Genomic DNA, 72,089 nt, shown 5'->3' with positions numbered 1-72,089 from the left:
AGCTTGAGGGGGTGGGGAGTGGGGGTGGGGACAACAGTTGAACTGCAGGCCTGAGCAGCTATAACAGACTGTAAATGCTTCCTAGACTGGATCTAGGGAAAAGCTAAACTGTTGACTTGTGCTCTTACTCAGCTTGAAATATATTTCTTGACCACATTGCCACTCACTAAGTTTCTGCCTCTGAGCCCTAATACTTGGATGACATTAATCACTGTTTTAAGTGATTATTCATCATGTGCTTGCCAAAACACAGAGTTTTTAAAACTTAAGGAGGACTAAAACAAAAACCCTCCATTTGCAATAAAGCTAGTTAACAAACTCAATTAATATGATATTTTTCAGACATACTCAACATATCTCTAAAGTTGATTCCATGTGTATCCTATCACACAAAAGGGCAGGTTGGAGGAAGTTTTAAGTAGCATCGCTACAGTTCTAAAATCTGGATTTCAAGTTTCTGGTGGTTCCTTAAAGTGGTAACCAACCCAGGGCCCCACACTCTTATCTTTTGGGTCCCCGTTACCCTTCTTACACATGCATACATAGTTTATTAAACCGTCCAAAATGATTGCAGTCCTTGCATCCCATCTGTTTTCTGCTGACACACTGTTGATGCAGAGAGGGAATGTGGAGTGATGTTTCCTGGAATGTGGCATCAGTAGATTTAAGGGTCCTTAAAGGAGCTCTGGTGGCATAGTGGTTACATGTTAGGCTGCTAACCACCAGGTCATCAGTTTGGAACCACCAGCTGCTCTGCTGGAGAATGACAACGCTTTCTACTCCCCAAAAGAGGCAAACCTCACTGAGGCGATTGGCACCTGCCCAAAGGGTTGCTAAGAGTCAGCATTCATTTGATTAGAAATAGTAACAATAGTGAATTTTATGGTTTTCATGAGGCAGACACTAATATATCAAAAATTAGCTTTTATCAAAAGGTGGCTAAGAACATGGAATTATTCTTATTTCTAAATGAGGAGGAGGATAACACAAAATAGAGGGCCATTTGGGATCAAAGATGACTTCTACAAGACTTACACAACAAAATTTAAAACTAAGTGAATTCTAGTGGTTAGATATTATCTTAGTGGCAATTGAAATCAATAAAAATTTTCAGAAAAGGGCACAGGAGTAAAAATAGTTATTAGAACTGAGTGGACATCTAGGATTGATAGAAAAGGAAAAGAAAATGTTTCAGCACCTGTTGACTAGAAATACTAAGCAGGCAGTATTAGTAAAATCTCACTGAAGTGACATGGAATCAAATGCTCTCTAGGGTACAGAGTAATATCTGTTTATTCTCCTTCACACGTGTCTTAACAAAAGTTTTTAAGTCTTCTCTCTTTACATTTGCATGAAATACGACAGCACTGAGATACTAATTAATGTTAAATTAAGACACTGACAGGGTAATTACTATAAAGTGAACACTCTCGTTTTCTCACTGATTGCATTAAGCAGGGAATAGGTACAAGCAGTTCTCAGAAAAAGTAGAACTATCAATTTCAGGAATTTATATAGACAGAGGTCTGATTGAGTAAGGGACAGGTATTGCCCACAAATTAAATTATTTATAAAACAAACTTAAAGTAATAATCCAGAAAATAATCTTGCACTAAAAGAGTAAAAGAATTTCGGAGGACCCATTTAATATTGTGCATGTGTATCTATATAAACATAAAAGTTGAGTTGAATATCTTCTTTTAAATAACCGGGAATAAAATGGGCTTTTTTTCCCAGAGGCACTGAGTCCCTTAAAGGAATGCGTTCAGAATACATGAAAGAAGATGCGAAACTGTTTTATGCAAAGAGAGTTCAAGAATCTCTGCATAAAGAACAGCTTCCGACTCTAAGGCTTTAGTCAGTGTGCCAAGGCTTTAAAATAAGCTACTTTCAGAAGGGCTTGTAGATCACTTAAGGCTATACTGGAGACTTGTTTCTCAGGAGGAGCACAGACAACATACCATGTCATTGATGCCAAATTGGGAGGTGGGGGCGATATTCTGTTGCAATTACCTTATTAGGATTTAACTTGAGACCAAATGCTAACTAAACTAAGCAGGTCCCTTGCCTGGCACACCCCCTCGGGAAAGCCGGGTTCCAGATGAAAGGATGCGGTCTAATCCAATGACCAGACGGCCAGGTCAAATATGACTCCCTGACTACCTGTGGGGTTACATTCTGTAGGTTTTGAGAACAAAGAAGGCTTACAGTTTCACAGAAACCCAGGACTGGGCTCCCAGGTGATCCCAGGGTGGGGTGACTGCATGTGCGGTATTCACCAAATGATGCCTGAACCCCCACGGGAAGGAAAAGGCTAGCTTATCCGGAAATGAGTGTAAAAGTTAATGACGAAAGGAATTCTTACTGAGGTTTCAAGGCCACATTGGTCTATGGTTCAAAATATTTTATACGTAATCAACCTTTCCAGTAAAAGAGACTGGAACTTACATTGCTATTCCAGTGTTTAAGATCATGGATCTAAAGGAAAATACAAAATTTAAAGGCATATTCCTTTTGGTATAGTCTCTAAAGTCGCAGGGGACTGCCCTAAACGTCACACCAAACTTCCATCCTTTGTAGTAAAGAGAGTTGTTAGATGCTACTGAGTCAATTTTCTGACTTGTTACCTTGTTTCCCCCAAAATAAGACAGTGTCTTATATTAATTTTGCTCCCAAAGATGCGCTAGGTCTTATTTTCAGGGGATGTCTTATTTTTCCATGAAGAAGAATCTGGTACACATTTATTGTTTATTAAAAGAGACCTCACACTTCCTGTCTGCTCTGACTGCACTGCGACCAACAGTGAGCTATGTGGCGGCTCTATGGTCCAGAGTCCAGAGTTATTTATGGTAGCTTCTGGGGGGCTTATTTTGGGGGAGGTCTTATTTTCGGGGGATGCCTTATATCTCAGCAAGAGGCAAAACTGTAAGTAGGTCTTATTTTCGGGGGATGTCTTACTTTTGGGGAAACAGGGTTGGTAGCAGAACAGAGACAAGGGAGTTGTCCCTCCCCATGCCAAGGAGGTTGAAGGAGAATCAGGAGAGCCACAGCCAGGCATAAAGACTACTGGACATGAGCTACTTCAAGCCTGAGACAGGTGGGCAGTACACCTGGGCAGCCCACTTGGGCAGCCAACAGTAGGCCCAGGTAGGCTTAATTCAGCCAATGGAGTCAACCAGTACCTTCGACCATGCCTCCCAGCCAGATGCCTCAAATACCGAGACCACAAGGCCTCTGGTCTTTTCTTCTTCCTCGCCTACAGCTCAGCAGTGCCACAGTCTCCCTGGCCTCAGGCTTCCACCTGTGGGTGTGCAGTCTCACAAGGTTGCCCATGTTCAGAAACTGTAAAACCTGATACTTCTTTCATCCTTTATGAAAACCCACTTGAATCACAAACCAGGCTTCAGCATGAATTCTTTCTCATGGGAAGCCAAGCACTGAGGTATTTCCCACCCGAGAAATATAACAAATGCATACAAAAACAAGACAACGTCATTAATGTCCCCAACAGCTGGCAGGTTTGAACCACCAATCTTATGGCCAGCCGCCCAACACTCCCATTACAGCAGGTTAGTGGCTTAAAAATAAATGTTTCAAAATATAAAAACGGAAATATATTTTATGATGATTAATATTTCGAGTCCATTGTTTTACTGGTTTATTTATTCAACCCATGTTTTTTGATGATTCTGGAATTGTGCTAGGATTGAAATCAGGAAGCAAACACAATCTCTGCTCTTGCAGAGTTCACAATCTAGAGGAGAAGACGGGGTGAGGGTGGGGTGGGGGGAGAGATATTACATAGAAATCTATTTCTTCCCTGAAGGAAGGTGAAAGCTCTCAAGGTTTAGAGCCAAGTACAGCTGAAATAAGATCTTACCGCCCTTAGCCCCACAAGGGTGACCTACTGACTGGGTTTCAGCCTAATACGCAAACTAAGTGTGAAGCCTCCCATGGTGGATTACCTGGAATACTGTCTGGAACTGGCCTGACATGAATAGATACGCCACTGATTCCCTTTCTCTTTCACTGTTTTCATTCGCTCCCTTCTTTTCCACTCATATAAAAGTAGTTAACAGCAAATTGGCCTTGGTAATTCCTCTTGCTCTCTTAGATTTAGGAAGTTATTCAATAAAACATTCATTTCAAAGCAAAAGCAAAAATACTTTCATAGTTAATAAAGAAGGTATCTATATTGAGAATGCATGTATATTGAATTATGTTATCAAGTTCCTCTTAGTCTGGTCTCAGTGTTCATCCAATTTCCTTGTAGTGGAAAGCTTTAGAAAAGAAAGAAAAATAATTTTTCTCATTGCCTTAGGGATGCCTAGATTTTATATTCAAAACAATAAAGTGCACAGAAAGCAAAGAATAAAGTACATACACTCTGAGCTGTTTCCTCTTCAGTATAAGAAAACCAAGTTTATAGGTAAAATTATTTAGGTCTATACAATCAATGCACATTTGAACAAAGCTAAACAGTGAAGGTAATTATCAGTTTATAAGAATCACAATATAGATATATTTCTGTAATAAGGTTGTTAAATCAAACAAAATATTAATCTTCATTAGAAGCTTCCATGCATATTAAACTATCTCTAGGGTTCTTTTAACAACATTTATGAAACATTAAGTAGGACTCGCAATCTTGCACGTGACATTATGAACAAGGACAACCATATCCTCTCACAGCTCTTCCGGTATTGATGAGCTCTATTTAAGTGCCTGAAGACTGAACTCCAGGCATTTGGATTTCTTAAAGTTCACTTTAATTTGACCATCTTTGGGAGAAGGTTTCACTTTTTCCCTAAAACCCAGAATTCCAAAGAGGAAGAAGAGAATTCTGCTAATTTTCATTTTTGTTATGTTAAGAAAGAAAACAGATGACATAGCTTTGGGACCTTGCTCTGGAAGGGAACCTTTTAAAGTAACTCAGGCCAGTTCCCTTGTTCCACTGCTGAGAGCCTAGTGGGCTGTACAGTGAGCCGTAACCACAAAGTCCGCAGGTAGAACCCACCAGCTGCTTGGTGGGAGAACGAGGAAGCTGTCTACGCCCAGAAGAATGTGAGGTCTCAGACACTGCAGAGCAGTGCTACATTGTCACTATGAGTGAGAATCAGCGACTTGGCAGTACGTTAGGTCTTGAAATTGAGGTGAAAACGTGGAAAGTATAATGACCCTGTTTCAACTCAGAGGCCAGGTGCAAAGCCCAGATCATAAGCCAGATGTGAGGGCACTTCTGTGAGCAAGGTGCTCATGGGTGTGTGGGGTTACGCGTGTGCCTGTGACTCGTTGCTTCTGTGTACTGAGTGAAAGTGAAATCTTTCAGAACACCTGCTTTCCTGAAGGTAAATGTTACTATCGACTTTAACGTGGCATTGAAACCATGCTTTAGAATCGATACGTGCACTTCTGACATTTCATGGAAACACACTTTTATGTCTTTTTAACTATTTTAGAAAAGCATTCTAGAAACAAAGTGACATGATAATCAATTGATAATATGTCAGATTGAGACACATGGGACAGTCCAATACCCAGTGCTGTGCTCAGTTAACTTGCTTTTCTATGCCCCCCAAAACAAACAAACAAACAAACAAACAAACAAACAACTCACTGACAGTGACTCTGTTCTGACTCCTAGCGACCCTGTAGAAGAGCGTAGAACGCTCCCTGTGCATTTCCGAGACTGTAACTCTTCATGAGAGTAGAAAGTCCCATCTTTCCCCTGAGGAGCCATCAGTGGTTTCAAACTGCTGACTTTGTGGTCAGCAAAGTGGTTTATGAGCCCAACTAATAAACGCTATACCACCAGGGCTCCTTTTGACTATTATACAGATTTTGGAATATACCTAGATTCAAAAGGCAAATGACAAGGATTTAGAAGGGAATATGAAAGAATAGGGGCAATTGAGAATGAAAGTGCACTAGCATGATCAAGGGTAATGTAACGAAGAGGTATAGCTGAAACCCAGATGGGGACGGAGCATGATAGTGGGACAGGAGGAAAGTCAAGGGAAATAGAGGAAAGAGCTGGGAGGCAAAGGGCATTTAAAGAGGTCTAGACAAAGACATGTACATATGCAAATATATTTATATATGGGGATAGGGAAATAGATCTATGTGCCTATATTTATAGGTTTAGAATTAAGGTGGCGGAAGGATACTGGGCCTCCACTCAAGTACTCCCTCAATGCAAGAATACTGTCTTCTATTAAATTGACATTCTTTGATGCTCACCCTCCTGACACAACTGTTGAAGACAAAGTGGGTGAATAAGCAAATGGGGTGAAGAAATCTGATGGTACCCGGCTATCAAAAGATATAGTGTCTGGGGTCTTAAAGGCTTGAAGGTAAACAAGCGGTCATCTAGCTCAGAAGCAACAAAGCCCACATGGAAGAAGCACACCAACCTGTGTGATCATGAGTGCCGAAGGGATCAGGTATAAGGCATCATCAGAACAAAAAAATCTGATGAAGGGGGAGACTCAAAGACCATTTTTCGGCCACTGGAGATTCCCTTGCAGAGGGGTCTAGGGGAGGAGATGAGTCAGTCAGGGTGTGATGTATCAACATTGAAAAATACAGCTTTCCTCTAGTTCCTAAATGCTTCGTCACCCTCCCCTCCCCCCATCCCCCCACTCCCCGCTCCACCCACCCAACCACTATCATGATGTGAATTCTACCTTACAAGTCTGGCTAGATCAGAGGATGTATGCTGGTGTATATAGGAGCTGGAGCCACAGGGACTCCAGGGTGGATGATCCCTTCAGGAACAGGGGTGTGAGTGGCGATACACGGAGGGTAGAGGGAGAGTAGATTGGAAACAGGGAACGGATTACAAGGATCTACATGTGACCTCCTCCCTGGGGGATGGACAACAGAAAAGGGGGTGAAGGGAGACATCAGACAGGGCAACATATGACAAAATAATAATTTACAAATTATCAAGGGCTCATGAGGGAGGGAGGAGCGGGGAGGGAGGGGGGAAAAGGGAGACCTGATGCCAAGGGCTTAAGTGGAGAGCAGATGCTTTGGGGGTGATGAGGGCAATGAATGTGAAGATAGGCTTTGCACAATTGATGTATGTAAAGATTGTGATAAGAGTTGTATGAGCCCCTAATAAAACATTAAAAAAAATAAAAAAAGAAAAGGCACTAGGAAGTGTCACCAATAACCAAAAAAATAAAACCAACTCTCCAAATTCAAAGCAAACAAAAACAGAAAACCCACTGCCACTGATTTGGTTCTGACTCCTAGTGACCCACAAGGCCAGACCAGGTAGAACTGCCCCTTAAATGGTTCCAAGACTGTGCATCTTCATGGCCCAGACAGCCTCACCTGCTGCTTGTAGGATGACTTCGCCACCAGGCCTCCTTTGTTGATACCCGGTCCAGGCTTGAGTAGAACCAGCCCATAGTTTTTCTTTCTTTCCTGTTTGCTGCGATTTGAGTGAAAGCGTACAGAACAAATTGACTTTCACCCAACACTCGATGCATACTTTGTGGTCGCGATTGCACTGCCCATGTTGCAGCAAGTCTTCCCCCTTCCCTCCTGGGCTTATGGTTCCCCTGCATCATTCTTTCGGTCTGGGCGTTATCTGTGGGCAAGCGGTGCCTGGATCGCATGTGGTTAATTGTTCTGAGGACAGTGTACCTTCTTAGGGTTATTGTCACCCTACAGGCTTGGCTATTACTGGGCTTGGGGAGAGTCTTGTTCCAGGCCTGGAGAAAGACCAACGACCATGGTCTTGGGCTTCCCACAGTTCCAGTCAGACCAGTAGACCTCGTCTCATTTTTGACCATTGAATTTTGATCCACATTTCTCTCTCCTTCTCCTTCTCTCTCTAGGGCCCTCTGCTATGACCCCTTGTAGAGTGGTCAGAAGTGGTTGCCTGGCACCAGCAGGTTCTTCTGGTTTCAGGGCAGGGGCTGAGGTCCCCATGATTAGCAGTCCTTTGCACCGTGAGTCTTTGATAGTCTTCACTCTGTTGCTTCACAGGGGGAAATACCTATTGCTGTCAAATGTGGATGGCTGTGTGCAAGCTTTCAGCCCCTTGTCACAGCTCACCAAGGCATGATGGCGAGCACACGTTGGAGGCCACCACCCCCCAGGACACCCGAGGCTATAATCTTTCTGAGAGCAGATTGCCAGGACCTTTCTTCCGTGTAGTGGCTGCTGGGTTCACACTGCCTATGCTTTCGTTAGCAGCGGAGTCCTTTCACTACCAGACCACCAGGGCTCCTTACTAGAACCTGTAATCCCGTCCAATCATAATTTTTGCCATGAGAAAAGGCAGGTCCAATGTTCCTTTCCAGAGAAATGAGAATTCCATATTTTAATGCTATCGCTCAGCTTTCTAAATTGGCAACTGACTGCATGGATGAAAACAGAACGAGACCTTTCGCAAACAAAGCATTTCAGTTCGATTCCTTCTGGGAAAAGACATTTCTCCGGTTCTCTCCACATGAAAACTACCTTGGCCTTCCAAGGAGCCTTGTTAGAAAGCAATGACACAATAAAGGAACAGGAACTGGCAATCATTGGCAGTCGCTTTCCTCCTGGATTCGGGATGTTCTGGACGTGACCCAAGCTGACCAAACCGAAAAGCCAAAGCAGGGAGAGCTGTTCAGCTCAGCCTCGGCACACAAGGGGTGTGTGCTCCTTGTGCACCATTAGGACCACCTGCCTGGAGTCTCCTTCTACGTGGAAAATACTCGACAGTGTGTTTGCATATTGTTGCCCTGCCCCTTTAGCCTCCTGTAATCAGGAGTAGTTCTTTACTTTTCATTTCCTTCGCTGAACTGCCCCTTGAAGAAGACTCTAGGCCATTTTCCCCGCTTGGGTTTTCCCTTTTCAGAAAGTCCCTCAATCGGGGTTTGTCTGATTGTTTGCTCATGACTAGACCCAGGTTGGACATTCTTGGCAGGAGGTTGATGTTGTCTCCTTCACTGTGCCATCAGTGACAGATTGGCATCACTTGGTTTACTGGCACCCACCAAACTCCTCCATCGTAAGCTCTCTTTGATATAATCTTTGTCAGTCATTTCGCCGTCCATTTTTCTGTAGTAAATTAGTTGAATTTATGGATGTGGTCATGAATCAGAAAAAAAAAACCCACACAAAAACTAGTTAAGAGTCCAACCAGTCCTGGCTCATGATCACCTGCTCTAATTGCTTGGGCCCCTGAACCATAAACCATAAAAGCCCAGTAAAGCTAGTTTAGCATAGCTTTCAGAGCCAGGATGTCTTGGTTTAGATGTATCTCCATCCTTAGGAGTACCTTGACCATAGACAAGTATTAAAGAAGACTTGGTCATCATTGGTCAAGCCAAGATTAACACCTCATGTGATTAAGTGAAATAAAATGAGGCAAGCATACATGTGGCTCTCTGGGATGTAGTAAGCTTTTTATTAGTATCACTATTATTTTGGGGGACACTATTTCTATTTAAGGCACTACTTTATAATCCTCTATTGCAAAAAGATGAACAAATTCTAAATTAAAAAAACCGCCAAAAATCCCATCTTGAAACAATCACATGCATTTTCAGCTTTTAAACACAAATGTAGCGAATGGTTTAAAAATACTTTAATCATTTAAATGTAAGTCAAGAAATATTTTTATAGGACAACACTCACCTAATACATAATGGCAATACATCTTTTGTTTGGTGTCATGGAATTGGTCCTGATGAAAACAGCCCAATGCACTGATATGCTGCCCGAACCTGTGCCATGTTCATGAAGGTTATGTTGGAGCCCACGCTGGCAGCCTGTTCATCTGCCCACGGCATGGAGGGCTTCCCTCTTTTTCTCTGACCCTCCATTTTATCCAGCATGACAATCTTCTCCAGGGACTGGTTATCCCCAATGGCATGTCCAAAGTACCTGAGATGAAGCTTTGGTATCTTTGTGTCTAAGGAGCATTCTGGCTCTATGTCCTCTAAAAAAGTGTGTTGTTTGTCCTTCTGGCTGTCCATGGCACTTTCTGTATTCGATGCCAACATCAACATTCAAATGTGTCCATTTTTCTGAGATCTTCATTACTCAGCTTTCCCGTGCATAAGAGATCATGGAAAATACCAGGACTTGAGACAGGTGCACTTTAGTCCTCAAAGTGACGCGTTTGCTCTTTAACTCTTTAAAGAGGTCTTGGGCGGCAGGTTTATGTAATACAATATTTAATTCTTGACTGCTGCTTCCATGAGTATTGATTATGGACACAAGGTGAAACCCTTGACAACTTCAATCCTTTCTCCGTTTATAATGATGTCACCTACTGGGAAAGTTGTGAGGGTTGTGGTTTTCTTTACATTGAGGTGCATTTCAGTCTGAAGGCTCAGTCTTTACACTTCATCAGTAAATGCTTCAGGTCCTCCTCACTTTCATCAAGGAAGGTTGTGCCATTATTATATCACAGGTGGTTAATTCTATGAGCAAATTGTGAAATCCATGAAGCATGTAAATACTAATGCTTGACTGCACAAAAGTAAATAAGTGAATGAATGAATAATAAATAAATTGACCATTTGACTAAAATTAAGCATTTGACCATTTCAAGAGACACTATCTGATGGTTTTGAAAGAAGTCCAAGTTGTACTGAAGGCATTAGCAAAACACGAGGCTTCAGGAATCGATGGGCTATTCGTGGAAATTCTTCAAGAAGCTGATGCATCTCTGGAAGCATTCTCTAAATCTATGCCAAGACATTCAGAGGACAGCCGCCTAGATAATTGACTAGACGAGATGCTTATTTGTGCCCATTCCAAAAAGAAGTGCTCCAATAGAATGTGTCAATTATCAAGTAACATCATTATCACAAGCAAGTAAAATATTGCTAAAGATAATGTAGCATGGCAACTCCGGACTGAATTTTCCCTTCAGTTTTTACAGCTGGAGACGGTCTGAGTGGGATCTTCCTTCCGGATTTCTGCTTCCAGGTCCTTGCGCGTTTCCTCGCAATCTTTGCTGTCTCTTTCTGGGTAGCCTGATGGCCTTTTCGGCTCAGCCCTTTTATCTGTTCCCTTCTTCCATTCACTCCAGGCGCTCCATGTTCCAGAGCACGTTTCAGTCTCTTCTGACATCCCCTTTGGTCCTTGTCACATGCGTCTGAGGCAAAGGAAAACAACGCGGCTTGACACAGGCACAGTTTAGTACTCACAGTGACATTCTTGCTTGTCAACATGTTATCAAGGTTTCCTGCAGCAGACAAATAATCCATGGGAAGAGAAACTAAATAATGTGATTTTCTCTGATAGGAAAGATTAAATATTGTTTCCAGCCATTATTATTATATAAGAATTAGTATCATCTGTTTGAATTCTTCACTGTTATTGATCTTATAGAATCTATAAGAAGGATAATTTTGGACGAACTTTTTTGGAGACGGTTACATGTAATTTAAACACTTTCCTCAACATCATGATTAAATAATTTGGTGGGCAATGTCCTCCTCCCCACCCAAACAACAGATAACCCAACATCAACACTTGTTAGTATCAAAGGATTCAGAGCCCATCAGGGTTCATGTCTTAAGCAGGTAGGCCAAATCCACTGTGCTGGATGGAAGCAGAAAAGGTATTCCCTCTCTGCCCCATTAATTGCTTGCTGCCTGCTTGGCGAAATCAATCCTCTTTCTAGGTCAACTTCCCCTAATGACCTTCCTACATTTCACCTCATTGAATCATAAACTGTGACCTTAAAAAAAAACATTTTATTAGGGACTCATGCAACTCTTATCACAATCCATACATATATCAATTGTGTAAAGCACCTCTGTACATCCTTTGCCCTCATCAATTGCAAAGCATTTGCTCTCCACGTTAGCCCTTTGCACCAGGTCCAACATTTCTCAAGAGTGTTGTTTCACTGCCAACCAGCCAGAGGGTGCTACAAGAGCATGCCACAAACACTCGTTGGCTCTGTGACTGCTGTTGTTGTCAATGGCCTGCTGCGCTTTGATCTTTTCCTGAGTATCCCTGGGTGGGGGGCTCTGTCCAAAATACTGCCAGGGACCATGCAGGCAAGAAGTTTACAGTCAGCAGAGAAAATGAACGAACTGTTCTATAGATAACATCCCCTTAAAGAAATCCCCTTAATAATTAGAATGTGGAAGGTACAGAGCATGAATCCAGGACAAAAGAAGTCGTCTACGTGAAAAGGAGAGCACAAAGAGCGACATCCTGGCTACTGGTGAGCTACAATGGACTGAGATGGGCAATTTTGAGTTGGTGGACAGTCACTTGCTCTTCTATGCCAAGGATGACAATGGAAGAGAAATGGCGTCGGGCTGGGCATCATTTCCTTCTACTGTATGTAGTGACCCTAACAGTCCCAATGGAGAGTTCAACAGCATTTAATAATCCAGTTTCCGTCATCTTCAGCTTGTGCTTAAGGTAGATATACTAGTTTAAAGTGACACCCTGGGAAATGGATTTAGAAAGTAGGGCTCTCTGTAGTGTCATCACTGCTGTTATTTAATATTCCAACAGTTCAAACATTCTTAGCTGTGCTCCTCGAATGAACTTCTTATAATAATAAGAATCACGAGAATTATATCCTAACAAACTTTGGCAAAGCTCAGAGGTAGAAGAAGCAAGGCTCTGAGTGACACACACACATACTGAAGTTCCAGGAGCTGCCGCTCAGATGGACAGTGGAAGCTGGGGCTTAGCTATATTTGTAAGCAGGGACAGTGGCTGTATTGTCCCAGTGTCCTCCAAGGGAGCTGTCGAAGCACAGTGGGCCACTTTCTCCCTCACTGTGTTTGCTTACAAGGGGTCTCTCAGACCAGGCCCCAGTTCAGGAATTGCTCTGGCACTCTCAGACTTCTTTATCCAACCCAATGTTTAGTAAGTAAACTGACCTCTTTCTAAGAAGTCAGACCACAAGTGAGCTTCTACTACAAAGCCTTCATAATATTGTCAAATGGCGGCACCATTGAAATGGAGTCCATATTCATGTAAAACACCTATGCGAACTCTCCCTCAGTGCTTTCCCCCCTCCATGCATCAGAATATCAAAACTCATTTTCCAAAAGATCAAGATATCGCCAACTTCCCAATGGAGAGAAAAGCAGTCTCGGATGGCTAACCTTTAATCTCTCACAAAGGATACACCTTGCACAAGACCGCTAGATTTCTTGTCCACAAAAGAGAATCAATCTCTTAAAAACATCAAAGATAGCATGACCTTTAATTCCCAGCAGTGCGAGGTGACAGAGGAAAGTCTAAGCTTCCAGGCTCGCCCCACAGGTTCCAGCCTGCCCTGGACACCGCTCTCAACCTCACCGTCCCCTTGGCAAGCACAACCTTCAGCCTGACCTGACCCAACAGCAGCCTCTTCATTAGGTGGGAAACTGCTGCGAGCTAAACACACCTCTTAGAAAGCTTTCATCGCAGCTTGCTTATCTGAAGGGCCAACGCCCACATTGGAGGTGCCTGACTGTACGACCCTAATCTTCAGTCCAGTGGACCGAGTCTCAGAACGGCTCTGAATCAACCAGAAAACACAGAAGGTTGTGGGGAGGGCCCCCCAATGTCCAACTGATTACTTACATGCCAGGAGTCTCAGGAAGCGGCCGCAAAGTTTTCCCTGTCTTTCTCAAAGAACTCAGCTGAAGCTGGGCCTCAATTGACTGCCACGCCACAGCTGAGAGAGGCGGGATTGGAAGCTGTTTGCAAATACCATCCAGCAGGAGGAAGAGGCTCTTTTAGAAACTGGATTGCAGGATAGCCACCTAACACCAAGCCTCCTTTTCTTTGTTTCAAAATTGAGATCAATAACAGTGTCTACTGAAAGGTTAAATGATCCCACAGGTAACCCATGAAATGATCCCATAGGTCATCCATGAAAATGCTCTGCATGGTATCTTGCCAATAAACCACGCAGTACACATTCACTATCATTGTTACCACCACCGAATTAGATGGGATGGGAGGCTTTACTAAACAAACAAACAAACACCGTGATTACCACTTCTATGTTGATCCGTCTCAGCTAAAGCTCCCCTCTCTGCATTGTCTAAGAAGCACGGGTAGCATGATGGTAGATTGATGGGCTGCTAGCAGAGGCTGGAGATCAAACCCAGTGGAAGAGCTGCTCGCCTAGAGACGGCAGTCTAGAAACCTCCTTTGGGGAACTCCTTATCTGTCACACGGGATTACTGTGAGTCAGTAGATGCAATGACACCTCACCACTTCAATATGTAGCATCATGTCCACAGCTCTTGCTGTGGAAGCAGGCACAGCTGTGTCTGAAATATGCCACTTGTCAGCGACGTGACTTTGGTTTCCTCATTCTATCCCTTTCAGCCCCTTTTTCCCCACCTGAAAAGGATAGTTACTCAACCTTTTCCCATAGATTAGTATGAGAATCAGATGACAACATCAGTTGTCAACATTAGATTAGTATGACAACAAGAGGGCTTGTTGTCTGAGGCAGAGTAAGAATTTAGCAGAGGAACCTCTTATTAATAGTACTGCTGTTCATGTACCTGGGCCCACCACCTTAATCACATCCTTTCAATTCTAGTTTAGAAATCACCTCCTCAAACATATTCGTCAGCGCCCATTCTCTCATTCATGTCTTCTGTGTCCTTTGGCAATGGGGGTGGGGGTGCTAAAAATACATCGGACCTCGCTCTGGTCATTAAGAGAAACTCCTCTCCTGTCCTGGAGTGGGGAGGTAGGGTGGAGAGGGCAGCGGGGCAGATGTGTACTGTTCTCAATCAATGTGGAATGCTATCAAGGGAGCATTTTGTTTTTAAAGATGGAATTAACTTCCGCTGGAAAGGAGGTGACTCTGCATATGCACCATCATGGCTAGGAGCAAGGGTTTTTATGTATCAGAGATGTGGGGTTAAATCTCAACATTGGCACTTGTTACCTCTAGTAGCTGGATCAATTTTAATATGCTCTGGGTCTCAGTCTCTTCATCTATAACATAGGGATTACTGTAGAAGTTATGTGACAGAGACTGAAATAAAGATTATGTATCAAAATCAACTAAAATGCTACACAATTTCAATAATTGTTACTAGTAATAATGATAACATAGATAATAACATAATCGAGGCTTAGTGCCAATGATTATAAGAAAAGTTTTTTAAATTTTTAAAAAATTGTTTTATTGGGGGCTCATACAACTCTTATCACAATCCATACATACATCCATTGTGTTAACCACATTTGCACATTTGTTGCCATCATTATTCTAAAAACATGTGCTTTCTACATGAGCCCTTGATATCAGCTCATTTTCCCCCTCCCTCCCTGCCCCCACTCCCTTATGAACCTTTAATCATTTATAAATTATTATTATGTTGTCAAGTCTTACACTGTCCAACGTCTCCCTTTACTTTTCTGTTGTCCGTTTTTCTGTTGTTCACTTTTCTGTTGTCTGTCCCCCAGGGAAGGGATTATATGTAGATTCTTGTAATCAGTTCCCCCTTTCTACCCCACTTTCCCTTCATCCTCCCAGTACCACCACTCTCACCACTGGTCCTGAGGGGTTCATCTGTTCTGGATTCCCTATGTTTCCATTTCCTATCTGTAGAATTGGGATCATGATAGGAGTGCAGGGGAGGAAGCTTTTAAGGACTAGAGGAAAGTTGCATGTTTCATCATTGCTATACTGCACCCTGACTGGCTCAACTCCTCGCCGCGTCCCTTCTGTAAGGGGATGTCTAGTTGCCTGCAGATGGGCTTTGAGTCCCCATTTCACATTCCCCCTCATTCACAATAATATGATTTTTTTGTTTTTTGATGCCTGATAACTGATTCCTGTGGCACCTCATGATCACACAGGCTGGTGTGCTTCTTCCATGTAGATTTTGTTCCTTCTGAGCTAGATGGCCACTGTTTACCTTCAAGCCTTTAAGACCCCAGACACTATCGCTTTTGATAGCCGGGCACCATCAGCTTTCTTTACCACATTTGTTATGCACCTGCTTTTCCTTCAGTGATCCCATTGGGAAGGTGAGCATCATAGAATGCCAGTTTAATAGAACAAAGTGTTCTTGCATTGAGGGAGTACTTGAGTAGAGGCCCATCAGCTACCTTAATACTAAACCTATAAATATATGCACATAGATATATTTCCCCATCATATATAAATATATTTACATATGTACATGCCTATATTTAAACCTCTATAAATGCCCTTTGCCTCCTAGTTCTTTCATCTATTTCCTTTTACTATCCTTTTGCCCCCCCTATCATGCTCAACAATCATTTGGGTTTCAGTAATTCCTCTTGGTTACATTGCCTTTAATCAAGCCCTACCAAGCCTCTTATACCCTGCTCGCCACCGTTTTGGATCACTTGTTGTTCCCTTGTCGCTGGGTTTGTTAATACTCACTTCCTTTCCCCATCTTCCTTTCCCTCTCCCATGTCCCCCCAGAAACGTTGATCCTGTTCTTTCCTCCTCTATATTGTTTATCCCGCCTATCTCATCTCGATAGACCTACAGAGATAATAATATGTGCAAAAACAAGACAGAGCAAAACAAAGCAAGAAAAGAAAAGAAAACGACAAAAAATGACCAAGAAAAGAAGAAAAAGAAAAACCTGTTAATAGTTCAAGGTCTGTTTGTTGACCTTTAGGAGTGTTTTCCAGTCAAGTCTGATGGGGTGCCACGCTCTGACCCCAAAGTCTATTTTTGGTATTCCCTTGGGACTTCCTTGCTCTGCTCCCCTTATTGTTCTGTTGCACATCCTTAGTGTTTTGTCTCAGTGTGGTGGGATTAGATGGGGTGGAATTCCCACACTATGTCTCTAGTGTTGTCCCCTGTGGGGCTATGGATCAATGAGGGATGTTGTGTCTCATAGTGGGGACAGCCATATGGTCTTCTCTGTGTGTTGGCTGCTCTGAGCAGGGATATTGTCCTCAGGGCTTGGTGGGCCACCGTGTGCTCCACTGATTTTAATACAAAGCTGGAGAAAGATGAAGCAAGAGGTTTCAAACAGGTGCTTCAAATGGTTGGACACCCTTATTGGGTGTCCTTTGCCTCCCCACCGTAGACTGAGTCAGAAATCTATATTTTATTTTTTAACTATAAAATCCTTTTAATAAAGATGATTTCTCTGTCACAGTGAAAAACCACATATTTATAAGGTGGATCAGGAGGCGGAGGCTAGTGCCGCATTACACCGCTGAGGTGCTGATGCCTGCAGAAAGGGCGCTTTATCCTTGGAGAGCTGGGAACCCTCAGGAAGGCCCAGAATGTCCTACTGACAGAGCACCAGGCTGGCAGAGCTCTCCCGAGCTGAATGAGTAAAGACCGTGGCATCTTCATGCTCCTGTCTTACAGGTGCTCTTGGAACCCGCAGCCGCCGCCTTAGCTCTGCAAGAACTCCGGCTGGATGCGCGCCACTTTCCGGGCTTCTTTAGTGTGGGTTTTAGAGCACTGCATCTCCCACCAGCTGATGGGAACCAGCTGGACACGGAGTCACTGTGGGCCACCACCCGCCCAGCTCATTCTCAGCCGTGGTCAGCAGGTAGTGGAACGGTGCAGATCACTTTGGCCAAGACAAGGTCACCTGGGCGGAAGCGCTGATAAATTTCAACCTTGTCTTTGTCAGTAGCTCGGATCTCTTCCTTGCGGCTAGTTCCTCGGACAGAGTTCTTACGGGTGTGGACCCCAGTAGAGGATGCGCACTTTGGAGGAGTGGGAATTGATGCGGGAAACTACTACAGGTTACAATAGCTCCCGCCGTCGGCATGGACTGGGATTCTGAGTCTCTCATCACCGACACCACAGGCAGCGGGGACGTGGTATCTCATGGGGGACACATGATTGAGACTGTCCCAGGGCCGGGGGAAACGAGGCCGATTTTTATTGGTCAGAAAGCTATATTTTAAGCTGCAGAATCTGCAGGTCTCGTTAAACGTGTAGATTTCTGACTCGGTATGCCCGGGCTGAGATGACAGATTCTCAGCCAGTGGGGCAGGTGGGCGAGCCAAACTTCAATGAACCTTCTCAAAGTCCTGAGACGACCGAGGTGACAGTCTCTGGAAGCCAAAGCAGAAATTTCCGCAGGAACAAACGAGGAAGCGGTTCCGTTTGGCCTCGTCAAATGCTGAAATGTCTGGTTGCGGGGCTCCCTGTCCTGATTTATGCGGCTGGAAGGATTTCCAGGGGAAGTGGGACTTTTAAACACGCAAACAGGGAAGTCCCCGAAAGGCCTGAAGGAATGCGTCTTATAAAAGGGGATAGCTGAGTAAGAAGGATCCCCATCACTGTGTTAAGAAGCTAGGCTGTATTTATAAGCCACAGGGAGCTACGAAAAGTTCTTGAGTGGGGACGTAGCTGTTTAGTAGTGCGCTTTGGACAGTCTTCAAATTGGAGCCTTCTTCCCTGAGCTTTGCTAACTCGTGGTCTGAGTTTGCTACACCCACTGTCCTTGTAGCTACACTCAAGCATTATCACGTGACAGCTGCTAAAGGTTTGTGTGGGCAGACTCACCGTTTTATAGGATTGTCTCTTTGAGGTCGGCTTTGAGTGTCTTATTAGTTTAGCTCCATGTTAGCTTGTACATAGTAGACACAATATTTATTAATAAATTGAGGAACTGCTACACTTCTCTCATTGGCCTCAACGATTCCTCTCCGCTCAGCGTTGAACATTGTCTGTGTGCCAAGTAATTACTTCTCTGATGACACATACAGTTAATCTCTTAAAATATTGATTGGCAAATCCACGCACCAAATGTTCTTCTGTAAAATGTTAGACAGTACTTTCCTCTGCACTAAACATTTCGCTACAGAAACTTGACTTACTCTTCCATTTTCATTCTTCAAGCTGTGTCACCCATTTATCCAGCCAGCAAGCACAGGCGCACCTAAGAATTGCAGGTGAATGGATTCATTGAATGATGTAAGATATGGTTAATAAAAATAATAATATATAATATAACAATAAGGGTTCCTGTAGGGTAGGGGGTGTCGGATAAAGGGGAGCTGATATCAAAGAGTTCAGGAAGAAAGAAAATGTATTGAAACTGATGGTAGTAGCATTTGTATAATTATGCTTGATCTCATGGAAAAATGGATTGTTACAATATCTGTAAGAGCTCCCAATAACAAAAAAATTTTTTTTTTAAATCCCTTCTTTCTGCTTCTGAGACAGCTCCATTCAAGCCTAGTGGGATGACAAACTGAGCAATCCTAACCTGAGTTCCATCTTATTTTCATGATATTACCCATCGGGTCCCTTTGAGGTGGCATCAACTTGAAGGCAGTGAGTTTGCTTTTCTTTGGTTTATCCCACAAGGCTGCCGTGTGCCATATTTACATCACTGGGAAGCTGTCTAACCCCCTTGTTGGGCCGCAAGCATCATGTTAGCATTGTTTTAGCCAATCTTTGGTGGGAATTCCAAAGACTATCCCTAAAAATAAGGAACCCTTGTGGCAGAGGGGTTACACATTGGGCTACTAACTTCAAAGTCAGTAGTTTCAAGCTACAGCCTCTCTGTAGGAAAAAGTTGAGGCTTTCTGCTTTTGTAAAGATGAACAGTCTCAGAAACCCACGGAAGCACTGCTGTCTTAGAGAGTTGCCGTGAATCAGAATCAAACCAGTGGCAGTGAGTTTTTGACTTTTCATGTCTAGAAAAGTCATAATTCACTGCACTAAAATTGCCTTCAGCCAATTCTTATTTTTTCATTTATCTCATAATTATTTAGGTAAGGATTTAAAATCACATGAGGGACCGAGGGTACTTTGCTGGTGTTGTGCAATTCACCATTCTTATTCTATAGCAAATGCCTGGTGTGTATGTGTAACTTTTCTTAAGAGAAGGTCTTGTCATATCAAATCACTCAGTGATGAATGAAGAAAAAGACACTGTGTTAACATTTGAAGTCGTACAGACAGACTCAAACTGCCGAGCTTGCCCCTGACAGAGTTTCCATTGTGGCATTGACTCGGGCTAGTTTTGTGTCAACACCAAGTACAGGTTTGGGTTTTGGCATCTGGTGGGCAGGCTTCCCTTAACTGTGAACAGTCATCTCTCCCTTTTATTAGAAGGAAATTTGAGCACTTTATAATTTTTCTCTGTTCATTTGGGGAATAAAAATACAAACAAAAGCAATAAGAAAGGGACAGAACTACAATAGTGATAATCTGAAGTCACGATAATCTAACCTACTGCCATCGAGCCGATTCTCTTTGGCTTTCTAAGGCTCCAAGTTGTTAGCGGTGCCGGTAGCCTCAACTTTCTGCCACAGATTGGATCTTGGGATTTAGCAATTTAACGCTCACCCTGACAGTGACTGCATACGTCCAATCAGTGTATCAGGTCCACCATTCCTGCTTCGTCTTCATGATCTTACACCCATAGAGCCTGAGTTCTCTTAGGTAGGAACTCAATTTCTCTAACTGCTTTTTAATTCATTGAACATAGTACCGGCACTAATGGACAGAGCAGCAAATGTTCCTTGTGACTATCTTTGTATAAGGAATAGTTACTTTTAATAATATTATGTAGTTCATGAATCTAATTGTAAGACATAATCAAAATAAATCTTCCTGGCTGCACACTCCTCTTCCCCCACAACAAACAAAAACTAAAAATAAGATTCATCAACTGCTGCAGCCTCATGAGCCTGGAGAAGCTTCCAGCCTGACCCCTACCCCGTGAATTTGAGACTTGCTAGCTTCCACAACTATAGGAGCCATTTTCTTTCTTTTTTTTTTTTAGGAGCCATTTTCTTGGACAACATTTCTGTATACTTTAAGGGGACTTCAAAACGTTCACAGAGAAATTAAATGAAAATATCATGGATATTTTTTCCCCACAAACTTTTTGATCCCATTGGCTTTGCTCCTCTGGAGAACTCAGTGCAAGATGTCAGACATCCAGTGGAGTTAAATAATGTGCATTGAAAGAGTTCTTCTGAGCCAGGGACCAGCTGTTCGGCTTATCCTATGGAGGCTTATTAGAATTCTGCATCAGAAGGCTATTTCTTAGAAATCTGCACTAGAAACTCTAACTACATGACCGTATCCCCCCCGCCCCCGCACCCCTCCACTCTGCTTTTGATCTGTCACAGTTATCTAATAAGGAAGAAGAAAAAGAAAGCCTTTTTGATAAACACATATTCATGCCATTCCTTCTAAAGAGCCAAAGCAGCCTCGGAGGCTGGCTTTAAAGAGATTGAGTACTAGGGCTTTCACATCCCTGTAGCTTTAAATCACATTGTCAGAAACCACGCTGCCTTAGAAAGAGGCCTCTAATCAAATGGCATCCCCAGAGGTGTGGGTTTACCACTGAGAGCACGTGGCTGTGGGGCTGTGTATTTTGCCTCTGCTGTCTAGTGGGCATGCTGAGGTGGAAAACGCAGGAGTCCATCTGGATACGTCAGGCAAGCACCTCCGGGTGTTTGAATCAGGAGAAAGAGCCACAGAATCAGAATATCGGGTAAATAGGTAATTTCTTTCACACATGCTCATTCTGCAAAGCAAACGTTATTTTGGTGTCCCAGAGGATGATTGCAAGCGAGCAAAGACTTCATCACAACTCTTGGCTCACGCACGTGCGTTACCGCTTTCCAAGTGTTTTTCCTCTACTCAAGTGCAGCGAAGAGTGTACTGTTTTCTACTCCCATTTTACAGATTGTCCTTCATGACTAGGCCAGTCAGAGCCTGACGTGGGCCAGAAGTCCCTGATCTCTGAGACCGAATCCTTTCTACTTATTAGTGCATCATCACAACACACCAAAAGTAGAAATTCATGTGGCAACAGTTAAAAAATCCTGGAGTCATTTCAACGATAACCACTGAACTTAAGAATTACAGTTGATGGAAGATGCCGAGGAAGAATGAAGACTAGTATCAGGACGCTCAGGGCATGGGGTGTGTGTGTGGGGGGGGGGGTGGATGGCGCGGAGGCAGGGAGAGAAGCACCGATTGTACCAGATCACACATTGTCCTCATTCCTGAAGACGACAATGGGGCATTCTGCGCAGAGGGCCTTGAGGCCATGCTTTCAAATACCCTCACCTCCTTTGTCCACACTGGCAGTCAGCCTTCAACCCATTCCCAATTTCTCATAATTCAGAACTGTGCGATGATCATGCCAGACCTCACAGCCGAGTCACCGTCAGGTGTGAAGAGACCACCATAGATGATCTCAGGCGGCCCTCAGCCATCTGGCCAGGCTGTCACTTGCTCCAGGCTCTACATTAAAGGTGCAAGGGGGAAGGGGAAGGGCGAGCCTCTTGCAGATGAGCCACATGCTCTGCATTAGCAGCGCTTCTCAACCTTTGACCCTTTCAGACAGGTCCTCCTGGTGTGGTGACCCACCCCAACCAGAAATTTGCTTTTGTTGCTACTTCATCGCTGTCATTTTGCTACTGTTAAGAATCGTCACGTAAATATCTGATAGGCAGCATGTATTTTCATTGTTACAAATTGAACATAATTGAAGCACAGGGATGAATCACAAAAATAATATGTACTTATATATTGTAAAATATTTATTTCTAATGACAAATAAATGAAATTTTGTCTTGAAGCATGGGCAACAGTCTGCATGCCAGGTACTCGTAGGTGGGCGTATCTACATGTGGACAGATCCACCTGGAGACGGTGTCTGGGTTCCTAAGACCATCAGAAATCTGTGTTTTCTGATGGTCTTGGGCAACCCCTGTGAAAGGGTCATTTGACCCCCCCAAAGGGGTCGCGACTCACAGGTTGAGAACTGCTGCTCTCCAAGAGGAGCGCTACAAGATGGTGGTGCCGTGGGTTAAGTGTTCGGTGGTCCATGTTTCAAACTCAGAAACCACTCTTCTGGAGAAAGAGGAGACGCTGCTCCTGTAAAGACTTATGATCTCGGACACCCCAAGGAATGGTTATATTCTGTCCAACAGGGTCATTAGGAGTTGCCATCCACTTGCTATCAGTGGGCTTGGTCTCTACAGTGGCTGAGAGAGAGCTAACCTTCCCCTTCCTGTTCTCCTTCCAGACAATAAAATGGAAATTTCAGCCTACTTAAATGGTAAAACCTGTCTCCTTCAACATGTCTCATGGAGAGAGGGAAGAATTGCCTGGCTGATCTCCATGACAAAAACTTCTGCTAGCTCTGCTCTGTTTCCTTACTAGGAAGCATTGACAAGTTAGACACAACTGTTCTGGTCTGCTACTGTTGTGTCTCAAAGTAAACTCAAGTTCACCCCCATAACATTCATTCTGACTCACAGAGACCCTGTAGGACAGAGTAGAACTGCCCCTGTGGGTTTCTGAGATGGTCAATTTTTACAGGAGTACAAAGTCTCATTTTTTTTCCCTTGGAGTGATTGGTAATTTTGAATTGCTGAACTTGAGGTTGGCAGTCCAATTTGTAACCCACTACTTGTAACCCAGGGCTCTCTCTGGTTGTGTAGGGCAGGCATAATTCTCACCAAACCTTCAGAATTCCCCCTTTGCCCTTTGTCTGTATTAAGTTCTCCCATCAGTCTCGACAGATATTTCCTGTGCCCCACTTCTGATTAGTTTAAGATACACAGAGACTTAAGGTTATGAATTAATTGGCTTTTATAGAAATCCCAACATTTCTCAAGGCTTTACTCTCTTCACAAAATTTAAAGTTTGACTTTATTTCTAACATACCATAATAAAGATGCCTTAGCCAGCCTCCACTTAACAATTTGATCATCCACCCCTCTAATCCTGGGCTTCTCACCCTTAGCACTTTTGATATTTGGACCAGATAATTCTTTGTTGCCTTGAACTTGTCTGGTGGGGCTCTCTTGAGCATGATAAGACTTTTGGCAACATTTTTGATTTTTATCTACTAGATACCAGTAATCCTCCCCAAGTTGTGACAACCAAACGTGTCTCTGGATATTGCTGTGTGTGTGTGTGTGTGTGTGTGTGTGTGTGTGTGTGTCTGGAAACAGCCTGAGTAAGGTGACAGGGAAGTCTTAAAAGAAAAGGGCGTGTCTAGAAATCCTGCTGCTCTTGTGCTCCCTCTTGCAGAGCAGAGGCACCAGCCCTCCCAGGGATGGGTGCGAATACAATTGTGTCCAGGCTCCAGGTGGAGAGATGTGTTTGCCATACAAGGCTGTACAAAATCAGGTCTGTTCATACAGCGTATCTAATATGAATGGATAGAGCCAGGTTTGTGGAGAAGGTAAGGGCTATTAGGAAGCAAAAATTCATCATAGGTTCACATTTGATGTGTGGCCCTAGCACATAAAATCGAACACATAGATTTTAATGAAGGTAGAGAAACAGTCACCATGAGGAAACCCTACGACACTCATTTTTGTATTTGTATGTTTAACTTTACAACTGACATCATTCTCTCCCTCTCATAATTCCCATCAGCTCTCTTTTTTTTTTTTAGCAGTACAGCAGTTTCTTTAATAACCAAATATATACTTTCATACAACACAGAAATTGCATGCATTTCTAGGCATTTATTCAACACCAAAGAAGAGTTATAGATAAATTAAAATGGATACACAAATGTAAACAGATGTTAAAATAGCATTATTCATAATGGTAAAAAGAAATCAGAAATAAGCCCAATGTTCTCCAGAGAGAATGGTTAAATAAACTGTAATATAGTTATGTCAAGGTATACTGCTCAGCAGTAAAAATGAGTAAACTATTGACATATACAACCATTTAAATGTATCTCAAGAGCATTATGTTGAGTGGGAAAAAACCCCACATGCGTTCAAAAGACAACAGAGGAATGGTTGCACTTTGTAACATTGTTGACATGAGAAAGTCGTAAATATGGAGAATAGATTAGTGGTTGCCAGAGGTTAGGCCCATCAGCTCTCAAAACAGTGCTTGGCAATCCGTGAGGAGGTCTCCACGGAATAGTCTGTGACGACAAATTCTGACGGCCTCATACACAGGAGTGCTAATTACACAGCACAACCTGCGACTTATAAGCCAAGTAACTGAGAAGCCAGTGCCGATGAGCCCAAATAAACTCAACCAAAACATTTGTTTTAAAGCTGTACCTTTATTTTCACCACCTGCCACATGCCCTTTCACTGCAGTAAGAAGAGGAAGGAGCCAGGTGACCCTGTGTGACTGAATCTGGACTCATCCGTCATCAGTGTGGAAACACTCGTGGAAAAGCAGAAACATCAACTTGCATTCAGGAAACAAGGATTTCAATAACGCTTTCATCAACTCCAAGTACTTTTGCTCCGCAACATTTGCCTTCAGGACAAAAACAGAAATAGTGGGATCTTACTGTCACTGCCAGTTTGGGTATTTGAATGTCCCCCTTTCTTCTACCTGACATAGCTGTTTATATTTTCCCTTTGCTCCATTTCCGCTTGTTTCTTATTCCATGCCTTTGTTTGTTTGCCTGGGTTTGGTTTTGCTTTTTAAATTTGGAACTAGTTAAACCTGCAGGAGCACAATGGGTTTCAGTAAAGGCTTCACTTTTTCAACCAAAAGTTTAATGCTTGGTTACTTTTCCTTGTGACTTTATGACTTTATTCCACGGTGGGTGTGCCTGTGTGCCCGGACACTTTCATTGTTACTAGTTGTAGCAAATCATTTAAAAGTGATCCGCGGACACCAGCGCCCTTTACTCAGCAGATTTGCATTTGTGTTCACTTGGGATAAAAACACTTACTTATACAAAGCCTAGAGGGTAAGAAGTGAGAAAGGGCTGATAGTTACCAAGTGGGAGGCCCCAACTTTAAATGAATTATTTGCATAGCACTTCAGTTTCCCTTGTGAAGGTAGGAACCTAGTAAATCCAAGAATTCTCCGCTGGGTTTAGGCAAGCTCCTTTGATCTTGTGTAGCTGTTAGGCAGCTTAGCCTAGGGAATTGGGAAGTCCATTTACGCATGCCCAGGAGAGCCAGCATAGGACAAGAATGGATTTTCCCGCCTGTGGGCTCGGATGGGCGTTACACCTGGAGCAGCCCACCTGGGCCAGGTGATTGCAATTCAGCCAATGGGAGCGACGTGGGGTCGTTCACCACGCCTCCCCTGGAACCCTTGAAAAGGCAGGGACGGGGGAAGGGGGAGGGGCTGGTCTGGTCATCTTCGTTGGAGGAGAGAGATCCTTGAGTGACGTGGGGCAGTCTCTGCCAGGCCGCATGGTCAAAGGAATCCTATGGGTGCTGCGTAAAACCTGAAGCTTCTTTTAACTCTCATTAAATTCACTTGGATCACGAGCCTAGCTCCGGCGTGAAATCTTTCTCGCGCGAAGCCAAGGACCGAGGTTGGAATTTAGGCTGGAGAGAGAGACCTAACATAGCCCGAGTAACCAATAATGTGTTTGAATTATGTTTGCCCTGTAAACCATGCCCCTCCCTCCGAGGAATTGAGCTAACTCAAGTGGAAAAATCAGCTATCTATTGATCCCACAAATTCCCAACATATTTGAAGCTTCCTTAAGCCCTTCAGAGACTCTAGTATGTATGTATTCTTAAAAATTAGCTCCCCTTCACCAGCAGGGTTAACAAGCTGTTGAGTCAGCATTTGACTTCTTATTCGCAGTTAAAAACTCATGGTCATCAAGTCAATTCTGACTCATGTTAACTCTATGGGACAGGGTAGAACCGGCCACGACTGTAAATCTTTAGGGAAGTACAAAGCCCCCTCTTTCACTCACAGGGTTGGCTGGGGTTAAACTGCTGACACTGAGCATCACAGCCCCGGGCGCCTCGGTGCCCAGGTTCCTGACCCACAGTCTTTTCTAGGGATCATGTCTAATTTCCTCGAGCTATTCTGCAAGCCACCAACTTGAGGCGTAGACTAGGAAGCAAAGCCTCAAATTCTTGTACAAGTTCTAGAGGGTTGACATTTCCTCATTCTTCCAGCTCCCAGTATTCCAGTGTCACAAATGCTCCTTCCTTGCCCTTCATTCCGTGTTCAATAAAGCTTGGCTCCCTCCCTCCCTCAATTAGGACCCCTGAGCTCTGACACGCTTTTCATCAGGGGTTCATAGTCAGCCGTCTCCTGACTGCTCTATTTTGATAGACTGTTCCTAGAAAAGGGCTCATAATAACACTCATGTAAAGCTTGTCTGTGGTCTAATTTTGGCCTAATTATGTCATGTCATGCTTTTCTCTATTGGGATGAAACTTTGATTAAGCAAGTTGGTAAAAATATTTGTGGTGCTGCCTTTCGAAGAATAATGTTCTACATTTGAATTTCAAAGCCTTCTGGAAAACACAATTTAAATATAAATTTAAATTTAGGTACAGTTTAAATAGAAACCAACCATCTTATTTGGCCTACCCATGAGATGCCAGGTGCAATGCCAACTCTCCACTCCCGATTATTAGGACAGCAAAACAATGCCTCTAGAACATCAGCTGCTCTTGAATCAACTTGATTCTGACTCATGGGAGGGACCGCCACGTATCAGAGAAATGTGAATCCACGGCATGCTCAGTGGCTGTGCTTGCAGAAGCAAACCGCCAGATGTTTCTTCCGAGGTGCCTTTGGCTTCGCTCAAGTGCTGGCACTCAAGTGCATTACCCTTTGTCCCACCCACAGAGGCAACCCATTGAGTTCCTTTTGACTCGTAGCATCCCTAAAGGGCAGAGTAGACTTTCCAAGAATGCAGTCTTCATGGAAGCAGACTGCCACATCTTTCTCCTTTGAAGTGGCTAGTGGGGTTGAACGGCCAGCTTTTCAATTTGCACTAGAGTTCATTTTGCACTGTACAGGAATTCAAAACTATCTTGACTCAGTGCTGGGAATCCTTTAGGGGAGCAAAATCCTCTCGGTGGAGAACCCCCTGCAATAGATGCTTGGTTCTTGTTCATAACTGGAGTAAACCGACCATAGCACCTGCTGGCTTCTTTTAAAGCTATTTGTGGATATGCCACAGGCTGCTTACTTACCCTAATTGCAAGGTTACCTTAAATAGAGACTGGGCTTTGTTTATCCCTGTGACATAAGGATGTCTACCACACTCCTAATAGATGTGCCTGTCTTCTGAGAAGGATTTCCTCCTGGTTTTCCTCCTTAGACCAGTGGAATTCAGCTTATCACTCTACTTGCAGTTGGGAGTGGCGACTGACTTGCTTCACCCCACAATACGTGAAAGAAATGGATATATATCTCTCCTGGTGGAAACCTGAAGAACCCAGGCATCTCTTGCTGCCTGCTTGCTCTCCTTCTGGCATGGTGTCCGAGAGCATTGTGACAATGGTTGCTTTCTCAGCCTAGGTCTCCCAGAGAGTAAGCCGAGCAGAGCTCCTGCTGGATATGAGTGAGAAATAGTATTTTGGTGATACGAGCTTCTGGGGGTGTGGGGTTATTGTTATCACAGCATTACTTAGCTTGTCTCAGCTGGAGTGTGGGAGAAAGATGGGTCTTCTATTCCACAAAGAGTTACAGTCTCAGAAACCCCAGGGGAAGTTCTACCTTGTCCTATAGGGTCACTATGAGTCCGCATCAACTCGATGGAACTGTTTTAACTGCCATATACATACTGGCTTTAGGGTTCCATATACCTAGATAAAAAAATACCTAGATAAAAATAAAGTACTATAGACTTCCAAAAGATATTGTATTGGAAGAAGTACAGCCAGAATGCTCCTTAGAAGCAAGGAGAGCGAAACCTCATCTCATGTACTTCGGAGATGCTATGAGGTGAGACCGGTCCCTGGGAAAGGACATCAAGTTTGGTAAAGCAGAAGGGTAGTGAAAAAAAGAAAGGTCTTTGACAAGCTGGGTTGACCCAATGGCTGCGGCAATGGGCTCAAACATCAGAACAATCGTGAGGCTGACACAGGACTGTATGGTGTTTGTTTTACTGTACATAGTTTCTATTAATGGGAACCGACTCCATGGCACCTCCCAACAATTCCTGGATCCAGAGCACCTGCGAGGGTGGATTTTGCTCTCCTCTCACCCTCAGCAAACCTAGAGGTCCCCGGCAATGAGCCTAAGCCGCGTTGTTGAGCAATGCTGGGGAGATGGCTGCATCTCAGGTTTCTGTACGAGCTGAACGGTGACTAATCTGTAAAGTGCTGTGAGGAGTTAATGTGCCAGCAGGAGCGAAAATCGAATGCTAGTAATGATCAGGAAAGGCATCCTGATGTGGTGCATACAGGTTAGCGTTGGGCTGATTGCTAGTGAAAGGTTGGCGGTTCCAATCCACTCAGAGACATCTCGGAAGACAGGCCTGAAGCAGGTCTACTCTACCCACATGGAGTGGCTGTGAGTCAGAATGGATTTGATGACAACTACTAATGACAATAACAATTCTCTGGAAAATCAAGCTGAATTATCTCTTTACTCTCAGGCAACTACTACTAGGTATTATTCACTGAGTACTTACTCAGTGGTTTCAGCTCATATATGCAGTGGTTTATTCCAAAGAAAACATGTTGAAGCACATTTTTGTGATCTGGATCACTTTAGACAAGTTCTTTCAGTAATATAATTGTCTCAGTGTTACTAAGTGCCTTCAAAAATGATGCTTTTGGTGTCATAGTGGGAAATTTTGTGGTTAGGATTAATAAAATTTTAACAAAACTCAATTAGTTACTTTTCCAAGTCATTGAAGATGTTTTGGAAATGTTTATGGGAATGCTGCCCCACAGGAAGAACCGTTTTCAGGTGATCAGGATTTTGAGGGAAGGCCAGGAAGTTTTTGATGAATTTAAGGCAGGGAGGTCAACTCAGACACTTGTGGAATCTCTTTTGGGATCCCAAAAGGATAATTTTGATAGATTTTCTTGAAGAACTCGGGACAATTGCAAGAGCTCATTATGAAGCGTTAAGAACATTGAACATTGCATCGGTGAGAGAAATTTGCAATGAGGAGCTGATTTCCATCACACAGCAGTTGCTGCTTCTTCAAGGGTAGCAAGGGCTGCCGTACAAGGACTCTGTTGAGGAAACCTCTTATTAGCAGTCCTGATCTTACCCCTATAGACGGTTTTTGTTCTCAGAACTCCAAGAACACTTAAAAAGAACATGATTTGAGTCCCTCCAAGATGCCCAAACTACCAGTGAGATGTAAAGAGTGCCGAGCTCCTTGCAGAAGGGGTAGAAATGGAAACACTGTCTTCAGAAGCATGGGAACCTAGATGGAGGATGTGTCCAGAACCAGTAACTTCACATTTTAATATCTCTGTTTATTAAAGTTCTGTATGATTTTGTATTCAGCGGATATGATTAGAGAATAAGGACTAAAGGAAAGAGGAAACAGGTTAAGACATAACGCAGAATGAAACTGGTGGATCAAAAGATGATACTGTGTTATATATGATGTGATAAGTATGATGAACTCAACTGTAAGATTTCAAAATGTAGTTTTAAAGTAGTATAGTTGATGCTCATTACTTGCATATTATGTATTTGCAAATGTACTTTAACTTCAAAAAGGTTTCTCACTCCACAATCAATACAGTATGTTTTCATTTTACACATGTAAACAGAGAAATGAAAACTTGAGTCATCTGCTGTACATATTCCTAATTGAAATGAAGGTGCTGCTTCTGCACTTTTTTGTTTTAGAATTCATGCTGAAAACAAGTGTCCATTTCTTCATCAATTTAGTTCCACATTTTTCATGTTTTTGCCCTTTTTGTTGGCAATTTTACTACTTAAAAAGGCTCTCAAGTATTGGGTTGAAGTGCTGCCTAGCATTCCTAAGAACTAAGCAGAAAACACGTGGCCTCAGTGCTGTTGGCTATGAGTCCAATGATAATGAATTAAGACATATCCAATAAAATATCTTTAAACTGAAACACACATACAAACAAACCTACGTATTGGTGAGTGGGCAAAAAGGTACCCAGAGGCTTGCAGGAACCAAGCCCTACTGTATTTCAGTTTCAGTTGATTCAGTTTATTTTCTTGTGATAGTTGCCAATTCATGCATGCATGCATCCATCCATCGATACAGTAACAAGAATCATACGCTAATACTATATATAATGCCCTGTACAGAATGCAGGCGGGAGGGACACATTTTTAAACAATTAAGAATACCCACCATTAGCTTAACATTCTCTTCCCCTCAAATATCTATGTTAAATTCCAAATACTCAAAAGATAAAACAATACAGCTAATGCTGTAATACTGTGTGTGACATAGTGGCTACATGTTGGGCTGTGATCCACAAGGTAAGCAGCTCAAAAGCATCAGATGATTCATGGAAGAAAGATGGGGCTTTCTACTCAGGGATCCACCTAATGCAATCATGTAGTTATTTCCATGTTGAGCCTTCACATCACCTCAGAAGAAAGGAAAATGCACCCAAGTCCATTAATGCTGAATCAGTAAACCAAATGTTAGAGCTGTCGTGTACAATATATAAGCCTTTAGAAGTTAAAAAAGGACAACTAGTGCCAACAATGACAATAAATCCACATTTGAATGCTTGAGCAACACCGTCTCCAGCAAGGAACGATGTCACAGTGAGGCAATCAAGAAGGGAGCCTGCTGCCTGAGAAGCATAAATATATAAGGGTGTCATTTGCTAAAAGTTAAGAGTTTCAGGTGTGCTTTCTCTACTCTCATTTTAGATAGCTCTGGTCAATTTCACAGCCTCCACCAGGGCTGGAGAGGTAAATTGGATAACTGCAGAATCTCTTTGTCGAAGTGAAGTTCTATTTTCTTTTACACCTTCTTCATCAGAGTCGTCATCGTTCTTCTGTTGTGTGGTGTTATCATCGACAGTAGCCTGGGCACAGCTGATAATCGCTAAAAGTCCTTCTCTTAAAGTGGAAGCAGGCAAAAAGCAAGGCAATGCAGGTCAGTTTTCTCATTTTCCAAACTTCTGCTTTTATCTTTGCTAGACTTTAAATGTAAATGCTTAAAAAAAACCCTCTAACAACCATTATTATGCAATCTCTTTGTAATTGGTTACTAAGAAATAAATGTTAATAACGCTAATTACCTACTTTAAATTAATTTAACTCCTTCAAATATTCTGGTTTTTCAGTTTTTATCCTTCCTGGATTTTGCATTAAACTATAAATATTCGAAAAAATGTTTTGGATAACAGTATAGCATCTAATCCATTAAGATGAAAATAAATTTATTTTTGCTGCTGCCTTTCCAGATTGGCAGCAGGTGCTTAGCAGTGTCTGGTTAAATGTCAAATTATAGCTATTTGGAAACAAAGCTTTAGCTGTGGCTATTTACCATCAACTCTGTAACAGAGCATCCTTTGTATTCTAAGGATCACTGAGAACAAATATTTGTGTGACAATTTGCTAAATTTTACATTCTCCCCATTTTAAAAAAATGCATTTATAATTATGATGAAATTTTTCCCCATGTAATGCCATCTTCCTAGTAGAATGGAGTCTAGGTACATAGATGACACCTCTGTAGTTATAATTATTTTATTCCCTCTGTTTTTACTGGAGTTTGTTCTTCGTGTTTCTCCCATTAAGACATCACTGTGAGTCAGAGAAACAGAAAACTTTCCTCTAATTAACTAAACATTATCTCAAAGCCTATTTATTGAGAATTAAATGGAAAATATTGTTTCCAGGCTCAAATTTTATAAATAACCATAAATAGTTCAATAGCTTTGAGACAAAAACAAAAAATAGTTCTTATTTTAACAGGTTTGATGAGATCTCCCAATACAAAATTCCCAATTAAATTTGCATTTCATGTCAACAGTAGTTTAAATATGTCCCAAATCGTGCATGGCCTGTATTTTTATTTGCTAATTTTGGAAACCGTATGGATTGATGCCACTTTTATTTTCTTAATGTGAATGAGAACGCCACCATTTACATGAATAACATAAAAAATGGAAATTGGACGTCACTAACAAAAGTTAAACCCATTTCAGCAGCGCAGGGCTGTGTAATGGTCTTCAAAGAGAGGAGCTGTAAGTGCCTATTGAGGTCTGTAAACCCCGACCTGAGGAATATACCACTCTTGTGAAGTTATTCTCCTGTTAGAGGAGGCATCTACACGCTCAAGAGTTGAAGGCTCTTATCTAAGGCCTTAGATGCAATAAATAATGGCCACTGGCTCCAGCTCAGGGCATTCAACAATATTTCTTCAAAGGAATCCCAGACCACTTTGTATCTAAAGCCTGCATTTCTCGGGAGCAAAGGGGAAGGCATCTAGACTCCCTTTGTAACCCTCATGTGCTCTTACACGCGAACAGGTGTTCTCTCTGTGCGGAAGAAAAGCAAGGCACACGTGGGACTCAGCAGCCGGTGCAGTCGATTAAAGACTTCTCGGGACACACACACCCCGCGCCTTATTATTAGATCAAAAACATCTGCGGAAACTGAAGTTCTTGGGCATTTCACTGGGTTTCGCAGGTGACTCATCTGAGCTGGCTTCCTGAGCCGGTGTCGGATATCTTTTGCATATTTGAATAACAGACCTTTTCTCCATTTCCCCTTTTTTTTTTTTCTGGTTTCATGGCCAGAGCCCACTCTCATATCAAAAGCTAGTCACTGACAGGAGGTTTAGCGAACAAAATACAAGGTTAAAAAAGAAAAAAGGTGAGCCGAGGTGCAGGACCGGAGCTTAAGATGGGGAAATTTGCCCTTCAAGCTTTCCCTCCTCCAGCCCTGGAGAATGACAGCTCCCTCGTCCGAGGACTCCCTTCCCCGGCAGGCACCGGGAGACTCCGGGGCACCGGCTGCCCCGCCGCCCGCTTGCCAGCCAGCCAATAGGCACTCTCAGCTGGGGCCCCCCGCCAACGCCGGACCACGCGGAAGCGGAGGCAGTAAAACTACATTTCCCATCGCGCATTGCCGCACGCCCCGGCCAATGGGCGCGCTGAAATCCGAGCCCGGGGCGGGGCCGGACGTACGGCCCGTGTCATTGGCTACGGAGAGAGCTTCGGCGAGCAGGGATCCGGGAGCGAGGGAAGCGAAATGACATTTCCTCTTTAAATAGCTGGAAGCCGGCCCCCGCGGAGAAATGGCTGCGTCGGCAGGTAGGTCGGCTGGAAGCCCCGCAAGTGTTCGAGGGTGCCTGGAGGGATGTGGGTGGAGAGCCCGACCCTGCGCTGCCCGAGGTGGTGGCGACGAGGAGCCGGTCCGCCTGAGGGGAGGCGGCGGCGGCGGGCTGGGGGGCGCGGGAGGAGGGCGGCCGGCGGTCGGGCGGTCGGGCGGTCCGGCGGGGCAGGGACGGGGGTCTGTACCCGTGGCTGTTGCCATCCGTTCGCGAGGCGCTTGAGGGGGCACCGCAGTCGCCGTCTCGGCCCCGCTGCGGGCTCGGCTTGGCCGGGGTCGGCGCGGACCCCTCGCCCGTCCTGCCCGCACGGTCCTTCCGCGGGGCAGCGCGCCCGCCGGGCTCCGAGGGGGCAGGCTGGCCTTCCGCCCTCCCCGTGTCCGTCCGATCCCGCCGCGTCCTCCAACGAGGTGGCGGCCGTAGACCGAAACGTTTTCTGTGGGGAGGGGGGGAGGGGGAGCAGCCGAGCCGACCAACAAACCACCACCACCCCGCGTCGCCGTTAAACGGGCTCGGAACTCGGGGCTGGTTGTGCGGGTTCTCTCTCCCCAGATTTAAGCAAGTCCTCCCCCACGCCGAATGGGATTCCATCCGCAGACGCCGCCAGCGAGGCCATGGACCCCTTCCACGCTTGCAGTATTCTGAAGCAACTCAAAGCAATGTACGACGAGGCGCAGTTGACAGACATTGTGGTGGAAGTGGATCACGGGAAAACATTTTCTTGCCATCGAAACGTGCTTGCTGCCATCAGCCCCTACTTCAGGTAGGATGATGGGGATAGAAACTTGTACCGAAAATCGCACCGAGCCCTCTCCCCCCGCCCCCCACCCAGTGTTCCCCAGTTGAGGGTGACGCGGAAGCGGTAACGAAACGATAGCTGTTTTGTTTCCTGATTCCCACCTTTTCAACCCAGCCCTTGTTTGGGGACTTAAAAGAATTTCGCCGTCACTGAAGCGCATGGTCTTTTAGTGAGTCCACGCTTGTGGATCGGTTTGTTTTAAGTAAATGACCCGATGAATCAGGCATTGTGCCGCCCGGTGTGGCAGTCACTAGCCACATGTGACTATTTAAATTTAAATGACCTAAAATTAAAAATGCAGTTCTTCAGGCCCACTAGCCACACAAGCGCTCAGCAACTGCATGTAGCTGGTGGCTGCCATATTGGACAGGGCAGACGGTTCCACCACTGAAAGCTTTATTTGGAGAATTTTGATGGGGAATTGTAAAAGGTTCAGGATATGTACTCCTAGTGCATGCAACCCTTTAACCATCCTCAGCATGTAAGTCTGTCCCTTTAAAACGGAATTGCCAAGCAAGAGATTGTTTTGAATGTAATTGTGGTAAAAGCAATGAAATAAGGACGAGTGAAATAGCATTTTTATGTACCTAAGTCCCTGATTAGTGATTATTTCCAAGATGATCAGAAGTATTTTTAGCTGAGTTATATTCATTTATGCTGATATTTGCAAGTCATAAAACTTTAGAAAGTGAACATTTAAAAGTTGGGTTTGAAAAATATGTCACACTCTCTAAAGGCAGTCTTCTTCTGTTACAAGGGCTCATGTTTTTAAGTCTTTTCATACTGAAAAGGAAAGGGCACACGAAGGAGAGGAAAGCTGTTTTCCTAAACACGCTAAATGTGCTTCTTCCCTTCCCTTTGAAGGTGCTTACCTTTGTAGGGCACACAGAAGTGCAGTGTTCCAGACACTGGTTTCTTGTTCGTCTTTTTCAGAATACTGGTTCAAATGTAGTCACTTCAAGCTGATGCTTGTGATGTAACCATGCAGCTTTGCCTAGGGTGGGTCATTGGCTTATTAAGTATTAACCATCACTCGACAGGAGCTGGAAAGGAAAAACATGAAATGCACATACATTGAAGGCATATTTGGACAGATAATGGAAACCACTGATGATATTTCACTTCTTCCTTTTATCCATTAGGTATGACTAGATCATTTATTGTTTAAATATGTGTCACACTTGCTTTTCATGTATTGTCCAATAAAATCTTTTTATAAGCCTACCTCTGCCCAGTTGGGACCCTCCTTTTACACAGGGAACGTCTCAAAGTAGGAAGTGACAAAGGCAGGATTTGGTTCCAGGGCCAAGGTACTTGGTCAGCGTAAGATGAAGGAACAAGATGGGGCAGAGCGTATCCTTTTTCTAAAGTTGCCTTTCCTTGTTTTTTAAAATATATGCTAAATTTGAACAGTGGGGGACAGGGAGAAGAAATGAGAATTTAACTTGAAAATGGGATTTTATACTATGAATTATTTAAATGTCCAAGTTAGTTTCAGTGACTTTGAAAATTGCTTTAAAAGAAGCATGCCACCATATAATATTTTTTTTTAAGTTCCAAGAAGATTAAGAACTGTCTGAGAAACGTTTCTGAGAATAAGGTATGTGAATTCCAATGATGACATTTGACAAGAAATTTAGGATTAGGTTGTTAGTGTCTGCCGGAGGTCTTTCTGTAAAATAAATGTGTTGACACTGGGCTGTTTCTTTGGGGGACTTAGAAATCCTTACTTAATCATTTCAAAGTCTTGCATCACTGGTGTTTAAATTAGAATAGCTAGAAGTCTCACTGGCTCTTTTGGGAGCCCAGCGCCTTGTTAGAATTAACGTTTGTATGATTATTGTCACCTGGCTGCTGCCCAGAATTTTCTCTGAGGAAGTGTTTCCCCTTCTATAGAGTTTGCATACATAATCTATTAGAAGAAAAAGAAATCACCTATCTGAGAATGCATGAGTGTTAGACTGCTCTTGCATCTGACTCCTCTCATGTCAATGGCAGTTCTCATGATAAAGGGATATTCTCCCTTGGGAGTTAATCACTGCCTAATGAAGGACTTTATTTTTCTTTTTAATTGGTAGCTGTGTAACTGAGCCTTTCAGGACCTGAACTAAACGCCAGCTTATACCTAGGAACATGCAGATTTTAGTAAGCAAAAATGTGAGTGATATTAAACTTGAGATTTACATCCTAGAGGTAAAACTAGGACTCGACGATGGTTAATTCAGGCAGCAAGCCGAATCCTTGCACCCTATGAACCGTCAGTATTTCTCATACTGTATTTTAAAATTAATTCCGTGTGCTTGATGGAAACTTAAAAAGTGACTGGAAATCTTCCTATCTAGGGATATTGGTCTTTACATAAAAAACAGAACATTACTATCTACTTAATCTTATAATGCCTGTATTTTTAAGTTCAGGAAAAATTTTTTTGTTTGTTTTTATTCTTTACTTTCATAGTTATCAATATATATAACAACCAAAATATATAAAATTTGCACTATTTTAAAAAATGTAATAACATTGTCACATTTATAATTTATAATTTCAGTACCAGAAACGTTTTAATTAAATGTTAGGAAAATGTCATGCTCGGCGTTATAGGGTTAATTCTGATTGATAACATAACTGAACAAATAAAATGAGAGGGACCTAGATCTGAATAACCAACTTTATCACTAATATGAGGTTAGTATACTCCACAAACATTTGCGGAATGTCCTGGACCTTAAAAACAAAGATAATTACACAGCCCTTTCCACAAAAGGCTTAAAATTGCTTTTGATTTGATTTTTAGATTTAATTTAAAAAGAAACATTATATGAAACAATATAATATTTATTGGAATAAATACAGTATTATAATAAATGTCATTTATAAGTATTAATATTTTATAAAGAATGAGGCTTTTGACTGCTTTAATGTTTTAGCAAGAGAATTTCATAACTGTATTGAAACTTTAATTTAGAGAAAATTGGTCCCAAAGGTGGAATTTTTAGCTTTTAAAAACTATTAATTCCAAAGACTCAGATAGCTTACACTTATTCCAAAGGCATCATATTAACTCAACCATAATCTTTCTCTTTCTTTCAGATATATATATAAAATTTGATAACTTTGGGGAATGTTTCTCATTTTAACAAAGGTTTTTGCAATGCGCAAGGCTGATAGTTACTTACATGTTTCTAATGATTAAGAAATCATTCAAAAGAATTGCTTTAAAAGAGAGTAAGTAGAAATGCAGTTTTGAGACAATCTTGGTTTTCTAAGGTAAAACTGTTTAAAACTATATTTGGGGAACAGAAAGACTGATAAATCGTCATGCGGCATAAAATGTGTTAGTAGACAGCCTCTCTGTGTCACATTGCTGTCCAATGAAAAGGAAACAAACTACGCTCACTGCCATCAAGTCGATGTTGACTGACAGCAACCCTGGCGGACAGGGAAGGAGCCGTCCCTGTGGGTTTCTGGAGCTCCCTCTTTTCTGGCAGTAGATCTAACTGCTATGCCACCAGGGCATCTTTTGCCATCCAGTAAGTATTCTTCAGTCTTGTGACTGCCATGACAATGTGCGATTTTGCATCCCTAAGACAATTTGAGGAACCCTAGTGGTGTAGCCGCTACATGTTAGACTGTGATCCACCCGGTCCCCAGTGCCAAACCACAGCCATGCTGTGCGAGAAAGCGGAGGCTCCTCAGCTCCTGTAAAGAGGTACAGTTTCGGAAAGCCACACGGGCAGTTCTCTTCTGTCCTGCACAACCAGTGTGAGTTGTAATTGATGCCACAGCAGGGAGAAGACATTTGAGAGAAGATTGGATAGGATGCCTAGGGAAAAGAAGTCTGGGAATATGTGCACAAAGGGAACTGGCGCTGCTTGTAAGATTTTTGAGATAAGCCAGGCTAAATCTTTCCATGAGCAATTTTTATACTTCTTCAGAAGATCATGTCACATGTTTAGGAAATTTTATTCAGTTTCAAAAGGTTTTCTGTGTGGTAACTTCATACTTTTAAATAAATTTTACCACAGTCAGTTGTATTTTTCGCACACAGAGACCACTAACTACTCTCTCCTCCTCAGATCCATGTTCACTAGCGGCCTTACAGAAAGTACCCAGAAAGAAGTTCGGATAGTTGGTGTTGAACCTGAATCGATGGGTTCAGTTTTGAACTATGCTTACACCTCCAGAGTTGTTCTGACCGAGGCCAATGTTCAAGCCTTGTTCACTGCAGCTAGTATCTTCCAGATTGCTTCCATCCAAGACCAGTGTGCTAAGTACATGATCAGTCATTTGGAGCCACAAAACTGTATTGGAGTCTTTATCTTCGCTGATCATTATGGTCATCAAGAACTTGGAGATCGATCAAAGGAATACATTCGGAAGAAGTTCTTGTGTGTCACCGAGGAACAAGAGTTTCTTTATTTGACAAAAGACCAACTCATAAGCATCCTAGATAGCGATGACTTAAATGTAGACCGAGAGGAGCATGTGTATGAAAGTATTATAAGGTGGTTTGAATATGAACAGAATGAAAGAGAAGTGCACCTTCCTGAAATTTTTGCCAAATGCATACGGTTTCCTCTGATGGAAAACACCTTTAAAGAGAGCATTCCGCCTCAGTTTGCACAGGCAATCGCCAAAAGCTGTGTTGGAAAGGAACCGTTCAAAACCAATGGCTGTACCCAGAGGCTTGGGATGACTGCTTCTGAAATGATCATATGTTTTGACGCTGCCCACAAACACTCAGGAAAGAAGCAAACAGTGCCTTGTCTCGATATCGCCACAGGAAGAGTATTTAAACTATGCAAGCCACCAAATGACCTGAGAGAAGTGGGTATTCTTGTGTCCCCAGATAATGACATTTACATTGCAGGAGGGTACAGGCCCAGCAGCAGCGAGGTCTCCATTGACCACAAGGCAGAAAATGACTTCTGGATGTATGATCATGCTGCCAATCGATGGCTGCCCAAGCCGCCCTTGCTGCGGGCCAGAATCGGCTGCAAGCTGGTGTACTGCAGTGGTAAAATGTACGCAATTGGAGGCCGTGTGTATGAAGGCGATGGGCGAAACTCCCTGAAATCGGTGGAGTGCTACGACAGCAGAGAGAACTGTTGGAGGACCGTTTGCGCAATGCCTGTCGCAATGGAGTTTCACAATGCCGTGGAGTACAAAGAGAAGATCTATGTGTTACAGGGTAGGTGCCTGAGGGATTTCCTTCTCCAGGGAAGGGTGCCCTGACCCACCCCTGTGGCTTACTTTGTTATCCTAACGCAGGTATTTCCTCCTGCTGAAGGAGGACTATGCCTTATTTCTTTAAAAACTTTGCTGAAACAGTTTCTGTTCTTTAAAGGACCTATGAAGAATTGATAAGATTTGAGTTAAATGAGGCAGGTATTTTATTTTATTTGTATTTTTAAAAATCATTTTATTGGGGGCTCATACAGCTTATCACAATCCATCCATCCATTGTGTCAAGCACATTTGTACATAATGTTGCCATCATCGTTTTCAAAACATTTGTGTCAGCTAATTTTACCCTCCTTCCCCCCTCCCTCATGAACCCTTGATAATTTATAAATTAATATTTTTTCGTGTTTTACACTGACTGATGTCTCCCTCTACCCACTTTTCTGTAGTCCATTCCCTGGGAGAAGGTTGTACGTCGATCATTATGATTGGTTCCCCCCCACCTTCCCCTTCCCCTCCCTGTATTGATACTCTCAGTATTGGTCCTGAGGGGTTTATCTGTCTGTCCTGGATTCCCTGTGTTGTGAACTCTTATATGTACCAGTGTACACGCTCTGGTCTAGGAGGATTTGTAAGGTAGAATTGGGGTCTTGTTAGTGGGGGTGGGGGGTGGGGTGGGGAGAGGAAACATTAAGGAACTAGAGGAAAGTCTTACGTTTTGTCAGTGTTGTACTGCACCCTGACTGGCTGTCTCTTCCTTGTGACCCTCTGTAAGGGGATGTCCAATTGTCTCCAGTTGGGCTTTGGGAAGGCAGGTATTTTAAAGTAACTAAAAAATCATGTAAGTTATTTCTGAATTGACCATATTTTGATAACATGTGGAATAAGTATTTTTGAAAACACTCCATTCTTTAATAATTGGTTCAGCATTTATTAAATTCTGGAGAACTTATTAAAGACATTAAATGTGCAGGCACGGGCGATGCATGACCATTTTTGCTCTTCAATGACATCTAATCAAGAGATGTTTTAGCAACTGCTTTCCTTATGAAACTTGCTGAATTAGTTTAAAAGAGGAAAAAGAACCGAGCATTAAATCTATGCCATTTACTTGCCAAGGCATTTTGTATAAGCCTTATGATCACAAAGGTTATGAAACTTCACTACAAAGAGTTTCAAATTAGAATCTTAAGATTTTATTCTGTTTTCCCATTGCTTTCCATAAAACATGATTTGGAATTTTCTCAATGAAAACTTTGAGGTGGTACTTTTTTCTCTCTATAAGGTAAGAAGGACTACTGAATGGACTCAGCCTTTTTTTTTTTTTTAAAGTAAAACCCTAAACGACTATTAAAGACCTGTTCTCTGGCTAAGATTATAAATGGAGAATCAGAATGACTAGGTGGGAAGTACCGTATATACCTGAGTATAAGCTGACCCGAATGTCAGTCGAGGCACAGTTTTACCACAAAAACTTCATTAAAAATGTGCTGAACACGAGGTGCCAAAGGGATCAGTTTTCAGGCATCAAAGAACAAGAAATCATATCATGTGTGCTCACCTTCATGATACGATCCCTGAAGACAAATGGGTGCATAAGCAAATGTGGTGAAGAAAGCTGATGATGCCCGGCTATTAAAAGATATAGTGTCTGAGGTCTTAAAGGCATGAAGGTAAACAAGTGGCCATCTAGCTCAGAAGCAACAAAGCCCACACTGGAAGAAGCACACCAGCCTCTGTGATCATGAGATGTCGTTGGGATCAGGTATCAGGCATCATCAGAACAAAAAAATCTTACCATAGTGAATGAAGGGGGTAGTGCAGAGTGGAGACCCAAAGAAGCCCATTTGTAGGCCACTGAGCATCCCCTTTCAAAAGGGTGTCTCAGGGAGGAGATGAGCCATTCAGGGTGTGATGTAGCAATGATGAAAAATACAACTTTCCTCTAGTTCCTAAATGCTTTATTCCCCGTCCGCCCCATCCCCCATTATCATGATCCCAATACTACCTTGGAAGTTGGCTAGACCAGAGGATGTACACTAATACAGATAGGAACTGGAAACACAGAGAATCCAGGACAGATGATCCCTTCAGGACCAGTGGTGAGAGGGGTGATATTGGGAGGGTAGAAGGAGGGTAAGTTGGAAAGGGGGAACCAATTACAAGGATCTACATGTGACTTCCTTCCTGGGGGATGGACAACAGAAAGTGGGTGAAGGGAGACCTTAGACAGGGCAAGATATGACAAAATAATAATTTATAAATTATCAAGTGTTCATGAGGGAGGGGAAAAATGCCCTGATGCAAGGGTCTTGAGAGCAAATGTTTTGAGAATGATGAGGGCGATGAACGTACAAATGTGCTTTATACAATTGATAATATGTATGGATTGTGATAAGAGTTATATGAGCGCCTAATAAAACGATAAAAAAAGGTGCTGAAAAACTTGGCTTATACACAAGTATATACGGTATTTTGTGAAAGCTAATATTTTCACCGTGCTTGATTATATTATGCATGTTTAGTTCCTTGAATGGTGACTGCAGTACAGTGAAGCAAAGATTTATTCCTTTTCTGTTTTTAAATTGGTTATATATGAATGTTATGCCATCACTCCAAAGTAACTCCTTACCTCTTCCCAGTATAAATATCAGTTCAAATGGACGATGAAATATGTTACACATATTTCATGCCATGGATTGAAAATGGTTTAAGGTATTTTGTGATCTCATTTTAGTGTATTACTAGTGATTATGAAAGAAATAATTGAAAAATGAAATACTTAGATACGGTTTTTAGTTTTTCAGTGATTGGAATGACAATTTGCAACTCAACAACAAACATGAAAAATGTATGTATTCGTGTTTTCTTTTTCTTCCTTTAGGAGAATTTTTCCTCTTCTATGAACCACAGAAAGACTACTGGGGTTTTTTAACTCCCATGACTGTGCCTAGAATCCAGGGCTTAGCAGCTATATATAAGAACTCTATCTACTACATAGCTGGGACCTGTGGAAATCACCAGCGTGTGTTTACTGTAGAGGTCTATGATATTGAACTAAACAAATGGACTCGCAAGAAGGATATTCCATGCAACCAGTCTATAAATCCATACTTTAAACTGGTACTCTTCCAAAAGAAACTCCACCTGTTTGTTAGAGCTACGCAAGTGACTGTGGAAGAACATGTCTTCAGAACCAGCAGAAAAAATACCCTTTACCTGTATGATGATGTCACGGACGAGTGGGTGGAAGTGTATGAGACCCCAGATCGGCTGTGGGACCTTGGCCGGCATTTTGAATGTGCTGTTGCTAAACTCTATCCTCAATGTCTTCAAAAGGTACTTTAATTGTAGCAGGCCTTGGCGAACTTGCTGGCACCTTATACACGATGAAACTTGTCTTAAGAGCGATACAAGATGCAGTCAGTATTTAAGAGAGCTGAGAGAAGAGTTTTGTATGTGGCAATGGGTGCTCTTCAAGCTTACAGTGTAGGGTGGGGTTTGTTGTTATCCTTGTTGTGATGTTTTCATTTCAGTAAGGCAAAGGTAACAAAGTGCAATTATCAGCTTTTTTTTTCTGGTTTAAAAGTAATCCTATCATCTTAGAATTTTGTGATACACTGAGTCTCCCGTCCTGAAAGAGCAGCTAGGGTATTATCAGGTAGAGACACCACGACTGGTTTTACCTGACTTCTAATTCTAAATACGGGTAAGTAATACAAGGCAATATCACTGGGACTTGGCTTTAGCTGTGACCTCTCCAACAAAGGAGCACGAACTATAATCCTCATTCTCTGTGTACCTTTTTTTAAGTGTCCTAAGATTGAAGTGTGTAGTGGTATTCGAGCAAATTGAAGGAAAAAACAAAGCAATTTCAGAAAGTTAGGAATCCGATTGACACATATCTCATGTAATTTTTAAGTTATGCTGATGTAGGTAGTTAACAGTTTTCTGTCAATGACTTTTTCAAGTGCTAACTAACACTGTCCCTCTTTTAATTTTTTTCTTTAAACCCCCTCCAAGGGCTCAAATTCACAGATGGCTGGTGCTAGTGTAAGTTACTTCATAGGTATAGCTAGATTGATTTTCAATTGTCTGAGCCGGCAATTTTCTTTGAAGTTGGGTGGTAGTTTCATGGTCATGGGGCTTGCTGAACAGAACTCTTATTATTTCACAAGACTTTCTAGTTTTGTGGTCAAGTAGTCAAGTCATTGGTCTGCCTGTACTCAGTCTTAGAGTCGTGAGAAATGATGCTCAGTTTGCACTAACATGGGCCATTTGGTTGCCTGGTCTACGTTTCCATCCTCTACCTGTAAAAGATACCTTATTCTTCCCCCATACAGAACATAATGTGAAGTTTCACCCTCGGTTTTAAAATTCTATTTTTTGGAAATGGATTCCTGCAGTGGTCTAATTTAATTACTAATATATTATACATGACAGTTAAAACCATTTTTGTTTTTATTTTGCATTTAACAGTGATGGGTATTTTGCCATTGTTCTATCTGAAGATGATTGAAAAGGAAAAATGTATGTGAATAGAACCATAACATTATAGGCTCCAAATAATTTTGCATATTTAACTGAAAAATTTCTAGTTACCAGCTAGGAATATTAACGTGAAGGACAAATTCAACTCATTTGTAAAACCTAAAGCAGATATTGGTGCGGAGCCTTGGTGTGTGGTGTATTGGTTACTTGGACTGCAATCCGAAAGGTTTGTGGTTCGAAACCACCAGCCACACCAAAGGAGAAAGATGGGCCATAAAGGTTAGTCTCAGAAACTGACAAGGGCAGTTCTAAATGGATGGCAGTGAGTTTGTTTTGTTCGCGCAGATAATTTGGATCGGTAGCAACCCCCCCCCCCAAAGTTTAAGAGGAATTGATAAGGTATATAAGGGGGCTTTAAAGATTCATGGGAAAATGGGATTGAAAGATAATGAAAATTTTTATTCTCTTGGAAGAAAACCAGTATGGTTTGAATTTACAAATCTTGCATGGATTGTAATGTGACACTGTGAAACACGATTTAAAACATTGCCTCTTTGCATCACATACCTCATTTTTCAGAAAATTTCCCAACTGCTTGTCATAGACACACCTCTCTACAAGTAGGGGATGTTTTCTGCAGTTGAATCTAAAGTGGATATCATCTCTTGAATTAAAATTTAAAATCTAGTCATAGATCTGTGAGTTTTGTCTTACTGGCTTGAGACTGTCTATGATGGCTTTATAAACTTTTATCAATTAGTAATTTTTACCCCCCTCCCCATTTTGTCTTTATCTTAGCCTTCTGATTTTATATCCACGCTGTTTTAGAGCTATTTTTCTTGAGTTTCTTTTTAAGCATTCTTTACAGTGTTGCTGAGGGAAGGAGGGAAAAAAAACAAAAATACCCTACTCGTTCAAGAGGTGTTCATGTGATTGATGTTGAAAATCAATCATGTGATTGATTTTGAAAGCCTCGTTGAATATGGGATTTCCTGCCGCTTTTTGACAATCTTCTGTATTTATTTTGGAAATGTATTACGGTACTTGAAAACAACACTGAGTTAGCATTTATAGAGGGGTACAACAGACGGATGGATTGATTCTGCAGGAGATTTCTTGTGGTGATCTGCACAACAGTTGAGCCTTTTATTGTAGCAGTTTCTACTGAGGGAAGGATCGAAGTGTAGTGTGTCGAAGCCCAGGTGTAGGATTTGCTATATGGGACTAGAATATATACTGAATTTTGTATGAAGACTAATTTGTTTAAATAGTTGGGACATTTTGCCCCTCTCTAAATCATTTCAGAAGAGGAAAATGAATAGTGCGTGGGTTTGTGTTTAGATATTTAAGGTACATTTGCATAATCTGATGAGAACATTGATAGAAGGCACAATGGGTACTGCAGGATTAAGCCTCACACATGCCAGCCAGTCTCTAGCTTTCTTTTGTCTTTTGAAGAATGGATATAGCACTTTCCTATATATATTTTTACATGTTGAAACCTGGACTTGGTATTAACTACATTACAGGAAAGTAGAAATTGTATTCTTTATTTTCCATCTTTGTTGCGTGTTAATCTTACAAAATTGATGCTCCAGCATCAAGCGTATTTCATTGGTGCATGAGACTCTTTGGATGCGATCAGTGGGGGATCAGCTACCCAGTGTAAAGCAGTTTTAAATGGCATTCAATGTTCAGTGCTCAGGTATGTAGTTAAGTACTGTAGTCCTATGGGGGCAAATATGTAGATATTTTATACATTTTTGCCATAATTGCACAATTTTTTGGTTGACATTTTTACCTTATGTCATTGTTTCTTATAATAAAACCTTTTCTGATTGAAAACTTGCATTGTTGTAAATAGTTTCTGACTGATGAGGTTTGCCAAATTAAAATGTGATAGATCCCGAAATCCCTCAAGGTGGAATGAATTGAGATGTTCTTCTGTTTGTTCTCTGACACAGAATTATAAACTAGTTAATGTGGCTTTATACTAATACTCTCCAACCTTTCTAATTTGTAAAGCAAACTTTTTTTGTATTGGTAACTCTTTTGTTACATGTATTGGAATACGTTTTGTGTTGTACAACATGTCCAAACACTGTTGCCTCCACCTTCAAAGTATCTCAGATATTGGCCACCTACCACTTCAACCACTGCTAGTCTAGTCTGAGCCATCCTTTCTTGTCTAGACTGTCCAATTGCCATAAATCTTGTCTTCGTTCTACCGGCCTTGACATGCCCCCAACCCATAATCTATTCTATTTCTTTACAATGGTCAGAATGATTCTGATAGCAGCAAAAATCAGATCCTGTCAATAATTTCTCATTTCTCTTTGCACAAGAACCAAAAACCTTTGCTTGTATTATCTGCCCCATGAACCCCACCTCTTGGACCATATTGCCATCCCCCAGTCACTCTAGTTACACACCCCTAACTCTTCCCAGCAGCCCCAGGAAACACCCCCCCCACCCCCCCCCAATCAGGACCTTATTGCTATGCCTGCTGTCAGTCAGCCTCTTAGCAATTCCCTTTATTCAAATCAATATCAAGATGTTCTCTTATCAGAGTCTTATGTAAAATAGAGCATCCTCCCCCACCAACTTTACTCTCCATGTATCTTTTTTCATATTTTTATGTGGCTCCTCTTTTGGAATGAGCTTCATGAAGGCGAGAAATGCAGTTACTATTGCACCTCACAACAATGCCTGACACAGTAGACTGTTAGTGCACGCTAGGAGCAAGGGTGGCTTTTGGGTTAATCCTTAGAGCATGCTGAGCAGTGCTAGCTAGCAGCAGTACTGCAATCTCTTATAAGAAGCGAAGCACAAAGAGCAGTCAAGTTGCAAAAAGGTCATTAACTAGGGAAGAGGCTTACCTGGGATATGAACCAAGATTCCATTAAATGTGTGCCAAACTAGGTTCAAGCAACCTAATCGAGATGGCAGATGCTCTTTATACTGTATTTAATTGTGGCCTTTTTTCAGGATTCCACCTACCTTCTAACACTTAAGTATTCAGGTAAATTAAAAAAAATACTGCTATGAGGATTGCCGTCCATGCATGCACTGGTTTATTCTAAACACACCTGGTTGTACATGTCTGTTAGAGGGTGGCTGTAGACACGTTCTAGTGATACATGGTGGCTTCATGAAATTGGTGGAAAATAGGAATTGATACAAAATGGAAAGATTTCACGATTTTTTTCATACTTCCTTGTATATCTTAGTATCATTATGGTGTCGTCAGAGAAAATGATACTTTCTAGTGCCATGGTAAAAATTTTAAGGTTACTACTAATAGATTTTGTGGACATCTTTCCAAATCATTGAAGCATTGCAGGAATGCTGCCCCCACAAAATAATAAAAACAGTGTTTAGATGGATCCAGCCATGAGCCAGCCAAGGAAAGCTAATCACCCTCAGTGAATGGAGAAACTTTCTGGAATTTGTCTACAAATTTATACATTTATGAGGTTAGTAAATATTGCTACAAAATCAATCAGTTTTGCTCAATAGTAACATCAGAATGTGAAGTTACTGTTCCTCGAGCTAACCTCCTATTTCCGTGTACACAGGAAGGTGGTGAGACCCTCTAACCATGCCCTGTATTCTGTGTTCTTTGACCCCCAACTCAAAGGGCAGCTTCCCAATCCCTGAGTCTTGTTCACTTTCAATGGCCTTCAAGGAACAAAAAAAATCTAAAGGCAAGACAGGACTGAAGGGGGTTTGGGGTGAGGTTTCCCAGGGACCGTTTGGGAGGATGACCCTTGCTGCCCTTGAATGAGCAGAGGCAGTGCCACGGTGGAGAGAGGAGCCTCACCGCAACGCAGCGGACCTCTGCCTCACCAAGGCAGTGTGCAGTCTTTTGAAAACTTCTTCCTAGTTCGTCCTCATGCTCATCCTGTGTCTGTTCAGAAAATGTATCAAGGTGACCTCTTGGGGACCCCAGAAAGCAATCATCAAAACTCGAGTTGACCTCTACCTTGAATTTAACCGGCTGAGTAAGGTCCCTTGGAAGTCACTGCTTCCATTAGACTTGTACCCTGCCGGCACCCTAATGAGGTGGGGAAAAGTGTATTACTGAGCACATTTTGTCTGCCGCCATCACTGATCTCAGAAAACTGTTTAAACATATTGTATGGCATAAACCCATGAGTCTGAGCTGGCACTCTAGTTAATCCTTTCTGGTCTATCCTGGTCTACCTGTGCATCTTACTGGAAAGTTAAATATAAATGAACTAGGATCTCACCCTTTTCTGAATTGAATTATGCACCCCTAAAATATGTATCCGAATCTTAATCTCTGTGCCTGTGGTTATAATCTCACCTGGAAATAGGTTGCCTGTGTCCTGCTAGTGAGACAATGGCAGGGTAAGCAGGTTCTTAATGTCTCTTAAGATATGAGAGATTAAGTTAGCAAGTGAGGGAAGAGAGATGCCAAGTCACATGACGATCACCAAAGGGCAGGCAGGAGAGACAAGGAGCTACCTCGGGACAGGCAGGCAGCCTTCCACTCAGCTGCTAACCTGGTGGGCTTGCGACCCTCTCACCTGTCAGAAAGTAAAGCCATCATTGGCGGCAGCTCTGTTATAGCAGTACTTTTGCTGTAGATAACAAAGACAAAGTCTTCATGCTACAAATAGAGCCTGCTAGTTGGAGAAGTGAAACTTGGAATTTTGCTCTGCCTCATTTCAATGCTTCTAGGATAAATGAAAGCCTTTGACTTGGAACTTGGCTAGAAATTGGAAGGGATTTCCCCTATTAAACACGAAGAAGTAGCATTTCTACAGGTGCTAGTAATACTGAATTGTACCTCTTGTTATTTTTTACTGTCCACGTTGTCTACAAAGTGGTGGAAAAGAAAAATCCCAGAACCTAACAAGTTGAGCATTTGGTTTACGACTTGCAATGGTTTCCGCTGTTTGTAACCTTTTATAGCCCATGTTTGGACGGTGAGGCTTTTTAGTCACAAGTAAACAATTGCTATATTATAAGCCACAAAGTCAATCTATGAAGGGATAACATACTGTATATACTCTAATATAAGCTGACCCGAGTATAAGCCGAGGTACCTAATTATTACCTGGGAAACCAGAAAAACTGATTGACTTGAGTAGAAGCCTAGGGTGGGAAATGCAGAAGCTATTGGTGAGTTTTAATCATCAAAACAAATGAAAATAAAATTACTAAAAATTGAGACATCAGGGGGGTAATGTATTTAAATATTTATTTTAAATAAAAAACAATAAAAGGACAAGTCATGTAACATTAGTAAATCAGCACAGTAAGTGGAAAATAGGTTCAACAAAACCAAGGTATCAACAATGATACCTTAAGAGTACTATTCCCTGAGCTCCATCAGCCACCAAGCTAAAATGTAAAGAGTTAAAATCCTTCCAAACTGGATTCCTCATCATCATCATCCGTATCCCAATGCAGAGCTTCAGCTGGTGTGAGGTCATCACTGTCCTCACTGGGGTACCACTGTCCCATATATAAGCCAAACCCCAGCTTTTCAGCACATTGGGCTTATACATGAGTATATATGGTATTTCATGACTGCCAAGGAAGACCATCAGGGAAGACTCAGGTAACCATCAGCCCAACAAGTACTTTTTCTTTTGAAAGACACACACACACACACACACACACACACCTACCCACCCACCCACCCACCCACCCACCCACCCACCAATAAAACAGCCTCCAACTGGCTGCCATCTCTTTTTAAACACTTGCTTAAGAACCCCAATGTTTCTTTCATCTCACTGCTCACTGAGACATCAACCCATTGACCCCACTACTTTTTCTATCTTCAGCCCTTACCTGGGCATTTTTTGGATCCTCAGGAGTGGGCATGGGGTGGGGAGAAAGGTGGAGGAGAGTGCTGCTGAGCCGATTCTGGCCCAGGACCTCATGTGGTCCAGAGTAGAACTGCCCCCATAGGTTTTCCGTGCCTGATCTTCCGGGATGTAGATCGCCAGCCTTTTCTAAGGCACTGCTGGGTGGACACACCTCAGATAAGCAGGTGAGAGCAGCGCTATTTGTACTCTCTCTAGGGACTTGGTTGTTTTTCCCTTGTCCCCACTCGATTACTTTTCAATCCAGGTAATTTTGAAGAGGTAACGTGATCTTAATAGGAAAAAAGTTTTTTTAAAAAAACAAACCCTTAATTACTCTCAGAGATATAAAGGACAAATATGTATTTTAGATATTCTCTATCATATATTCTATGATATAAAGATTCCTTTCTGACCCTACCCAACTTAAATTCTATTGCCTTTCGAAATTACGTCTTTACATTTCCTCAAATTTCCTGCCTGGTTTGTCGAACAGAACTCCGCCCGAAATGGTCTCCGCTGTGAGGCGTTTCTGCACCTGCGCCTGAGCAGGGAAGCGTTGCTGTTGGACCCACAGGGCCGGACCTGCTCTTTAACGTGAAGCGCTTCTCATGGATTCTCCACGAGTTGTAGGAAGTGTCCTCTTCAGCCTGCCATACCTTTTATTCCTCTGGGCCCTTTGACCGTTCCTCACGATCTCTTGAGCAGGTAGAGACCATCGTGCAGGCCCCCCTGTGAACTCTAGTAATGCTCTGCCCCCACATTCCCTGCTCTTTCTCCTAAGTGGAAGGGGGGGGGCAGGGGCCGCTTCTACCACAACCATTCTCTGCACATGGCTCCCATTCATGCTTTCCTCAAGGCCTTTGTAGCTTTAAGTGATTTTTATTTTGAATTAGGTGAAGATTACAGGGCAGATCATCAGTTTTACATCCAACGGTCCATTTCCATTCACATTTTTATCCCACTTCCTCCCTATGTGTCCTGTGTCCATCTGTCTTCATTTCTTCTCTCTGCTTTGCCATGCCCTTTTAATCTTAAATGCTTGATGATTCTAATATGGGGCTGAGTTCAGTTCCAAACCTGAAGGATGACTAAGGCCATCCTTGGTCCCACCAGTCTCTAGCCGATAAGACCAATAAGCTTGGTCTCTTATTATTTGGGATTTTCTGCCATATTTGTCTCCTATTTTCTCTAGAACCTTCTAGTGAGATCTTTTCAGAGTAGTGAGCATTGGTAGCCAGGTACCAACTAGTTCTTCTGGTCCTACCATCCTGGAGGATGATGTTTGTGTGGTCCATCAGTGCACTGGACTCATTGTTTCTGTATGTCTCCTATTTTCATCATCTTTCTTCCATACAGAGAGACCAGAGGTGGTTCATGAGCTGTTAAGACCCCACTCACTACTGACCAAAGCAGGATGTAGAACATTATCTTTGTGAACACATACTCCCTCAAAACTGTCTTGGGACTTTGTATTTTGATAATTTTCTTATTGTAGCAACCCTATAATACAGGGTAGAACTGTCCATGTGCGTTTCCAAGACTAAACCTGTTTACAGGAGTAGGAAGCTTAGTCTTTTTGCCACAGAATGGCTAGTGTTTTTGAACTGCTGACCTTGGGTTAACAACTCAAGATGTAACCCACTACATTACCAGGGTTATTTAGATATGTGTTCTCTTTTTCTCTGTCTCTCTCTCTCTCTGTCTATCTATCTATCTATCTATCTATCTATCTATCTTATCTATCTATCTATCTATCTATCACCAACTTCAACAGAGTTTATTTGCTTATCCCCAAAGCCAAATCCACCGCCACTAGAGTTGATTCGTGTTATTGCAACCCTATATAAGGTTTCTAAGGCTGTAAATCTTTATAAAAGCAGATAGCCTCACCCTGCCCCCCACCACTATGGAGTGGCTGGTAGGTTTGAACTACACACTTCGTTGTTAGTAACCTTACTCTTACTTTCGCACATGTGTAGACGGTCGGCGGGGGGGGGGGTGGTGGTGGCAGGGGAATGTCAAAAAATCCTTAGAAATTACTTTGTCATTTAACTTCATATTTCCACAAACCTTTTGAAGGCCCCTTACATGTACACATGAGCATATATTTTTATTAATTTTATATAATCATACATATATGTGTACATATTGCTATATGTAACCACCTTTATCATATTAAGCTAAACTTGAGATTATATGTGGATTGTTGTAGCCTCCTTTCCTCATCTATAATTTTTCAATCCAACAGTAGAAATTTGGCTCCAAACACCTGTCCATTTACTTAGTCAATTTCAGTATATACCTAGTCGTAGTTATACTATAATGATCAGAGTTATTAGCTCGTACCCCCCTGGGAAACAATATTATTAGAGTGCTTCTGTACAGTTCCTTGTACGTTTTGTCTTACAGACTCCGGTCAACACCCTTTCCCCATTCCGCTCAATAGATTGTTTCCTTTAGAATACAAATAGTTTTGTCATGTCTTGTATTGTTTTGTTACAGGACACGTTTATCAGAGCTTTCATTCTATTATCTGGATTTATCTGTCCTCTTATTTCAGGGTTACTGTTTGTCCTTCAGGGAAAATTCTCTGATGTTTCAAGAAGCATCACTGATTTTTCAGTTTTCTTGTTGTAGTTGGAAGCGATGACTTTTAAACTCTTCACATGGCAATGTCCCTGTAATCCAACATCATTGAGTTGATTCCGACTCATAATGACCATGTATGGACCGAATAGAACTGTTTCAAAGGGTTTCTGAAACTGTGAATCTCATCTTTTCACCCATGGTGGGTTAGAACTGCTGACCTTATGGTTTGAAGTCCACCTCAAACCCAATTTACATATAGTCTATTAATGTAATCCTAAAAGAAGCATTGTAAGACACTGAAAGCATTAGCCACAAACAAGGCTCCAGGAATTAATGGAGTGCTCATGGAAGCAGGAGTTAGAACATCAAAAGACAGGTTGCACTGGGTGAATCTGCTGCACAAGAACTCTCTCGAGTGTTGAAAGCGAGGATGTTCCTTTGAGGACTAAGGTGCATCTGGTCCCAGCCATGGTATTTTCCATCACCTCATATGTATGTGAAAGTTGGACATTCAGTAAGGAAGACTGAAGAAGCGTCAATTCATTTGAATGATGGGGCTAGTGAGGAACATCAAAAGCTCCATGGACTGCCAAAAGAACAGCCAAATCTATTTTGGAAGAAGTACAGCCAGAATGCTTCTTAGAGACAAGGATGGTGAGACTTCATCTCATGTACTGTGGGCATTTTGTCAGGATGGACAGTCTCTGGAGAAGGACCTCATGCTTGGTAACACAGCAGGGCCACAGGGACAAAGGAAGGCCTTCGACAAGAGGCTGCAATAATGGGCTAAAACCTAAGATAGTTGTGAGGATGGGATAGGATGAGGCAGTGTTTTGCTCTGTTGTTCATGGGGTCATGATGTGTTGGAACTGACGTGATGGTACTTTACAACAAGCACAACCACAACGTGTAATTATTAACAAACAAAATATGTAGTAGAGTTTCCAAGGACTTCACTTTGGTCTTATAAACAATATTGTGTCTTACAAACTCCTTACTTCTCCGAGCTTTCAATTTTCTCATTTATACAATGGGGTTAATGACATAACTCATCTAACTTAGTTTTTTGTGTGTATGAGATTTAAATAAGCATATAATACATTTAGGACCGTGTCTGGTAATAATGAGTACCCATTTTTGTGTTGCTGTCTTTTAGATGTATTTCAAATATAACCATAGTAGGACACTATTTTCCGAATAGCTAGTCTAAGGGACATGCTAAAGGGAAAAGCAATCCTGCTAACTCTTAGGAGATTGCGCTGAAGCGTGCGTGGAAATAATCTTCAGTTTCACAGTCACAGAGCTCTCCCTTCCACCTCTGGACTGTGGATTTCTTAGTGATTGCATTAAAACAAATGGTGTTTAAAGCAATTTATTTAAAAAAAAAAGCTGTAGCCTCTGTATGCAAAATAAGTTGATGGAAAGTTTTTCATTAGTTTGTTTTTAACTGAAAAGGGACTGTTTTTAGGCCTGTTCTTGCTAATGCAGGCCACAAGTCGAGTTCTTAAAACATGAATCCAAACAGTCTGCGTGGTGGTTCGTATCTAATAAAGGAGACATTTTATCCCTTATTGGGAGGATTGACTTGGATCAAAAGTGCAAATCCTATAGATTACAGACATTATTCTTGAGAGAACTAATTCAAAATATAGATCATTTTCAGCATATTTTAATCTTACACAGCAGTAAACCAATCTAGAATCATCAACTGAATACAGATTTAAGAGTGAACTAGAATTGATTTTTAAATGGTAAAACCTACCTTCATCAACATTTATTTCCTCTTAACTTAAAAAAAATGGCCTTAAAATGGGTCAAAAGGGAGATCAATGATAGGATATTACATTTCTACCTACTACATCTTCTGTAATCAACTTTACAATGTTCTCTGTCTGATAACAGGGCTGCTCACGTGTCCTTCAAACTATCATTGGAGGGGATTCCCTGGAGGCTGACTCTGTATGTGGACCCTGCAAATGGATTCTGTATGTGGACCCTGTAAATGGATTCTGGGCTTCCATTGATAGCCATAGCTTTCTGCACAACAGGTGTTCACAATTAAGTTCTGATATCATTATCTCCTTCAGATTTGCATTATATTACTTAAAATCCTTGGATCAGACAGGCTGGTGTGCTTCTTTCCTGTGAACTTGGTTGATGATTCACTTAGGTGGCTGCTTGTTTGAAAACAGACTCCTGGTGGTTTAGCGGTTCCATGTGGGGCTGTGATACTCAAGGTCCGAAGTTTGAAACCAGCAGCTACTCTGCAGGAGAAAGCCAGACCTTTCTACTTCGGTAAACAGTTGCAGTCTTGGAAACTCAAGGTGGTATTTCTACCGTTCCCTATACGGTCTCTACGAATCAGGATCTAGTCAATAGCAGTGAAAGAGAGATCCACTGTTTGAAAACAAGCCTTTAAGACTGCAGATGCGATTCTTACTGATAGCCAGGTACCATCTAGTTTTCGCACGCACTTTGCTATATGTAGCACCCATATCTTAAGTAATCTCTTCATGAGGTCTAGCATCAACCATGCAAGGTACCGTATTTTAAATGACACAACTGGGCTTTTCCTAGCCACAGGTGCAGTTGAAATGACCATGTGACCAAGATGAACTATTGAAATGTGAGCACAAGTCATCCATATCACATTCAAGACGGACTCAGAGAAACCTCCAACTCTCCCATGCCCTTTCCCTTAACAGCTTAGAGAAGATGATGAGCCAGGTGACCCAGAGTGCTATGTTTTGAAGATGGAGATGGAGATAAAGTAACAAGAAGAACCCTGGGTTCCTGCGTCATTGCTTGGAAGAGAGTCACTTATCAAACAGGGACATCTGTTTGGGACTTTCTAGGAGTTTAACCATTGGGAATTTACTATGTATCTCTTGAAACAACTCACAAGACTGTTAACCAATACACTCTGTGTAACAAAATTCCGATCTTCTTTTTCCTCTTCTTAAAAAAAATCCTGCTCTTATGTTATTCTGTGTTGTTGTTATTTTTTACGTGCTGGTAAGGGTCCATTACATTGTTGTTAATCTCTACCAATGAGAACACTGACTCCTGGCAGTCTTAGGACAAGGTGGAAGTGCTCGCTGTGGTTTCCGAGGCTGGAACTCTTTACAGGCGTTGAAAGCTCCACAGTGGTCAGTTTGGTAAAGCCGACCTTGTGGGACACCGCCCTACGTACCCACTACAGCACCAGAGCTCCTTTAAATTGTTAGTACAGCTCACTATTAATTCACATCCTACGTTTGAATAAACAATGCCTTAGAAGAAGCACACACGAAGGTCATGGAGTATTTCTTGCTTTGATCACCCGAAGGTTTTGATCTTCCAACCAAGTGACGTTTTCCCATTGTGAAGGAAGACATCCTAAATACAATGACACCCCGGTTGTTGAATGGTTCCAAGCTCAAACTTCCCATGACTCAAACAGAAAACATTGAAAACAAAATATGCTTGGTGTTCCTAACTTTGCTCAGTAGTCAGACAAAAGAATCCAACTAGAAAAACCTGTACTGGGTGAGCGGAGCCGTGCGCCTCCTCTGCCCGCGGCCACAGAGGGCGGTCCCTGCAGTCCAGGCTCTGCCTTTGCTCAGACAGAGAGGGCCTGTGCTAGTGGCTTACAACACTGGTCATTGTGCTTCTTTTCTTTTTCCATTTATTTGTGTAAAATAATGCAACCATGACTCCAAAGAAAGTTAGCTATGCGAGCAGTAAAGCTAAGAGGAAAACTGAGAGCCACAATAGACTTAAATGAAGAGTTCATTGTAAAATTTCAATCAGGTCTCTGCTTGCCTGATTTGATAGCTGAATACAACATGACTAAGGCAACATTATCAACATTTTTGAAAAAAATGTGATTAACACAGCTAATGTACCAAAAGATGTGAAATGGTTAACCAAGAAACAAAGGATCCAGATCACTGAAGAGGTCGAAAAGTTACTGTTAATTTAGATAAATCAGAAAAAACTCAGTGGTGATAACTTAATCTGAGAAAAGGACGTGAAAAGATTAAAAGCCTTGATATGAATTTATAAGTAATTTTGGAGGTTCAGAACCAATTATCTGGTTTTCCATTATTTCATATGGGAAAAATATTTTCTGTTCTCAAACGTTTTGGTGTTTGACACGAATTTGGAATTAACTGAATTCAACAACTAGGTATCGCTGTAATTATATTAGCAATTCATAAAACTACTTGAGGAAAACAATCTAGGAATATGCAGGGAAGAATTGCATACAACCTTCTTATATATTAACTAATAAGCAAATACAGTCACTCTTACCTAATTGATAATAAATACTAATAAGGGAATTAAAAGAGATTAAAATAATTCTAACAAAAGAAAAATAGGAAGCCTAAATTAGAAAGATTAACTGTACATCAGAGGAAATGAATTGGAAATAAAATTGGTTTAAAAGTTTTCATCATGGAACATATTTCCCCATCAAGATTCATAAGTATTATTACATATTCTTGCAGTTATTAACACAAAGTCATAGCATCGTTTAGGGATAAGAATATAAGATCATAGCACCTTATATCAACACTAAGATTAGAATGTCTGAGATCTTGCCATAGCACAGATGGAGGCAAACTCTGAATACAAGAAGGAGCATTTTCTTTTAGCAGTGAGCATGTGGAGTGGCAGGAAGCCCACGTTTGGATCACACTGTCCACTCAAGAATCAGGTTAAGGTTTCAGGTGAATTTGATGGAGTGAGTGGATGCGTTAGCTCAAAGGTATAGTGTAAAATGTGAGTGAAGAGGAAGGAGCTGAGGACAAAATGTTGAGGCATCCAATTGAAGGGGTAGGAGAGGTTATCCGACAAGGAGAGCCAGGAGAATCTGCAAACCCCAACCAAGGTAGCGACCAAAGAGAACAAAGTGGAACTGCCTCACACGTTTCTGGGGCTGCGGTCATTCCAGAGGCAGACTGCCATGCCTTTCTCCTTTGGGCTGGCTGGTGGGTTCAAACCATTGACTTTTTAGTTAGCAACGGAGGGTCTAACCACTGTGCTGCCAGGGATCTTTGGGTTATAGTTCAAGTGAGAAAATCTCAAAAATGAAACCCATGGGGAATAAGTGAGATGCAAATTTAAACAGGAGCCAAGAACGGCGATTCAGGGCATAACTGGCCATGAGAGCAGCGTTTCAACACAGTACTACAGATGGAAATCATATGTCGTGAATCAAGATGGAGGCCGAGGGTGTGAACGGGTGTGAGTGGCAGGAAGAAGATGGGTAGAGGTTTTCAACACAAGAAGCCTGAAGGCAGGGAGAATCCTAGACCCAGAGGTGCAGGAGAAATGGAGTTCAATAAATTAAAAAGGACCAGAGGAGCACTCATGCTGTTTCAATAAAAATAGGAAATGAATGATCTGTGTGCAAACGTCACAATGCAAGTATTCCATTTCTAGACTATTCTCAGTTGAGAGTTGAGCAGCACCTTCCTTCCTCTCCAAATAATGGAAACTACACAAAGAAATATACAGGCAAAGAGGCAGGAAGTACTGCAGCAGACAGAATAGACATGGGAGCAGAGTAAGAAAGGACCGAGGGGAAATCCAAACACATTGGTGGCCTCTCACATTTCTGCAAGAAAATACAGAAGTGAGCAGGGTCTGCAACTTCTTGTTACTTTGCCCCACACGTGAAATTCAGTGGTCGGCCACATCTGGTTCCCACCTTGGCCCGAGACATCTGGTTTGTGATAAGTACTCCAATAGCCTGTGCTGCGTGTGGTGGTGGCAGGAGCCACAGACAGAAGAATGGATGAGCTCATCAGCACATGCAAAGGTGAAGCGGGCTCCTGTCCTCTCACAGTGCTTGAGTAGCTGAAGAGACCAGGAGACCACACAGAACACATGTTACCCCACCCACCCCCTGGCCCCACCCCACCCTCCATTCATGGGAAGTTATGGATTCCCTACCCTGATTATAATGTATGTGTTAGGGCATTGTGTACTGGGACAATTTTCATTCCCAGCTTAGAAAGTTCCAGTAGAACTATAGCTGAAGTTAGGAGAACAGGGGAGGCAATTTTAGACTGTTTTACATGCATAAATCTTTCGGAAGCTTTTATTCTAACTATTTAATGTTAATGCGCCACTGGCTAATAAATTGCTCTTGCAGAGTGATATGGAGTTTTCAAAATGCTTTTGTATGTGTTATCTTTTTGGACTCTATTCATAGACTTACAGCCATGGGTCATGAGTCCACGAAGACACGGAACTGGAATAGTTCAACCCATCAAATGAAACTGAGATTTAAATGAAAGTGGGTGTTCTACTGGTGTCCTCCATGGAACAGGGACCCGGGAGGCTGACCTGAAGGTTATATTTAAAAAACTGAACCTGGATATAGAAACCAGAGGAGCCAGAAACCAGGACACAGGCAGATGGAAAGAGAGCCAGTTTGGGATGGAAGAGTGGGTGAATTCACTTCTGGAATTACATGGCTGTTCAGAGAAACAGCCAGAATGAATGTGGAAATAGGAAAGCCACTGAAGGTGATAGGTCAGCAAAGATTTGGATCTCGCAGACCACCAAATACTAGAAGTGCTAGTGTGTGAGTCTTATCGAGAGAATGTGGAAGGAGGCCCCAGGAGAGGGAAGAGCACTTTGCAGGGAGCCAGGAGCAGAGAGTCCTGAGAGAAACTTGGAATAGTGTGGTGATCGAGAAAGGCAATATGGCCCGGTGTAAAAGGCAATGACTCCACAAACTCAGTGAAGGCTCTCGTTTATTACATCTTCATTGTTAGGGGTAGGCTTTCGATTCTGACTCTGAACAATAAAATAGTTTAATCACAAAGAGCAACCAAACCCATGCACTCACCAGAACACCTCATTCTCTAGTGATTATGACTGTGAGAAACTTTAATTTGCAAAAGCTGCGCCTGATTGTTCTCTCACCTCTCGCCCCGCCTCCACAGGGATCAGGAGCCCTGGTGGTGCTGTGAGCGAGTGCTGGGCTCAGAACAAAAAAGCAGGCATTCGGAGGACCCACCCACCTCATCCTGGGACAAAGAGGAGGCCTCACTGTTCCTGTAGAGGTTTCCTGCCTCGGGTCCCTCTCAGATGGAACTGAAGCAGCTGCCCTGGCTCTGGTTGCTGTTGTTGGTTTGGACCCTGAGGACACTGGTCTTCAGATTTAGTTGAATTGGAAGCCGTCCCCAGGGCTGGGACCATGTGCACTTACTCTCCAGAGTATATTGAACACTGACCACCTTTCCTGGCAGACAGGAGTCCTCCATCAATCTGATGAATACTGAAAAGACACCAACAAAAGAGTTGCTCTTAAGTCGATTCCTAAGCTAGGTGACCCTGTGTCTGTCAGAGTAGCACTGTATTCCCGTGGGTTTTCAGTGGCAGATTTTTCCAAAGGTGATCACCAGGCCTTTCGTTTGAGGGGCCTCTCGGTGACTCTAATCACCAACCTTTTTGGTTAGCGGTCAAGTCAGTTAATTGTACCATCCAGGACCTCCATCTGATGAACGCCGTGTTGTTATTGTGTGCATTGGACTGATTCCAACTCCTAGCAACCCTATCTGATGGAGCAACTCATGGCAGCACTATCTGATGGAGCAGGCTGTCCAACGGGAATTCCAAGGGTGAAATAGTTATGGTAGTAGATGTCTTGGTCTTTTTCTCTAAGAAGCAGGTGGTGGAACTGTCCACTTCTTGGTTAGTTATCTCATGTTTAATTACTGCACCATATAGACTCATATGACAAATATCCAAAGCCCATTGATTACAATTCAGAGCAACCCTATAACCCCCAGCAACCGCAGGGAGCAGATAGCCTCCTGTCTGCTGTGGTAAGGCTGGTGAGTTTGAGGCCAGGCTTCGTGGTCAGCAGTGCACATGTGATAAATAATGGCATGGGGTACCCACTACATAACCTGCGTGTAATTTTCATCTCTGGGAGAGGCTATGGCTGGTAGAAAACATGAGTTAGGACTCCACACTTCTTTATTCCTTGAAAAGAAACATTTTCAGGCTTATCAGTGACTGGCAAACATTTTTATATGGGGCTTGGCATCTAACACCCAGAAAATTTTGTGAAATCCATTTGCTGCAGATAAAGATAGACAGATGGAAATAGCTGGTGCTTTTCAACACGTGTGCAGCATACATAATCAGATTGTTGTTCATCGGGCTCGCCGTGAACTCGGCCTAGCAGATTCCAGGAGGAGGATTGTCCTTCGTTTGCAGCATGAGTGCTTACGTGGCCCTGTAGGCAAACAGATACATGTACTCATATATGTGGAGTGCTTACGTGGCGTTTTCTCATGCTTTTCCTAAAGGCCTATCAGATTTCTTCGGAGAACTTAAATTCCCGTTTCACTCACACACAGCTGCGCAGATTCCATCTATTTTGTCAGGTCGACTTTACGATGGAGAAGGACAAGGGAAACAATAAGAGGATGGGGGCAAGGAAGGGAACTGCTTCATGAACGAGCCCATCTGGAAATATAAACTAGCGACGTGCGGCACGAAACAGCTTGTGAAACTTAGATCTCATTACAACTCAGATGCATGAGGAAAACAGAATTTATTTTCAATATAACTAAAATCAAATCATCTTTCTGGAACCCCACTGATTGGAGCACAGGAGATTACTAAAATAGTCACTTTTCTTTAAAGCGTTTGATCTAATTGTACGAATCCCCTCTCAGGAACTGTCTATCTCTCTTATATAAACATGATCAGATTATTGGGTGCCCTCTTTTTTTCCTCTGTTGACTCCCTAAAATGGGGGTGGGTTGTGACTTGGGTGACCTTGTGCTATGTTGTCATTATTATGACTATGATCCTATCAGTATTAGCATGATGACTATCAACTGTTAATTTTCTGATTCTACTATTCCCTTTACATGTACGAGGTGAGATTACTATGAGAAACAATTTTTTTCTAGCATCTAGCATCTATCTATCTATCTATCTATCTATCTATCTATCTATCTATCTATCTATCTATCTATCTATCTATCTATCTATGTATCTATATCAGCTTGGGCTCATACTAGATTATAATCTGTTGCTATTATTATTTGGGTGCTCAAATTGTCACACATTTGGCCAGTAGCCTCTTTAATCAGCTACCTCAATCAAGCAGGATCCCATGATTCTTAAATGATTGTGTACTATATTATGGATACAGGGTTATACTCCTATTTCATCTGAGAGCTGCTTACCTCCTTGACATTTGAGGTGATCTGTAATTCTCACTTGTGGGTCCTGGTGGTTTCTTGCTGACATGGTCTCTGGTGGCCATACTGTGACTGTCACATGGCCTAACTCAGGCCGCTTACTCGACAGTTCAAGCTGTCCCACTCCCTCACAATATCTTCAGAATCTTCAACAACAGCAAAGGCTGTTTGTTAGTTTTGTTTGACTTACTAGAAAGTTGAAAGACTAGTCCATGGAATTTCCATATGCTTCTCACCAGATTCCCCAAATGTTAACATTTTACCACATTTAGTTTATTACTCTCTCTGTTTTTTTCTTACTCTCTTTTTCCTTTCCCAAACCATTTGAAAGTAAATTGCAGACCTGTTTCCACCACTTCATCTGCAAACTCATCAGTATGTAGTTCTTAAAAATAAGGATATTATTTTTAATAGTCACTATAGACTATTAAAAATCAGGAACTTGCATGGCTACAATATTCCCGCTGGTCAACCTACAGACCAGACTCAAGTTTCTCCATTGCCCTATCAATATGTTTTGTAGGTCAAGAATTGCATTATATAATTATTGTTATTATTATTATATCATGCTCATTTAATTTTCTTTAATCTGGAACATTTCCTTATTCTTGCCTTGAATTTTTGTGACCTAACAATTTTGAGTAGTACAGATCAGTTGTCTGATAAAATACTTTTCCGTCTGGGATTATCTGATGCATCCTGGTAGCTGTAGTCAAGTCTGGCATTGGGGACAGGGATACCATGGAACTGAGGCCTTTTCCACAATGACTGGTGAGAGATGGATGGCCTTGAGTTGTCCCATTATTGGTAATGTTAACTTTGAACCCTTGGGAATTAATGCGTTTCTTCTTCTTCTTCTTCTTCTTCTTCTTCTTCTTCTTCTTCTTCTTCTTCTTCTTCTTCTTCTTCTTCTTCTTCTTCTTCTTCTTCTTCTTCTTCTTCTCTTTCTCCTCCTCCTCCTCCTCCTCCTCCTCCTCCTCCTCCTCCTCCTCCTCCTCCTCCTCCTCCTCCTCCTCCTCCTCCTCCTCCTTCATTTACCACTACCACAAGTCTTTATTTATTAAGCCGGGTAAATTTAAAACTTTTTCTGCTGCATACAAAACTGCCTACTTGAAGTTCTTTCTTCCCATAGTGCTTCAGTGCTCAAGACTTTACATCTTTTGTGCGTCATTCCATTTCAAGGCTGTTTTGCTAACCACAGACCTATGCGGAAGCTGCTGGAAAACTGGCCTTTGGTGGGGGCTTCCTTGTCCAGCTCCTGGAGAATGTGATAGGAAAGGCAAGGGGCAGCTGCGGAGGCTTTGCAGCCATGAGCTGTCACCGTCCCTCCAGGTTGCACTTGCGTGCAGTTGGAGATCAGATGAGTGTTTTATCATACTTTGAAATTATAAAATTATCTTTTTAGTCACTCAATTTAATGCTTATTTAAGATTCTTGCCTGAATAATCATTACTGTTATGATTGCCAAATGGTACCTTTCTGATGTCAACATGACTTTTGCATGTATTAGTTGAATTTCTGCTATAAGAAATAGATTTATTGCATACTCTGTGTTTAATATGTTCTGTCTGTAGGCCTTGAAGAGCCTCATGGCATAGCAGTTATATGTTGCGCTGCTAACCGCAAGCTCATCAGTTCCAAACCACCAGCTACTTCATAGAAGGAAATGAAGCTTTTTACTCCCATAAAGAGCTGCAGTCTCAGAAATCCACAGGGGCAGTTCCACCCTGCCCTATAGGTTTACATATACATTTGTAACATATGATGTCTTAAGTCACACATGTATAAATCATATATATAATATATAAATCATATATATATTTATACACTACCACCACTGCCTACTACCATCAAGTTGATTCCAACTCATTGCAACCTCATCCAGGTTTACAAGACTGTAACATTTTGTATGGGAGCAGGCAGCCTCCTTTCTCGTACCTGAAGAGTAGCTGGTCCTTCAAACCAATGACCTTAGATTAGCAGCGACAGCACCACCTGGGCTCCATTGAAAATATATGCACAGATGGAACCTTTTTTTTCAGCCATCAATTTAGGGGGATTTGAGAAAGTGAGGAAAAATATATACATAGTTGAGATGCATAGTTTTCATTAGATAACTCTTTTTTAAAGTAAAAAAATGTTATTTTGTGTTTTATCAGAGTATTGCTGAATGATATGGGTCATGTACTTTTTGAGTCCTTGTGTATCACAAAAAATGTTTCTACTAAATTCACAATCCTTCAAGTTAATTTAAGTATTTCTCCAGTATCATCTAGCATTTTGCATTGTAGATGAGTTTAACGCTACTTAGCAATTCTTTTCTTTGGACTCTTTTTAAAGCACACTGGATTGTATCTTTATTATAGAAATGGCTTCTGTGGGGTTGGTCATTGTGGGACAGATACATGGTTCCTATGAACTCGGTATGAATCAGAAATAATAATATTGCACCATGCACTGATGAGTCTTTTCTTCTTTCGGGTATTGACTTCTCAGAGAAAGAGGCCTGAGAGGGCAGGTCTGCCAGGGTTTGAACTGCAGGAGACAGCAATCAAAGGAAAACACAGAACGAAGGACCTGTAAATCCATCTAGTAAAAATCTGCTTGGCTGTCATTCTATTCTTTCTTGTGTCGACTATGAAACTGAAGTAGTTCCCTTCACATAGACCATAAACCACACTCACTGAAGCAGAACTGACCCTCAGAGCAAGAGAGTCAACAGAGTTAAGAGAAAGCACCCATGGCGAGTGAGGTTAGGGGGCAACGGGGAGCCAATAACAAGGAGTTCGAGAAAGAGGAACATGTCCTAAAATTGATTGTGGTGATCACTGCACAACATTTCTTGATATGATTATACTATTGAATTGTATGTCATGTGGATTATATGCCAATGAACTGTTGAAAAAATTTTTAAAAAGAGAAAGTATAGAGAAGCCAGGATCACAAACCAGAACCATATATAGATCATGGCATTCCCCTTCTCTCACAGCAATTGCAGGACAAAACAGATCCTGTATAGCATTAACATCCAACTTTCATCTTAGGTTTAAAGGAGAAGATTCAAATGATTCCAAGGTAAATGTGAAATCAAGGAAGTACCTCATCCTATCTAGAGGAAAATTAAGATTAGCTGAGTATAACTGCATCTTCTTAAAAAAAGAAATGAAAGTAGCCTGAATATAACTCGAAAGATCATGTTTACGCATCAGAGAAGATGACAACAAAATAATGAATAACTGCTGAGGTTGCTTATGTACAGACACCTCATGGGATGTGGTTATTTGGTTTGGGGTGTTAGGGTCATGGTCTCATAAGACATCCAAGTTAACTGGCCTAATAAGACATTTCATTATGCTAAGCTACTTCCTAGTTCATTGTGTGGTTCCTAGGGTCTTATAAGCTTTCAAAGAGTTGTCCAAGTCACCAGCAATTGAATTGGATGATACTTGCCCGGAGCAAGAAGAGGAAGAGGAAATGGAATGCTTATTTAATTGTCTTCATGAACAACTGGCTCCCTTTTCAGGAGACCAGAAGAACTAAATGGAGACTGGCCACCATTACTGAGCATTTCAATTAAGCATTCTATGAAATAATCTGAATCAAAAGAGGAAAATGTAGAACAGAATTTTCAATTCTCATGAACTCCAGACTTTCTGGAGGTATGGATTTTTGATGAATCCTTGAAACCACTGCCCTGAGGTAATCTTTAAACCTTTGACTAAAAATATCCCCTGAAGTCTTCTTAAAAATAAAGCAACAATTTAGTTTGACTAATGAAGAATGTCTGCTTTCCACATTGCTTTCCTTTAAGATCCATCTGTGTGGGATCAAGTTGATGACTGCAAGTTGGGATCGAGTACTTTAGGGGGCACCGAGCTTTTGTTAATGCAGGGGGGATGACTCAGAAACGCAGGGTGAGAATGGTTGCATAACTTGAAGAAGGTTACCAATGTCAGTAAAGTTGTACTTATATAGACTGTTGAGCTGGTGTATGGTTTACTGTATCTATTCTCAATGTCTGATACCAGTCTATAAAATCCTTTTTAGCCTCACACAACACATGCAATGACACCAAATGCAGGGAAATCACAGGTCAGTGGGTGGAAAGTCGTGTGGATCCGGTGGTGGTAGAAGCATCTCAGCACTGGTGTGGGTCTCCGCATGGCTCCTCCAGCTCCAGGGCTCGGTGTAGTTCCATGTCTTGTCATTAGGAAGATGAAGCAGAGAGTGTGTCTGTATCCGGCCTCCCGTGAGCTAGTTATCTCCATGGCGCCTCCAAATGAGGTCACCAAGCTGCAACCTGTTTAACAGGTTAGACTCCACCCTTTTGAAAGCTGACAGGAGATTATGTAACTACCACACTATGTTTGAGCCCATTGTTGCAGCCTCTGTGTCAATCCGTCTTGTTGAGGGCCTTCCTCTTTTTCACTGCCCTCTGCTCTACCAAGCATGGTCTCTTTCTCCAGGGACTGGCCTCTCTTTTTTTTTTTTTCTCTCTCTCTCTTTTTTTTTATAGGGGAGAGCGCGAACGCAGTCCCCCACTACCACAAATTATGCAGTCGAGTTTCCCACATTTGGGGAAATCGCAGGGGTCAGCACATCCGGAGTGCGATGGATAAGCCTCGCCCTGGGAAAACTACCTTCGTGATCATGGTATCTCCCCTGGGACTGGCCTCTCTTGACAACAAAATTAAAGCTACTTACAGATAATTTCTCTTCCAGTGTAACTCTCGGCTGTTCCGGATCAAACAATTGGCTAAGATAAACTGTCCCTATTCAAAGAAGAGTGAGTCTCAGAGGGAATGACCTTGGTATCGGTCATTGCTAGTGCAAAGAACTAAAGGGAAAGACAGGAGAGAAAGAGAGATTGACAGTGAGAATGGAAGAAAAAAAAAAGAAAGCACAATGAGGGATATTTATTTAGATAATAAACACATGACAGAAGAACCATTTCAGAAAAAAGTCTAGACAAATTCTATAGTCTTATTTTAAATGAAGAAAATACATCCTCTTTGAATATAAGAGCTCTGAGAAGTCATGAAAAGGCAAGAAAGAATGCAAGAGAACATCTAAAAACAAGGAAACTAATGAAATGATTTCAGAAATCCAGATTCAAAGAAACCAAATGTAGAAAATATCACTAAAAATACAACCAGAGGTAGGCAGAAAGATTTTTTGAAAATCACACTGGAGAAAAGCCACCCTCTCATCATGAACAATGTAAAATTCACCACCACCAAAAGTAAAATTCTCAGGAAACTAAGACTGGAGGCTAAAGAAATGCATTCTTTCATAAAGACTACCTTAAGCAAAAACTCAAACCAAATATATTCATTAGAGTAACTGAATAAGCATTCAGAATGAACTCAGAAGTATTGTGACTATTTATCTAGGTTCTGGTAATGCTAACCAATGCAGAATTTACAGAGTGTTGGTTGAACTGGTTGTGTTTTTCAGGGTTCTCTAGAGAAACAAAACCAGGACACTTATGAATACACACACACACACACACACACACACATATGTAAGATGATGGCTAATTAGTCCATACACAGTACTGAGTGCTCAGTTCAACTCACTTTCTTGGCCCAGTTAATATACTGAAGGTTCTTCAACTCACATGGGATGTTGGACCAAGGTCAAGGAAGCAGATAGTGGTGTCTGCTCTCAGGCAAGACAGGAAGAGTAGGGCTACTGACAGCAGACAGCAGGGTGGGCAGCAACAGTCAGTAGCTCAAGAGCATAGCAAAGCAGGCCTCATGGGGTCTTGAGCTCTAGCCATGTACACAAGTCTACATGATCCACCAGCAGCCTGGCAAAGCAGGTCTTGAAGGAGCCTCAAGCTCTAGCAATGCACAGCAAGGTGACACGATTCACAGGTTGGCTCAGCCCACAGGTAGTGCAACACACCATTGTGGCAAAGAACTAGCTCAAGCAGCAGTGTGCTGGTCTGATCACCAAGGAGAATGAGAGACTCAATGCCAACCTTGGAAAGCATTTATCTCAGTTGCCCTCCAAAGAAGCTGTGACCCGATTAAACTCCACCCACATGTTCCTACAGATGTCTAGTTGTCACAATAAACTTAACTATCACACTGGTTCATTCCTGTTTTACTCCCTATTAAGAATTTAGATTCCACTCCAGATATACTAATTCAGAATCCAGTTTATCAAGATCCCCAGGTAACTCTTACAGATGAACCAAGTGATTATTATGCATACCTACCCACTACCATCTACTCAAAATCAACACATAGCAACCTTATAGAACAGAGAGAATTGCTGCTTAGAGTTTCTGAGATTGTACATCTATACGGGAACAGACAATCTCATCTGTCTCCTTGATCGCAGTGAGTTTAAACTGCCAACCTTGTAGCAGGCCGACACCAGGGCTGCTTACGTATGTATGTTGTTTAAATGTAGATTCTGATTCAGTATATCTGCGTGGAAATCCAAATTCTCAGCAGGCAGTTGAACTGGAATGAATTGGTTCTAAACCCTGATAATTAGACCAGGGTGCAAACATAAAATGGAATTGGCCTCCAGAAAAAGAAGATCATTTGTGAATGAATGAATTGCCCACCTAGAAACTTAGGACAATGAACCTGAAAGGAGGACTAAATGTATGCTTCAGTGAGTTAAGCAAAGAAAGTAGATGATTGTCAATGCAAGAATGAAAACACTGGAGCATTCAAAGAAAACACTTTTTAAAAAATGACTCTCTGATTTCAGAGTTTCAGAAGATGGGAGTATAAATTAATTGAGCCCTTTTCAATTTTATGATATAGGTTCATTTATTCTGACCCATCAATAGCTTGAACGCAAGAATCTCACTCTGAGCAATTTGTCCTAGAGAAATGTACTGCTTGTAAAGACATGTGCATAAGAAGACAGGACAAGGGGATCAGGAAACCAGATTGCACAGGGGAATGAGTGATAATACACTGGGAAAGCATTACAGCCGAGGTCTCTGAACAATATACTTAGTGACTGTTCAATGTGAACCTAACCTGCTATGGAAAGTCTCACAATAAATTATTTTTTTAAGTATTAACTGTTTTATTTGGAATAGTACATGAAAAGGAGCATTTTAAAGGCACCAAAAGACATAAGTTATATAGTAAGATAACTATATGCAATATAAATAATTCCATGAATTTTTGGACCCCTCATATACATACACACACATATATACATATATATGCATACATACACACACATATATGTACGCACTATATAAAGGGCTCAAAAATTCATGGACATATTTGTATTGCATATAGGATAAGTTTATCCTAAATATATATATGAGGAAGAATTCAAAATGTGTACATATATGCACTTGTATGTATATAAATCTATATGTGTATATATATATATATCTCCCTTTTAAGAGCTGAGATAGAGGAATGTGCTCATTATGTTATTTTATGCGCTTATAAGTAGTTTATTTTGCTTTGTTTTACATGAAGGTAGATGGTGGTGCTTCAAAGGGTTGTAGAGAAGTGGATTTGAAATATAATGAAAAATTTCCAGGAACCTTTGAAGCCCCATAGTATTCAAAGTATCACTTTGGAGATGCAGACTAAATAAAGCTGAAACAACTCCACCTCTGCCACCTACTGGTTTGTGAGACTGGCAAGCACCGTGATTACGTAGGGTCTCAGTCTCCTCATCTCCAACACTGGAACAATCATATTTTTACATCACAGCATTGTTAGAGGGGTTCAAATGATAACACAAACCTTGCTGCCTTCCGTTGTAGAAGTCCCTGACACATAGCAAGGATTCTGGACATGTTTATTATTAAGGAGCACCTGCTTAATAGTTGCTCAGTTTTTTTTGGAATGATTAGTTCATGTTTATAAACAGCATATAAAATAAGAATTAGATATAGCCTTACATGTAGAGTACCAGTGTTCTCATTTATACAATATTACAGTGTTGGAATCCTTGGATGGTACAAACACTAACCAAAACTGCTAACCAAAAGGTGGGAGGTTCCAGAGCACACGGAGACACCTCAGAAGAATTGAATGACCCAATGTTTGACGATCAGCTAGTGAAGACCCTGTGGAGAGCAGATGTACTCTCACTCACAGTTGGTGACAAGGAGTCGAGCTGACAGGATGACATGTAGTCTGACTTAGGTGAGTACAATGACTGTTATATCATTTTTCCTTCAAATTCCATGCAGAAAAGATTACAGAGTGCTTAAGTAATAGCACTTTCTTGGCACACTAATTGGTTTTTTAAAAAGAAATATACTGTAGACTTTCCAACTCATGTTCATCATTTAATTCACTTCATTTTGCCTTTTCGGAAACTTGATGGCACTTTGACTTTTTTTTCCCTAATGCTGCTTCTTATAGAAGGCCTCAGAACCCCGAACAAGTCTTTTCAAACGTCCAGTGAAAAACAGGTGCATTTTTCTAATTAAAACACTCCTTTGAACTTCTGACATGTATCATCTTATGTATAAATACAGGCCAGTTGCTGTGTAGTCATTTCTGAATTGGGGAGAATCCATGTCAAAGTATAACTGCGCTCCAAAAGGTTTTCAGGGGTTGACATTTCAAAAATTATCAACCATGACTGTTTCCGAAGGTGCTTCTGGGCAAACCGACAACGGTGGTTTGTAACCTTGTGTGTTAACCATCTGCATCAGTAGAGATTCCATATCTACATCAAAAAGGTAATGAATATTATTTAATTGTGTTAAAGTATACATAACAAAAATGGTTATTTTCACCTGTACAATCAGTGACAATAATTCTATTCACCATGCTGTGCAATCTTTGCCTCAATTTATTCTCAAAGAGAAGGTAGCAACTCTTTGGTAGTTACCCCCATCTTAATTAGTAGCTTTGAAAAACCAACTTCTCCTGAAAGTCAGAGTTGGTCAGTTAAATCCAAGTAGGTCCCGCGTGGTGCTTTTGCTCAGGTTTGCAAACCTGTTCATTGCACTCTAGGGCGAGTGTTCGGAGAAGGGGGTTGTCAGGGAGAACTACTTCCGTGGACCTGAACTGGATCACATAGCCACCTTAATGTATTTTCCACAGCTGCAGTATTAATAGTAATGTATTACCATGTATTTTTCACAGCTGCAGTTTAATAGTAATATATTACCATGTATTTTCATGTATTAATGTATTTTTCACAGCTGCAGAGAACAACAATATCAGCCTTGTTTCTATCCACTTGTGAGCGAAAGTGCCTTTGCGTTTCGTGAATTACGTTTTTGACTTTACACACGCATTCATCCCCTGTGTTAGTCTGGGTAGACTAAAGAAACAAATTCATAGATGCTCATAGATGTATAAGAAAGAGCTTTATATACAAGAGCAACTGAATATTCAGAAAACATCCCAGCCCAGTCCAGATCAAGTCCATAAGTCCAGTATTAGCCCATATGTCTGATACCCATCTATATGTTCCTCTTCAGACTCATGAAACACATACAATGATGACGAATGCAGGACAATCACGGGCCAGTGGGTGGAAAGTGTTGTGGATCCAGTGGTGGTGGAAGCATCTCAGTGCTGGCAGGGGTCTCCACATGGCTTCTCCAGCTCTAAGGCTCTGGCTGCCATCAACCTTCTTATGGCTTGTCAACAAGAATGTCTCGTAGGGACGGAGTATGTCCCATCTCCAGCAAGCTCTTTATCTCCTTATCCCCTCCAAATGAGGTCATCCAGCTACTACCTGATTGACAGGTAAACTCCAGCCCTTCACTCTTAATCCTCTCATATTGACAACAGATTATATAACTATCACAAAACCTAAAAACTAGGCTTACCAAATGTATTCCTGGGTTTAATGTCATGCCAGAAAAACATCATTTGGTTGGCTATATAAAATTTTTTTTGCCTTTGGTTCTGAAGGAAAAAAGAAATAGGGGATGGGGAGATTATCTCTCTAAGAAAATCATATATATATTATCCTTTATACATCTGAAGATTCCTGGTATAAAGGTATAAGAATGTATTATTTAACTTGGTTGGCTCATAAAATGAGTGTTCAATGTGGAATCTGAAGTATACCTATACAATAATTAAAAATG

The 72,089-nt window shown here is 41.9% G+C and overlaps 1 protein-coding gene and 3 pseudogenes across 2 annotated transcripts; 1 reads left to right on the top strand and 3 right to left on the bottom strand.

Annotated features, from left to right (window-relative positions):
* Window positions 1–17,341: 17,341 nt before the first annotated feature.
* On the bottom strand, window positions 17,342–17,750 carry LOC142449264 (exosome complex component CSL4 pseudogene; annotated as a pseudogene).
* Window positions 17,751–33,768: 16,018 nt separating this feature from the next.
* Window positions 33,769–46,157, top strand: KBTBD8 (kelch repeat and BTB domain containing 8). 2 transcript variants are annotated; one of them, XM_075549911.1, is made up of 4 exons: window positions 33,769–33,879; window positions 34,449–34,659; window positions 38,772–39,886; window positions 42,764–46,157. In XM_075549911.1, the coding sequence occupies exons 1-4, from the start codon at window positions 33,864–33,866 to the stop codon at window positions 43,225–43,227; spliced, it is 1,806 nt and encodes a 601-aa protein (XP_075406026.1). In that variant the 5' UTR covers window positions 33,769–33,863; the 3' UTR covers window positions 43,228–46,157. The 2 variants fall into 2 exon arrangements, with proteins under 2 accessions (XP_075406026.1, XP_075406025.1); XM_075549910.1 differs by lacking the exon at window positions 33,769–33,879 and having other exon boundaries at window positions 34,516–39,886.
* Window positions 46,158–63,295: 17,138 nt separating this feature from the next.
* Window positions 63,296–63,409, bottom strand: LOC142449640 (small nucleolar RNA SNORA44; annotated as a pseudogene).
* A 3,134-nt stretch (window positions 63,410–66,543) lies between these two features.
* LOC142449361 (U1 spliceosomal RNA) lies at window positions 66,544–66,695 on the bottom strand (annotated as a pseudogene).
* Between the last annotated feature and the right edge of the window lie 5,394 nt (window positions 66,696–72,089).

Source organism: Tenrec ecaudatus, chromosome 5 (assembly GCF_050624435.1).
Source record: "Tenrec ecaudatus isolate mTenEca1 chromosome 5, mTenEca1.hap1, whole genome shotgun sequence".
Lineage (NCBI taxonomy): Eukaryota > Metazoa > Chordata > Mammalia > Afrosoricida > Tenrecidae > Tenrec > Tenrec ecaudatus.
Note: the sequence above shows the minus strand (reverse complement) of the source record. Positions and strands in the feature narration are given on the sequence as shown.

Bases quoted from the DNA above. Each gene is read 5' to 3' on its own strand.
- KBTBD8 (XM_075549910.1), top strand. From the start codon at position 38,515: ATGCCTAGGGAAAAGAAGTCTGGGAATATGTGCACAAAGGGAACTGGC. The intron at 39,887-42,763 runs GTAGGTGCCTGA...TTCTTCCTTTAG, and splicing joins GAAGATCTATGTGTTACAGG to GAGAATTTTTCCTCTTCTAT.